Raw genomic sequence first — 72089 nt, forward strand, 5'->3', positions numbered from 1 at the left:
ACATATAATTACTAATTTCCTTAATTTGAATTTGAACGTTTCAAATTAAACTCATCACTCTATTCTAAGGTTTAATCCATTTTTGACTTAGTAAGGGGACCTAATGGATCCACATATCATGGGTTGTAACGATCCAAGATTCATTGGCTAAACTCTTTAAACCAAATTAATCAACATTCATTAACTACCAGGTCACTCCACTAAAACCCAGTAGTTGCATTCCTCTCACTGTAGATATAATTGTGTCCTCTCGATATAACCATAATTAGTAGTTAACCCTTCACAGGTTGTTCGTAATAACGGCTGGATCAATAGTTGTTTTACCGTCGAGATTACATCTCGTTCCTTAAGTCCCACTTATCCTCTAATGAACAATTGGTTTGAGATCCAAATCAAACCAAGTCCCTCTCGACCAATGAGAGGGTGGGGCCCCTTGTTCAAGACCCAGAGTTAGCACTTAAGAGAACAACCTCTTCACTATCCCTAAAAGCGGGTAGGAGTTAATTTCATCTTGCATCCTATGTCTCCAGCTATCTACCCTTCTTACCTCTGAAATGGGAAGTTTATTGAGTCAGTTTGTAGTGTCAACCCTCACCTATGCAAATCGAAGGATAATACCAAATAAAAAAGAGTTCATAGTTAGCTCAGGATTAAGGTCAAGTTACCTAGGTCATTGATTTGAAATAGTCAGTCTTAAACAGTAAACAACGTTATAAAGTAAGAGTGACTCGTTTCTTGGTCTGGTATTATAAAAACTCTTTACATAGGACGTCTTCATTTGCATGTCTCCACATGAACGATTTAGGATCATATCATTTGTACTAAATACAAAATGGGTTGTATCCTATAGTGTTATCGTAATAAGGTACCCAACCTTGTTCATATACCAATTACCATTTTGGCTATGTACTCGAATTTGATCCATCTTTATATCTTCCCATAAAATCCAAGTACTTATGTAATAGTCATGAATCTTAGTTTATTGGATTTTGGATTTTAGAAGTGCAATTTACATATTCAATAACATATTTATTGAATAAACTTCAATAGCATCTTTATTTCAAATAGAACATGTTTAATATTACAAACTGTGAGTTTAAGGACATACAACCCAACAAACTCCCACTTGGACTAAAACTCCAGTGGATTTAAATATATACAAACATATACAATGTTAAGTATGAGAGAATAATAAATACAATAAACTAGGGCATCAAATACCTAGTATTTCTCCCACTTGCCATAAATTTATCTATATCGTAGTCTTAGTCCCACTAGGTGACCTCGAACACTTTAGCCGTGAGGGCCTTAATAAATGGATCAGCCAGGTTGTCTTCCGAGGCTATTTGCGTGACAGTCACATGTCCTTTGTGTACTATCTCCTTGATGAGATGGTACTTATGTTTGATGTATTTTCCTCTTTTATGGCTTCTTGGTTCTTTTGAGTTGGCAACTGCTCCATTGTTATCACAATGTAAGGTGATTGGCAAATGCATATTTGGAACCACTTCCAAATCGATCAAGAACTTTATGAGCCACACTGCTTCTTTAGCTACTCCACATGTAGTTACGTATTCTGCTTTCGTAGTGGAGTCAGCAACATAACTTTGTTTAATGCTTCTCCATGCTACAACTCCTATGTTTAGAGTGAATACTATTCCTGAAGTAGATTTCCTAGACTCCACATCAGTCTGAAAATCAGAATCAGTGTATCTAGTAAGGATCAAATCCTTATAGCCATACATGATCATATAGTCCATCGTTCTCTGAAGATACTTGAGAATGTTTTTAACAGCAGTCTAATGATTATATTTAGGGTTAGACTGGTACCTGCTGACTATTCTGACTACAAAGCAAATGTTTGAGCATGTGCACAACATAACGTACATTAAACTCCCGACTGCTGATGCATAAGGAATTCTTTTCATATTCTCAGTTTCTTGAGATGTCTTAGGACATTGTTCCTTAGACAAATGAATTCCATGTCTAAAAGGCAACAAACCTCTTTTGAAATCTTGCACATTATATCTAGACACCATTTTGTCAATATAAGATGTTTGAGATAATGATAGTATTCTGTTATTACGATTCCAAGCTATTTGGATTCTAAAAACATATTGTGCGTCTCCTAAATCTTTCATTTAAAATTGCGATGCTAGCCATCTCTTTGTGTCAGCAAGGAATCCTACCTCATTCCCAATGAGCAGGATATCATCAACATAAAGTACTAGAGAAGATACAATTTTGTTGACTATTTTCTTGTAAACACAAGGTTCGTCAACATTCCCTCAATTTCTCGAAATTTCAAAATTTCCATCGATATTGAGATATTTCCATCAATATTTTGAGGTTTCCATCGAAATTTTGAGTTATATATATTGAGGGAGAGAAAGCAGTTAGCTATGCCAGCTTAATGGAAGTTTTTTTCCTCTTTTACCATAAAATATTTTTATTTTCAAGAAACCATATATTTTCATCCCAATCTTTTCCATTAAATTTTCATATCATTTTACCTCAAACTTGAAGTGATACGAGTTTTCTAATATTCCTCTCATTTTCTCTCAAACTCTATCTACTTATAGAGCTTTATTTTTCTTCTTTCTTTTCCATTATGTTATGTTATTTTTAATATTATGCTTTTTACACCCGTCTTATGTTTAATATTATGAACTTTCTACCCTTATTATGTTATGTTAGTTTAATGCTATGATTTTTTTTTTCATTTTTTTATATCCACTTCATTTTATAATAAAAAATTTACAATTATTTTATATGCAAATATTTCATGTTCTTTAATTTTGTAATTAATTTTCAATACTTGATACTATTCTATAATTATTTTTCCATTTATTTTTAAAATTTTTACTCTCGCATTGACATTTACATGAATATTTTATAATATACATCTAAATGTTGTCTTACTTTATAGATATGGCGATTAAAAATGATCACTTACAATCTAATTTAATAAAAAATGATCACTTACAATCTAATTCAATCAAAATTAACTATTTATAATAGTTTCCATCAATTTCCATAAGGTTTTCTAAAATTTCTATTGTTATCAATATTTCTATTGATGTTTCCATAAAATTGAGACCTCGATATTTCTATCGACATCGATATTTCAAACCTTGGATACCATAACTCAAAATAATGGTCCCGAATATTAGTTGCAACAATTTTTAACTATCACAAAATTCCAATTTTACTATAGTGTAAGTTTGTATCTATTTGGTCACTAAGCGAAAAAAATGTGTCCAATAGAATCTTCAATTTTTAATCTTGTGTCCAATAGATCCTTAAATTTTTTATTTTATGTCTAATAGGTCGACTTAAATGACATTTTTCAAACTTTATGAAATTATTAAACAAAAAAAAAAACAAAAGTAGAGTTTTATTAGACATAAAATACAATTTCATATCTAATTAATTAGTTACCTTTTCAAAATAATATAAGTCATGACCTGTTAGACACATGATCGGAAATTTTGGTAAATATGAAGTTCAAGGATCTATACCATTTTAACTGAAGGGATCAGATCCCACAACGAAAGTCGTTTATTGTTTTTGTTTTTCATTTGGAAGATAAAAATTAGATTAAAAATATAGTGAACAAACATCGCGTGCTTTTAGGTTAAACATAAAAATGGTTTAGCGAAATATATTTGAAGACTTTCTTCACTTCTCTAGCCTTTTCCAATAGATCGAAATCTTTTTCTTCTTCTTCTTTAAGAACACCTCCAAAAAATCTTCTGTAACGACCGGATCCTTACATATTATGGTTCGACCGCTACGACATGCATACTTTGACTTTTCTATCATGAGATGAGTTTTGGTAAAAATCTCAAAAGAACATATCTAAGATTTTATTAATTAGGTAGAAAACTATATAAAAAGTTTATTTTACAAAATACCAGGATCCAAACATTAGCGTAGTGATACAAAAATGCATATACCTATAATAGTGAGCTTGATGGTTGGCCATTTGAGCGGCGTCCAGTTCTGCCACCTACGTTGTGTCCTTACCTACAAAGTCTATAAAATAGGATGAGTATATAATATACCCAATAAGTAGTTCTCACATAGGGTAGTGACCAAATGCACAATCACACGCAACATGTCCTAAAAACATATAATAACATGTGATGGTCGGTTATGCTTCTAACGTAAATTTCTCCACCATGGTAGGAAGATGAGGACTTAAGCGAAAACTAACTCATCTGATGATTAGCGGGTCATGCAATCAGTAGGGCCAGAGTCGCATCCAACATCAACCATTAGCATAAACGTAAGATTGGACTAGAATGGTGCAACCATACATACCCTGTTAGTCCCTAGCATAAACTTGACATAGAATTGGGTCTAGAGGGGTGCAACCATACATGTCCTGCTAGCCCTAGAAGTATAACCTTTATCTAATAAAAGTTAATCTTATTTCATCGTTGTGAACAAACATAATGCATGGGGTCCCTTGTCGATAAACATATTTTAAACATGTAATGCAACATAACAATAATATAATTATGCAACATATTAAAGGTACACTACCATGAAACACTTAAAGAGAGGGCGAGATAAACTACTTACCTTGACTGCGATTCTAGTTTTTCCTTATTATTTCTTATGGTTTAATCAGTAGAGCTTTCCCTCTTAAACCAGAAGGAAATCTGGGCAGCACTTCCCTTGCGTTTTCTCCTTCTAACTAATAGAATTACTTCACCCTTTCCACACGATTTTTACTATTGGGATTTGTTTGAGAATGAGTTTAACTTCTAGCCCAAAGCCTTCTATTTATAGCCGTTTCCAGCTCTTCTCTATGTGACAACTCATCCTACAAATGGCTTCTTTAAAATTACTTAGGTTTAAGAATTTTTCTTAATAAGACACCTAATTTTGGCTAAAGTTTTCTTTTATATCATCAACCTTTGTTTGTATTCAATTTTAGGGTTCTCCATGTATAATCTATAAGATCATGGCCAAATTCAACGCATAATCCACGTTTCTGTCCAAATCTCGCTTTGTCTGTTCTCAGAATCTCGCTCTCTTCAGTTTTCTCGCTGGTTTGGCTCTCATGGCTTTCGCTCTTTCCCACTTTCTCACTGAGAATCTTGCTCTCTCTAGCTTTCTCGCTGGTTTGGCTCTCGTGGCTCTCGTTCTCTCTAGTTTCTTACTGGTTTGGTTCTCGTGGCTCTCGCTCTCTCTCACATTCTCGCTGAGAATCTCGCTCTCTCCAATCTCGCCAGTATGGCTCTCTTCTTCTTTCTCTCCATCTTCTAATAATCCTCCCTGATTCTGCCCTCTTATTCATTATTTTTGGATAATTAATAAATTTCTTATTTTTTTTTTCCAATTCTAAATTTCCACCCGATTTTCCTATTAAATATATATATATATTTCATTCTTAATTATATATTTTATTTGTTTTCCTGCTTTCTAAATTAGGGTTAGGTATTACATTTACCAACCCCTTAAATAAAATTTCGTCCTGCTTAACATTTGACATTTAATTTCATGTAATGTATGCGTACAAATTTGGATTGTTACATTCTTCCTCCCTTAAGAACTTTCGTCCTCGAAAGTTTCTTGGTTCTTAAACAGATAAGGGTATTTGACTTTCATCTCTTCTTTTCGTTCCCGTGTAGCTTCTTCTACTTGCTGATTTCTCCATAGAACCTTCACTAAACTTATTTCCCGATTACGAAGTGACTTTTTCTCTCTTGCTAGAATGAAAACTGGAGTCTCTTCATATTCCAAGTTTTCACTTATTTGTAGAGGTTCATAATTTACTACATGTGATGGGTCAAACACGTATTTTTGAAGCATCGATACATGAAAGACACTATGTATTGTAGAAAGGGTGGGTGGTAATGCCAATCGATAAGCTACTTGGCGAATACGTTCTAATATTTCAAAGGGTCCAATAAAGCGAGGGCTAAGTTTGTCTTTTCGTCCGAAACGCATAATGCCTTTCATTGGTGCTACCTTTAGAAATACGTGATCTCCTACTTTGAATTCCAACTCTTTTTTACGGTTATCAGCATAACTCTTCTGTCTGCTTTAAGTTGTTCGCATTCTTTCCCGAATTAGCTTAATTGACTCTGATGTTTGCTGCACCAATTCAGACCCTAGTAGTGTTCGCTCCCCGACTTCATCCCAGTGTACAGGGGATCTGCATTTCTTTCCGTATAAGGCTTCGAAGGGAGCCATACCAATTTTCGCCTGATAACTATTATTATAAGTAAATTCTATAAGATGTATCTGCGAATCCCATGCTCCAATAAAATCCAAAGCACATGCCCTCAACATGTCTTCTAGGATTTGATTAACTCGTTCTGTTTAGCCATCAGTTTATAGATGGAAGGCTGTGCTGAAATTTAGTTGTGTGCCCATTGCTTTCTGCAAACTTTTCCAGAACTTGGAGATGAAACGAGGGTCTCGATCTGAAATAATTGATACTAGGACTCCATGTAACCGGATGACTTCTTTTAAGTACATTTGAGCTAGTGCTTTCGTAGTGTGAGTAGTCTTGCATGTAGGAAGTGGGCCGATTTGGTGAGTCGATCCACAATCACCCAAATCATGTTGTGGCCTTTAACAGTTCTCGAGAGTCCTGAGATGAAGTCCATATAAATATGCTCCCATTTCCATTCTGGAACATTTAGAGGCTGGAGGAGTCCTTGTGGTCATTGCCGTAGAGCTTTCACCTATTGACAAACCAAACATTTACTTACATAGTCGGCTATATCCTTTTTCATGTTACACCACTAGTAATGTGCTTTCAAGTCTCGATACAATTTGGTACTCTTAGGATGTATTGAAAAGCATGATTCATGAGCTTTCTTCAACAGTTCTTTCTTGATTTCTTCATCATCTGGTACACATAGACGTCCACGGTAGAGAAGTGCAGAGTCTGGGGCTGTAGAGAATTGACTAGTTTCTCCATTCTCTGATTGTAGTTGTTTGTTTAGGTATTTATCTATTTGTTGTGCATCAATTATCCTTTGCCTTAATGCAAGTCTTGCAATTAACTGTGCTATTTGAGTTGTGAAGGTTTCTAGTATTAGTGAGATCTCAGCTCTTTTCAAGGTCATCCATTATGTGTTTGGAGATGGTACTTAGGGCTGCTGTATGAGCTGACTTTCTGCTAAGAGCATCAGTAACAATGTTAGCTTTTCCTGGATGATAGAGGATCTCACAGTCATAATCTTTGACTAATTCTAACCATCTTTGTTGCCTCATATTTAACTCTTTCTGGGTAAAGAAGTACTTAAGGATTTTATGATCTGTATAAATTTGGATCTTTTCCCTATATAAGTGATGTCTCCATATCTTTAAGGCAAAGACTACGACAGCTAACTCCAAGTCATGAACAGGATAGTTTTGTTCATAAGGTTTTAGTTGTCTTGAAGCATATGCTATTACCTTTCCGTGTTGTATCAATACACAACCAAGCCCCTTCTTCGATGCGTCACTGTACACAGTTAAACCCCCTGATCCATTAAGTATAGTGAGAATAGGGGTTGTGTCAACCTTTCTTTTAGTTCTTGGAAGCTTTGCTCACATGCTTGGTCCCAGACAAAAGGATTATTCTTCTTGGTGAGGTTAGTTAAAGGTAATGCTATACTTGAGAAATTCTTTACAAATCGTCTATAATATCCTACTAATCCAAGGAAGCTTCACACTTCGCTGACTGTTGTTGGGCGAGACCACTTGCTAACTGTTTCAATCTTAGCAGGATCCACTGAGATTCCTTCTTACTTTATAATATGCCCTAGGTAGGCAACTTGTCGCGTCCAAAACTCACACTTGGAGAATTTGGCATACAACTTTTCATTTCTTAATATGGAAAGGACATCCCTAAGATGTTTTTCATGTTCTGCCTTAGATTTGGAATAGACCAAAATATCATCTATAAATACGATCACGAAGTTATCAAGATAGTCCTTAAAAATTCTATTCATCAAGTCCATGAAGGCTGCTAGGGCATTCGTTAATCCAAAGGGCATCACAACGAATTCATAATCCCATATCTTGTTCATAAAGCAATCTTGGGTATATCAGACTCCTTAATTCGTAGTTGATGATATCCAGATCGTAAGTCTATTTTGGATAATACTGAGGCTCCTTGTAATTGGTCAAATAGGTCATCAATGCGTGGGAGTGGGTACTTATTCTTTATTGTCAACTTATTCAACTCCCAATAATCTATACATAAATGCATTGATCCATCATTTTTCTTAACAAATAAGACAGGTGCTCCCCATGGAGACACGCTATGGCATATAAATCCCTTATATGACAATTTTTGTAATTGTATTTTGAGTTCTTTTAATTTCGCGGATGCCATTCTATATGGTGCTTTAGATATTGGTTCAACTCCGGGAATTAGATATATACAAAATTCTATTTCTCGACTAGGTGGTAAACCTGGTAGCTCTTCTGGGAATACATCTTCAAATTCTCTTATTACAGGAATGGCCTTAATTTCATCCTTTTGGTTTCGTAAATCCATTACACTTGCTAAATATGCCCAAGCCCCATGGTTGAGCAAATGTTTAGTTTTTAAGGCTGAAATTATTTTTAGGGCTGATTGTGTATTAGAACTCGTAAACTTAAACTTGGTTCCTGTTGGAAAGGTGAATGTGACTTCTTTATTATGACAATCTATGTTTGTATAGTTTGCTGCTAACCAGCCCATACCTAGTATTATGTCAAGATCACTTATGTCTAGGATGATAAGGGTCACCCCTAGTTTATGTCCTGATACTGACAATTCACAGTTTTCTACTACTGAGTTGGCCAACATAGATACTCTAGCAGGAGTAGCTACGGATAGAATGTAGCCTAAGGGCTTTGATGTTAATTGAGCATGTTGTGCAAATGTTGCAGAGATGAATGGATGACTAGAGCCTGAATCAAATAAAGTGAAGGCATAATACTCGAGGATGGGTAATGTACCTGTAACAACTGCATCTTGATCCTCTGCCTCTTGACGTGTAACAGCAAACACCCATCCTTTCTGTTGTTGGGTAACCTTGTTACTAGTAGGCTGGGTGGTCTGGGCAGTTGATACTTGGTTGATGAGCTTTGGGCAAGCCTTTGCATAGTGACCCATCTGGCCGCAGCTGAAACACACCCCTAAGTTCCGAAGACATTTCCCCTTATGGTGTTTTCCACAATTTCTACACTTAGGATATGTGAATGTTTGACTCTTCTGTTGTGACTGTACGCCCTGAGTGCTTTAGAAAATTTTTGCTTGCTGTTGTGAACGTTGGAAGCCTTGTTGGGTGAATTTCCTTTTTTTGATTTGGCATGAATCCTCGTTCAGAAGTTGAGGTTTTGACAGCAAGATCTACTTCCATGAGTAAGTGCGACTCGAGGGCAAGAGCATACTCTTTGTGTTGAAAAGCAGTAACAATACCTCGAATGCCTTCTCTTAATCCCCAAATAAACCTTTCCACCTTCTTCTCTTCTGTGTCCACTAGTCAAGGGACAAAGTGGGACAAGCGATCAAATTTCTGTTCATACTCTGCCACCGACATGTTCTCTTGACGAAGATTAAGAAATTCCACTTCCTTTTGATATCTCACTATCAAAGGGAAATACTTGTTGTAAAAAGCCTGATTGAATTGCTGCCATGATATTGAACCTTTGATTGTTCTTTGTGGATTCCCATCAGAACTTTGCATCGCCTCTTAACATGAAGGTGGCACAATTTACTTTCTATTCTTCTTGGATGTTCATATGGCCGAAAATAGTTTATATTTCTGTTATCTAATTCTCTGCTACAGTTGGATCCACAGATGATCCATCAAATGTTGAAGGATTGAACTTCCTGAATTCTCGAATGATCTTCGAATCATTTGTATCGTTGGTTATTGGTGTGGTGGATGAGGTTGTGTTTCCATTACTCATATTTTGTATTAGTATTTGTAGCGCATCTAGTGTAAGCAACACATAAGGCGTCTGTCCATGTCCTTGATTTTGATCCCTTGTGGATTCACTTCGAGGTCTGCCTCGTTGTGTTGGAGCCTTTTGTGGTGGCATCTGGTACACACATTTTATTTTCACAATAAGGAAGCAATCTAATTTTAATTTTTTTTTAACTCATGCCTTATGTTTACTAAATTATTTACTAAATTACTCGTTTAAAAATTCCACTTACCAGCGTATTTGGCATAACTGTGGGCATTACTTAACAAGCCGAACCATCAAACACCACGACTCTTCTAATTAGTAGAGCCTAATTGGCTTAAATGCTCTGATACCAAACTATAACGACCGAATCCTTACATATTATGGTCCAACCGCTACGACATGCATACTTAGACTTTTCTATCATGAGATGAGTTTTGGTAAAAATCTCAAAAGAACATATCTAAGATTTTATTAATTAGGTAGAAAACTATATAAAAAGTTTATTTTACAAAATATCAGGATCCATAAAACATTAGCGTAGTGATACAAAAATGCATATGCCTATAATAGTGAGCTTGATGTTTGGTCATTTGAGCGGCATCCAGTTCTGCCACCTACGCTGTGTCCTTACCTACAAAGTCTGTAAAATAGGATGAGTATATAATATACTCAGTAAGTAGTTTTCATTTAGGGTAGTGACCAAATGCACAATCACATGCAACATGTCCTAAAAACATATGATTGGGACCAAAAACATATAATAACATGTGATGGTCGGTTATGCTTCTAACGTAAATTTCTCCGCCCTAGTAGGAAGATAAGGACTTAAGCGAAAACTAACCCATCTGATGATTAGCGGGTCACGCAGTCAGTAGGGCCAGAGTCGCATCCAACATCAACCATTAGCATAAACGTAAGATTGGACTAGAAGGGTGCAACCATACATACCCTGTTAGTCCCTAGCATAAACTTGACATAGAATTGGGTCTAGAGGGGTGCAACCATACATGCCCTGCTAGCCCTAGAAGCATAACCTTTATCTAATTAAAATTTAATCTTATTTGATTGTTGTGAACAAACATAATGCATGGGTCCCTTGTCAATAAACGTATTTTAAACATGTAATGCAACATAACAATAACATAATTATGCAATATATTAAAGGTACATTATCATGAAACACTTAAAGAGAGGATGAGATAAACTACTTACCTTGACTGCGATCCTAGTTTTTCCTTATTATTCCTTATGGTTTAATCAGTAGAGTTTTCCCTCTTAAACCAGAAGGAAATTTGGGCAGCACTTCCCTTGCGTTTCCTCCTTCTAACTAACAAAATTACTTCACCTTTTCCACACGATTTTTATACTGAGTTTTGTTTGAGAATGAGTTTAACTTCCAGCCCAAAGCCTCCTATTTATAGCCGTTTCCAGCTCTTCTCTGTATGACAACTCATCCTACAAATGGCTTCTTTAAAATTACTTAGGTTTAAGAATTTCACTTAATAAGACACCTAATTTTGGCTAATGTTTGCTCTTACGTCATCAACCTTTGTTTGTATTCAATTTTAGGGTTCTCCATGTATAATCTATAAGATCGTGGCCAAATTCAACGCATAATCCACGCTTCTGTTCAAATCTCGCTCTCTTTGTTCTTAGAATCTTGCTCTCTCCAGCTTTCTCGCTGGTTTGGCTCTCGTGGCTCTCGCTCTTTCCCACTTTCTCGCTAAGAATCTCACTCTCTCCACTCTCGCTCTCTCCAATTTTCTCTCCAATCTCGCTCTCTCTGTTCTCAGAATCTCGCTCTCTCTAGCTTTCTCGCTGGTTTGGCTCTCGTGGCTCTCGCTCTCTCCCACTTTCTCGCTGAGAATCTCGATCTCTCCACTCTGCTCTCTCCAATTTTCTCTCCAATCTCGCCAATGTGGCTCTCTCCTTCTTTCTCTTCATCTTCTAATTAATCCTCCCAAATCCTGCCCCCTTATTCATTATTTTTGGATAATTAATAAATTTTTTATTATTTTTTTTTCAATTCTAAATTTTCACCCGATTTTCCTATTAAATTTATATATTTTTCATTCTTAATCATATATTTTATTTGTTTTCCTGCTTTCTAAATTAGGGTTAGGTTATTACATTTACCACCCCTTAAATAAAATTTCGTCCTGCTTAACATTTGACATTTAATTTCCTGTAGTGTATGTGTACAAATTTGGGTTGTTACATCTTCGGACTATTCTCTAGCAAGGAACCGACTTGTGGGAGTCTTCTTTTTGAAAGAGAGAGGAAACTTTTCTTAGATAATTTTTTTGGAGAATTTTTTTTAGAGAGATAGCTTTTAGACCTTCCTGTATTAATCGTAGAGTGGGAACAACTTCTCGCTTTGTCACTCATTACTCTGGCAAAAGACTTATTTTAATTTAATTAATTAATATAATTTAGTTAATTTAGTTAATTGATATAATTCAATTAAATATTTCATATTTAATTAAATAAACATTTGTATCATATTCAAATGTGCATTGCTCTCAATTAATTTGAACATTCAAATTATTCTTTCAAAACATTGATCCTTGTTAATCCATTGTGAGCTAGCAGAGGGACCTAATGGACCTACATATTATAAGCTCCAATGATGTGAGATTAATTAATTAAATTAATTAACATTCATTAATTATGGGCAAATTACTATAAACCTATAGTTGCACTTTTAAGCATTGCAAGATATGTTGCGTCCATGGATATAATCATTACACATAAGTCAATCTTTTATGAGTTATTCATAATTGCAGTTGGATTAAATGTCTATTTTACCCCTGTAATTACCTCTATGTTCTTAAGTACCACTGATCCTCTAATGAACAATTTGTTAGTTTTGTGCCATAAACTCGTGGTTTGCAGATAAATAAACAAATTTATGATTATTAATAAAATAATTATTATTTTATTTTATATCTTAATATTGCATAACTCAATCCAATAAACTAAATTTGAGGTTATTTATATAAGACTTGAACAATATGTAGCTGTCGTACAGTAGATTCCGTTCAAGTAATAACTTGAAGGGTCTATAGAAGATGGATAAAAGATTGGGTGCCTTATCCTATAGACAATGTGGTAACGACCGACTTTGTAAACGTTACAAACAATGTAATCCAAATCGTTCATTGAGAGACATGTGAGTGGGGATATCATATACAAAGAGTTTTGTATAAGACTGAACTGCAAAATAATTAATTTCTCTCTATAACTCTGTTAATTGACAAGATTATTTTTTCACAAGATGATCATATATAAATCGATCTTAATCCTAGATGAGTTATGAACTCCTACCTATAAGGACTCATCATTTGATTTGCATGGGTAAGTGTGACCTGAGTCGTCGACTCAATAAACTTACTATTTTAGGGACTTAACCGAATAGGGAACTGAAAATGTAATTTTACAAGATGGAATTCATTTCTTCCCATGTAGGGAAAGTAGATGAGTAGTTTCTTAAGTATTGACTCTTGGACTTGAACAATGGGGTCCTGCCTTCTCACTGGCCCAAGAAGAACTTAGTTTTGGTTAGATCATAAACAAATGGTTCATTAGAGGATCAGTGGTATTTAAGGATATAGAGGCAATCACAGAGGTAAAAAATGGACATTTGACCCAGCACTTAAAGAGGACCACATCCAAATGAGGGAGAACTTGAAGATATGAAAGTATGGTTAAGAAAGAGTTAAAAGGATTGAAAGTCAATACATATAGCAATAACGTGGACCTTCTTTTTAAGTGGCTCAATTATAGGAATTTCAAAGTTAAGCGTGCTTAGTTTAGAGTTTCACCTGCAACAATTGACAAGTTAATTAGTATTTGGTATATTTCAGTTTGAAACTGAAAAGTAAATTATGTTGTTTGATAAATAATGCTAAATTGTTGTGATTACTTCTTAGCAAGAATGACTAAATAGACTTTCTATCAAAAAATTGCATATTCTTTTGAAAATTTTATATATTTAAATAATTATATAACATGTTATATCATATATACTTTCAACTGAAAAATTATAAATTGGATTGGGCTGAATAATTAAAGTCGCTCGGGCCTAACCCAATTCAAACCCATGGACCAACCAAGCCAAAGTCCAACTAATTAGGCCCAAAGGCTAGACCTATGAATCAACCAAGCCCAAGCCCATGAAGCCCATCAAAGAGTCCTATAAATAGAGGAACTCTTCTCATTTCAAGCGTTAGTAATTATGCATTACAGAGAGCTTAGAGGGAATTCTCTACAATCAGAAGACTCTTTTGACTCTTGAAACTGACTACGCTTGAAGACCGAAGTCCTTTGAAGATACAAGCATTCTTCCAAGACTCGAAACTTGAAATCATCCACACGCCTCGCTTCTATACACCAAGCGCATGTATTCAATCGAGAGAAAATCAAAGGATCAAGTACTAGAGATCGAACCACATCGCATCAAATAAACATCAACATCAACACCAACTCAAGTTCAGCTCCACGAAACAAGTTTCTTCGGAAGTCTCGTGCTAGCACTAATCATCCAAGAAGATCAACAAGTCCAAAGATCAATCGTCCAAAAAGATCATCAAGCCCAAAGGTTGATCATCCAAGAAGATCATCAAGCCCAAAGGCCAATCATCCAAGAATATCAACAAGCCCAAATGCCGATCGTCCAAGAATATCAACAAGCCCAAAGGCCGATTGTCCAATAAGATGATCAAGCCCAAACGCCGATTGTCCAAGAAGATCATCAAGCCCAAACACCGATTGTCCAAAAAGATCAACAAGCCCAAAGGCCGATCATCCAATAAGATCAACAAGCCTAACGAGCGATCATCCAAGAAGATCAACAAACCCAAAGGCTGATCATCCAAGAAGATCAACAAGCCCGAAGGTCGATTTTTCAAGAAGATCAACCAGCTTAAAGACTATAATTTATTTTGAAAGCATCAAAATATTATGTATTAGAGATTGTACTCACTTTCTACAAAATTAATACAAATACAAAGTTCAAGTTCCACGAAATAAATTTCTTTTGAAATCTCGTGTGAACAACTACATCTAAAAATGTCAAAATGAAGATTGAATTGATTTTAAATGATTAATATTGTATGTCAAAATGATTTTAAACATGATAAAAATAGTTTAGACTATTTTTAAAAAAACCACTCTTGAACATGCATCGATAGCATATTATCATGTTAGTTAAGTTATGTTCATTTCGTATTAAAAAAAATGTTTGTTACATAATACATGTTTATAATTAACTTTTAGATCTACCTACATCTCTTCAAGAATGATAATATCTGTCAACACGTCGATAGCTCCGTAAATAGAAGGGTTCAACCTCCATATTTAATATCAATAAATATCTCCAACATATTTTATAAATACAGATAAAAACTTAAATATATATATATTATTTATTTATTTTAATATAAATTAAAATGTCATCTATTTACTGAATATCGATATTTTAACGAAAATATCCATCGTTATATATTTGTAAACTTGGAATATCGATATCGGTATTCTAAATATTAATCCTTGCATCTCTTCAAAAAGAATAAGGAAAAAAAGACCCCCAGGCGCACGCGGTGGATGAATGAGCCACGTGACCGGCAAATAAGAGTGCTTGCGTGAATTAATTTGGACCATTAGCTGTTTGACGTACCTGCCGTTCACCTTTTTCTCCGTGACCGCCATTTAAACCTTGCCACGTAGTGTCATTGTCCCTGTGACGCGTTAATATGGAATCTACCACTTATAATGGCATGATTTAATGTAAACAAAACTGCCTTTTCTTTTTTGGACAACGGAGAACTACTATGTTATCATGAGAACATACTTTATCTAAATTTATCTCCAAACTTTTACCTTTATTCACATTCTTAATTCGGATTTTTCAACCATGTTTCCTCGAAAAAGTTTTAAATAATAATAATAATTCTGAAAAAATAAATAAATAATAACTATTATTTTCGGAGCTTTTAAAAAATAATACATTTTAATCTTAATATCGTTTTTCCATGTTATCCATTCAATACCTAACCTATTACAACCATTTTCTATACTTTTCAAACTACAAATTATATGAAATAACACCTTGGATAAGCTAAAGTGACCATAAATTTGCAATAATTGATATTTATTTATTATTTTTTAAAGTTATAAGTTCAAATCTTTAATATCTCCCCTTGTTCCACTTAAAAAAATAGGGAACCATCATGTGCAATTTCAAAGTATTACCATAAATATTTTTTATAATGATAGTTGATCATCGTTGTGCAATTGTAGGATTTAAAAATATATATATAGAAAATTAATGTGTGTGTCTATATTTGATAAAACGTGGAATGAACGAATGGAATCACACATTTTGTTGCCCTCCTGTGTATGTGTAAATACATATATATCGTATAGTAGAAATCTTTTGTACATCGTATATCTCATAAATATCCTAAGTCTTGAATTATTTCGTTAAGAGCGTTTAGGTTTAATTTTTAAACAATTTAACATTTTCACCATTATTTCAAAATTTTCAAAATATTCAATTATTTTCTTATTTACATCATTTTCGAATTTTGACTTTTATTTATTAGTTATGATTAATATCATTAATGCATGATATTTCAATTTAATATTTATTTCATTATAGGAGATTTCTTGAACTTTTCTTTCATGTTCTTGGATGAAAATCAATCACCTCTCTACTTAGGGTCTCAAGTTTATGTTGAATATATTGGCAATATACTTGAAAATGTCAATACGTATCAAATATATTACTTAATATATAAGAAGATACGTTGTACAAATTGTTTTGTTTATGCACTTTTTAAATATATCATAATTTTTTTTAGAAAGTTCAAATATATATCGAATTTATTACCTTTTTTTCTTTAAAGCTTAAGAAACGAGAAGAAAAATTTTGGTTTTGGAAAAAAAACAATACTCTTTGAGAAAATTTGTATTCGCGATAAACCTTTTTTTTATATGTGTGTTTTGATATTATTATTATTATATACTTTTTATAAAATAAATTCTATTACGCTTTTGTGTAAAATAATAGTTGATTAACTTATTTAGGTAAAGAATAGAAAAGTTTAGATAATTATGTAATCGGACATATATAAATTACCATTATCCACATTAATATCTCAATTCTATTTATTTTCACTGAAATAAATTATTAATTTCCTACTTACGGGGCATTATTACTTATTAGTGATAGTTAGCGCAGACCGTTCCCTCCCATTCGCCTCCACCTGAGACTCGTTCCCTGGGAAAACAAACCCCAAACCAAACCCCTATTTTTCGGCCTCCGGCGAGCTTCAAGAGCGGCGGAACAGCCGTCTTCTCTTCCATTTCATCTACACAGGCGATTGCAAACGGTTGGACGGAGGTGCCGAAGCAAGATGTGGCGCTGTGTTTCTCGTGGCCTTCGCGCTTCTTCTTCTTTTTCCAGGAAATCGTCCCCCAACGATCACCTCAGATCTCAATTTTCTAGATTCTTCTCCGTCGATTCGGTATGACCATCCATCATATCTTTCTATTATTGAATATGAGCTTGAACATTCGTCTGGATCTTTGCTTTTATTATGTTTTCCTGTTTCTCGCGGTTTTCGTCTTCTTTTTCTCTTCGTCGAGGATGGCATGTGGAATGGATGAACATGCTATACTTTATCATTCTCTCGTTGTTGTTTTTATTATGTTTTTTTTCCCGTTGTATTCTTTTTTATGCCACTGTCCTGGATTGTTAGTGAACCTTTTTTTTTTTTTTCAATATTGTGTTCATTTGGCTAATTGCGTGCACAAGAGAACTTAATGTAATTCTTTTTTGCATTGGATCCATTGATTCGCTGATCGTAGCTAGCTCTGTCAAATTTCTTTCTTACGGTTCCGGTATTTGTGTTAACTTCTCTTAAAGATGGTGACTGCTGATAGGTCTTACTAAATATTAAATTATTTCTTCTTTGGCTCTTGGCAGACGGCAGGTCGCTCCTCCTACACCGTGGTTGATCACACATACGATGCGGTTGTGGTAGGCGCGGGTGGTGCAGGGCTTCGAGCTGCTATAGGATTGTCAGAGCATGGATTTAATACTGCTTGCATTACTAAGCTTTTCCCAACTCGTTCTCACACGGTCGCTGCTCAGGTACATGAATTCGGACTTATAGTAACTTGCTGTATGGTGGGAATGCTATTTTTCCTCACTATTTCGGTTAAAACGTCTTGTTTCTCAGACTTAGATGGTTTCGACTCTGGCCCTCCCCTTCATGTGGGTTATTTTTGGTTTTCTCCTACACGGAAAACTAAAAACTTTATCATCGAAGTTTGAATGTCACATTTTATTATTTAGGTGATTGATGATGCCCAAAACGCCCAACCCAGGCCCTGATCCCTCCAAAATCCCCAACGATGCCTCATCACTAGCACAACTTTGTGCTATTAACCAACAGGAGTTCACTTTCTCTCATCTTTCATTGGTTGGCCTTCCAGCCCAAATCAACTCCCTTGAAGAACAGAGCATTCAGACTGAAAAGCTGCATTGGACAGAGGCTGGTTTGGCAACTTGTTTTGGGGCACAAGCCAGTCTTGCAGTCCTCCACATGTCTTAACCCCCCCTCCCCAACCAAGTAGTAGAATCTAGAAACTTGGCTGAGGGCTGTGGACCTTTGCATTGTCTCTCCATTCAACATGGATGAGCATACCTCTCTTTATTGGATACTTAACTTGGTCTAGTTTTGGTGCTGAGCAATACCTTTCTTTACTGGATAGATTTTTGCTCACCAACAAGTGCCTTAGCAAATTTGGTTTAACTCATCTTACGTTTCTTGATAGTCACTTCAGACCATCATCCTTTGGCCTCATCTTTTCGAGATATTCCTTGGGGACCTCGTCCTTTTTCGGTTTGAGAATTCTTGGCTGCAACATTAATCTTTCTGTGAGGTTTTAGATATGGTGGCATCGGAATCCAATTCAAGGCTGGTTGGGACATGGGTTTATGAAGAAATGGAAAGGCTTGAAAGTTGAGCTTCTAAACTGAAACAAGTCCCAACATGTCATGGCTTCTTGACTCCCTCCTCTTATATCCCAATTGAAAGCTTTGGACAATGCAGAGGTTAGTGGTTTATTAACAACTAGTTAGGAGACTTGCTATTCCCTCAAGGGAAAATATCAAAGATCTAACAGGCCAAGACATTTATTGACATTAGCGTTGTAAATTGAAATGGTTCAAGGATGGTGGTGAAAGTACAAAATTTTTCCATCGTATGTTGCTGCTTGCAAAAGGGAGAATTCGATGTTAGAGGTTCTTGATAGGGTTGGTATCAGCTTATTCACTTCATGGGATATTGAGAATGAATTAATTGATTTCTTCCAAAAATTGTTCACCAAGGATTATCATCCTGATTCCTTGTTAACGCTATTAAACAAGATGAGATGGTGATGCTTCATGATTTTGGAATTATTAATGTGGCACTGAATGAAACCTTTATCTATCTAATTCTGAAGCGCATTGATTCCAAATCTGTCACTGATCATCGCCCGATCAGTCTCATTATGTGTGCATACAAGATTAATCATGGAGGCTTCTTTAATGGCCAATGAATTGGTTGATGATTGTAATCTCTCCCAAGAAGGGTGTGGTTCTAAAATTTGACCCCGAGAAAACTTTTGGTAAAGTTGATTGAGATTTCCTGGATGTTATTCTTCATGCAAAAGGTTTTGGTTTAACTTAGAAAAAATGGATTTGTGGCTGTATCTCAAGCGTGCACTAGTTGATTACCATTAATTGTAAACCTGGAGGTTAAGTCATTCCTTCTCGGGGCATTCATCAAGATGATTGCTTTCCCCTTTTCTCTTCATTTTGATCACTGACTGTCTTAGCAACATACTAATATCTCATAGTGCTCAGTTGGGGAAGATTGCAACCCATCCCTATGCTTGTCAATTTTAATTAAATCACTTGCAATTTGTGGGTATACGCCGTTGTTTTCTACTTTTGATTTGGAAGCTTTGAAACATCTTTTTAATATTTTGAAAATCTTTGAGTTGGCTTCTAGTTTGAATATTAATCTAAGAGTGTGTTGTTGGGGATCCACCTTGATGATGCAAAACGGATTGGTTGTTGACAGATTTTGGTTGTAAACTGGGATAATGGCCTTCCACCTATGTTGGTCTTCCCTTAGAGGGCAATTCAAAGAACACATCGTTGTGGCAATTTGTTTTAGAGAAAATTCAGCGCATGCTGCGTGGTTGGAAATATTCATTTATTTGAAGAGGAGGTAGGCATACCCTTATCCAAGCTACATTATCTAGTATGTCGATATATTGCATGTTATTTAAACGTCCAAGAAAGACTTCCAATTCTTTGATTTCTTTCGAGAAGGTTCTGGAGGAGAAGGTCGAATGCTTACTGTTAAATGGAAAATAACATGGCTCCTAAACGGATGGGGGTATTGGCATCAACAACTTTCAACATTGGAATTTGGCTCTTTTGACAAAATGGATTTGGAGATTTTTAAACGAGGAGATATTATGTGGCACAAACTTATTGCTGCAAATTATTACGACTTTGAGATTGATTGTGTTTGGCCACATCTCATTCTAAGAAGCGCTTATGAGTTGCCTTGGTGTCATATTTGCTCTATTTTGTATCTTGTTGAGCACCATGCCTGTCCGTTGTCTTGGTAATGGCAGGCCGATTTCATTTTGGCATGATTCTTGGTTGAGCTAAGAAGTTATTGATACAACCTTCCCTTGTCTTTTTCGACTCATTTCTCAGCCAAATAGTACAGTTGTTGACGTCTAGATTCTTTCTACTACTGCCTGGGATTTGAGCCTTTGTCAGAATCTTAATGATTTGAAAACATCCGATGGGCCAATATCTCATCCTCTCTCTTCCATTAGGTTGATGAACATTGACCACTGTGTTTTTCTTTTTCTTCATTTTTTTTATTACATATATGTGAGTCATTAATATTGACTGGTTGGTTGAGATTCTCAGAAGTTCGAACTTTAGGAATAGAGGCAAGGTTTTATGGTCTATGGCAGTCAAGACTCTTATTTGGAATCTTTAGTTTGAAAGGAATCGTCTTATTTTTTAGGATAAGTGTTCATCTTTTGTATTTTTGGTAACAACACTCGATTCCTTGCTTCTTGGTGTTGTATGAAAAACAGGAAATTCTTTTGTAATTATAGCTTGTCCATGTTTCAGATTAATTGGAAAGCTCTTCTCTTCCCTTGCCTTTAGGCTGTTTTGTTTTGGGCTTTTTTGTGCAAAATATACTTCCTGTTTCTTATATATATATATATACACACACCTTGAAATGTTTACTCTCTTCTGTTATAATGTGACTTAATATGCAGTTCAATTGGTTTATAGGGAGGAATAAATGCTGCACTGGGAAACATGACTGAGGATGATTGGAGGTGGCACATGTATGACACTGTCAAGGGGAGTGATTGGCTCGGTATGCATTTAGAACTTTGGGTAAATTGAAAAACTTTTCATGTAATGTGATGCCGACGATATCAATAGTAACTAGCACAAAAACACAAATCAGGATGCTTGTGGCCTCTTACTCTGCCAATACAGAGCTAGTAACAAATTTTCTATATGGTGCACTTGTATGTGCTTACGTTGCACATATTTGCTGTTCCTAAATGATTTAGAACTTGTAGGGCGCAAGAAAAAATCTATTGTATTTCTATGTATAAGTCATAGACTCGCAATATTTGTACATTAAAATTCTTGACCTGTATGGTTTTCATGTTCTATAGGTGATCAGGATGCCATCCAATATATGTGTAGAGAAGCACCAAAAGCAGTTATTGAGCTTGAGAATTATGGGCTTCCGTTTTCTCGTACTGAAGATGGAAAAATATATCAACGTGCATTTGGTGGTCAGAGCCTTGACTTTGGAAAGGGTAACAATTCATATTATATGTCCTCATTGCCATGCTGGTCTTCTTGTCTTCAATTATTTACGTTTACATTGTCATCATTGCAGGTGGCCAGGCATATCGTTGTGCATGTGCTGCTGACCGAACGGGGCATGCTTTATTGCATACTCTCTATGGCCAGGCTATGAAGCATAACACACAGTTTTTTGTGGAATATTTTGCTTTGGATCTATTAATGGATAGTGATGGTATATAAACTCCACTTTTCTTAAATTTTATCCAATATTATTGACCTTTCCACTCATTTTTTTTTAATTTTGATGATTAGAGTACGAATTTTGTACTCGTGCACTAGCATGTCATAAGATAAATCTCAATTCTTGTAGTTGCTTCTTTCTGCATTTTTCTGTAGAAATTTTTTAATTGGATGATTAGTTTATGGTTGTTCTATACTTTTTATTAGGTTAATGGGATTTGATGCACAATGTCTTCCTTCCTATCTGGTTCACAGTACATTTTAAGATAAGTCTTACATTGGTTACCTTTACCTCTGATATTGGCATTCCAGGTAGCTGCCAGGGAGTGATAGCATTGAATATGGAGGATGGCACACTACATCGGTTCCAAGCTGCATCAACAATTTTGGCTACTGGGGTACTGTTTGCCATGACAATGATGATCACATTATATGAACTGAAAAATTATGTAAAAATAACTCTTGCTTTTCTCAGGGTTATGGCAGAACATATTTCTCTGCAACCTCTGCTCATACATGCACTGGAGATGGAAATGCCATGGTTGCACGAGCGGGGCTTCCACTTGAGGTTAATTTTCTCCTTTTCTTGATTTTGTAAGGTTTTGGATAATTTCCCAAGCCCTTTTTTCAACTTTTCTTTCCCTTGCCTGCGCAGGATTTGGAGTTTGTGCAATTTCATCCAACGGGAATATATGGTGCTGGGTGCCTTATTACTGAAGGTCTGAACCACAAGTTTGAATAATAATCTTCTTACGGCTGTTCTTTTTCCCTCTACATGGATGTATTACTAATTTAAATGCAATTATTTTTTTCTATAAAAATTAGGATCTCGTGGTGAAGGTGGCATTCTTAGAAACAGTGAAGGTGAGCGCTTTATGGAACGATATGCCCCGACAGCAAAGGATCTTGCATCAAGGGATGTTGTCTCAAGATCCATGACTATGGAAATTCGGGAGGGTCGCGGTGTGGGTAAGAACCTTTTATCCCATCTAGAGTTAAATAGCTGCATCCATGAACTTTCTCCCAGCTAATAAGGCACGGTCAAGTTGATTCAGGGCATCAGAACAAAGTAACTGTTTGGGAGGAAACTGAGTTGTTCTTTTCCTGATTTAATATCCTTCTTTGGCAACTAAATTGATGATGGCTTTTAACAGGACCACTGAAGGACCACATCTATCTTCATTTAAATCACTTGCCCCCTGATGTACTGAAGGAGAGACTTCCGGGTATCTCAGAAACTGCTGCCATTTTTGCTGGCGTTGATGTTACCAAAGAACCCATTCCAGTCTTACCTACAGTGCATTATAATATGGGTGGAATTCCCACGAATCATCATGGAGAGGTATGCATGAAAATGTAACCCTGTAGTGTACTTTATTCTTTTCTCATCGAAAACGAAAATGCATCCCTAAAGTTTTGATATTATGGATAGTTAGTGTAATAATTAATTTACAGCTAGATACAACCGGTGTATTTCTGTTAGTTTTATATAAACAGTGTGCAGAGAAGACCACTAAAGATTGTTTTTGATGAATTAATCTTTTACAAAGACTAATTATTTGACAAGTGAAAAAGTTGGGAGTTAAAAAAATGCCAGGAAGGTTCCCCCTCTAACGAGACAGTAGAATTCTGAATGTCCTCTCTTTTTTCTTCCTGCTCTTCATGTGTAAATTTGTTGTGTATCAGGTAGTTACAATCAAGGGAAATGATCCAGATGCCGTTGTTCCAGGATTGATGGCTGCTGGGGAGGCAGCTTGTGCCTCAGTTCATGGAGCCAATAGGCTTGGCGCAAATTCGCTTTTGGACATTGTTGTCTTTGGACGAGCTTGTGCAAATAGGGTAGCAGAGATTGGTAGACCAGGTAAAAGTTTGTTGTTTGTTTGTTTTGGTTCTTTTTAAAAAAAGAAAGGAAAATTAACGATGAACCCACAACCTAATCCAACCAATAACAATAAGATTTTTTTTTATAATGCTAAATAATTATTTGGGCAAGTTTTAGGGGCAACGCAAAAGCCGTTGGAAAAAGATGCTGGTGAGAAGACTATTGCATGGCTAGACAAATTGAGAAACTCAAATGGTTCACTCCCCACCTCAGAGATTCGGTTGAACATGCAACGTATTATGCAAAACAATGCTGCTGTTTTCCGAACACAGGAGACCTTGGAAGAAGGTAGCCAAACCGAACAGAGAGTTTGAATTAAAAACTTCTATACTGTCTACAACTCGGCCTCAATTTCTCTTCACTTTTGTTATTGTCTTCTGCTTCTGTAGGTTGCAAATTAATTGACAAGGCCTGGGAGAGTTTCCATGATGTGAAGGTTAAGGACAGGAGTTTAATATGGTAATGGGATCATGGTGTTTCTCTGCCTTTCTTTCTTTATTAGTTTTAAGTATCATTATAATTATGGAGTTTAAGTGCTGAATTCTTTCGAGGATTGATCTAAGGTTGTTATTGGTTGAGCAGGAACACTGATTTGATAGAGACAATTGAATTGGAAAATCTTTTGATAAATGCATGTATTACCATGCACTCTGCTGAAGCCAGGAAAGAGAGCAGAGGAGCACACGCTCGGGAAGATTTCACAGTTAGTTTTATTTATTTCTGTAATTAATAGTAACACAACTCTTTCCTATGACTTCTATATATTAACTTTGTTTATCTGGTTATGCAGAAAAGAGATGATGAGAACTGGATGAAGCACACACTGGGGTAACTCTCATGTCTGACACTTGGAGAGAACATAAGATTGATTCCCTTTTTAGTTAACAAGACCGTATCTTATTCTTAGTCACCTTTTCATGTCTTGGGGCTCCTGGTCCATCATTGCCCTCGAGCTCAACTAGATCGACAGAAATAAATCTCTATTACTTGTCTGTTCGTGTGACTTCGATAAATTAACATCTGCTGAATGTTTGATAATGTGATTGAATTTGCAGATTCTGGGAGAATGAGAAGGTCCGGCTGGACTATAGGCCAGTGCACATGAACACATTGGACGATGAGGTCGAAACATTCCCTCCCAAGGCTCGTGTATACTGATGGTTTGATCATAAAAAATTCCGGTGATTTATTTTACAATAATAGATGGCAGAAGACTGCAATAATTCACTGTGGGTGGGTAAGCCATGCGGATGGTAGCTATTTAAAATTTGGTAGTATCTGCAATTTTAAGCTGGTCGTTTTTATGCTTACAAGTAAATTATATCATTGAGCTCTAGCATAAATTCGATCTGCGGGCCAGAGATGCCTCGTCTTTTTATATATTCTTTCTTTTTCTTTTCCATGGCCTACCACATGATATTACTGATTTGAAAGGAGATGGACGTTTATGAGCTGCAACAATGTATCAAATTCAAGTAGGAGATTTCCCCTTTTTTCACTCAATAAAGTGTTTTGAGGTAAACTTTTCTGAGTTTTTTCCGAGTCTAGTTGGTTGATTATTCTTGAAATTTTCATTAACGGTGACTGCATAGTTACAAATATACCAACGAGATTGTAGTTGGTTTGGAAGTATCAATCGATCGGAGTCCCAAATCGTCGATCCTAGTCATAATTGCTTAAGCCAAAATGTCAAACACCAATAGTTTTCAGCACCACTGTTTCTGATTTAAAGTTGGATTTATCATATCTGCCAAGTTGGGGTGTCTTGTTTATCATTTTTTTTCTTCTACTACAATGATGAGAAAGCTTTCATTTGATTGAATTGATGAATTTAGAAGGAAAAGAAAAATCTTATGAGTGGTTTATTTGATGTTGTACTGACAGTTTCTCCCACTTTGGCTTATATTTTAGTACTAAATTCCAACAAAGTAGTTGCTTCTCCTATAGTATTTCCATTGAAGATTTGGCCTGAAATGCCAATCCCTTCCACATTAAATGCTTATTATTTAATCTGAACCACTCATTAATATGAGTTGTAGATATTTATGTTGAACCACATGAGTCAATTGCTTTGTCACATTAGCATTTTTAAGTAGAGGTGAGCATGATAGATCGAAAAGTCGAGCCAACCGTTCAAACTGAAGTCGGTTGGTTGGTGTCAATTTGGAAAAATTCCAAATTGGCTATTTTTTTAAAAAAAATCAAAGAATAAAACCGGTCAAAAGGATCGACCAAACTTTTGCTCTTGACGGTTGAGATCGATTTGAACATTTACTTAACTATAGTCGGTTCGGTGGTGGTTTGGTCGAAAAATCGACTTTGATTGACGGATGTTCGTCCCTCTCAAGTTGTGTATTGTTATAAATTTGATATGGTGCTATTGTTCAATTGGCTATAATATCTAAAGTTCTGTGGATGAACTTTACTAGTGTCTTTGCAAATTGTTGAACTTAGGACATGTCTCTATTGTGATCTTGAAATTATTAAAATTACGTTTGTGATCAAAATTATTCCAAAGTATACGTTCTATCAATGTAACCTTTAACTGATAGTTATATTGATTTAAACCTTGAATTTTCGTAAGTATATCAATTGTTATCATTCATTGTATTAAAACTTCCACAAATGAATCATTGGAGACTTTGGACATAATTTTATTTGAAAATCATCTTTACATTTATTCTAATCATCCATTTTGTACATTGACATTTGAAGAAGTCTACACGTTTGAGAATTCAAGGGTAATTATTATAAGGGGTTTAAATTGATTAGCTTATGAAAATTTAGTAATTTAATTGTCTCAAACGGTAAGTTTCATAAGATAATGGACGGAATCTTGAGGAGTGTGTGTATGGATATAGTTACGAAAGTTTAAATTGATAAAATTATTAGTTCAAGGTTTAAATTAATACAAACTTTGAAGTTTAAGGGCATAAATCAATATTTGCTCTAAAGTCTAAGGGTATGAAAGTCATTAAAAAGAATGAAGTTAAACGTTAGACTAATTTTACTATTTAAAAAATATATTAATATTGATTTTAAGCTATTGAAAGCATGTTTTAGAGTGATTTGTAACCTAACAATCATTTTTAAATTGGTTCTAAATGTCCATAGACTTGCTTGGAACTATAAGTTTTCTCAGAGTCTGGTATGAGTTAATTGGTTCAATTTTTGGTAAAAATTGTAGGCCGACATTTTAGAGGGGAAAAATTTAAGATCAATTTATTTTCTTGAGAATCTGCTTCAGAACTGTGTAAAATTGATTGAATTGATAAATGATCAGTCGAATGAATTGAAGTCGGTTTGACAATCATCAATTGGATGAGTTGAAGTTGAATTGACAAATAATCTATTTTTTGTATCAATCATTATTGATCTAAATGATTAAGTTGATTTTTGATCTTTTTCAATTTTGATCTACATCTCTTGTTCATTTGAATTTTGTTTAATCAATTTATGTTTGCCTTTGCTTAAAAGCCAAACCAGCCCCCAATATTGAAAACTAGTGGCAGTTGAAATTAGCTCAACATATATATATATATATTCATGAGTACACTGCATCGATACTCAAACATCTTATTAGACCGTCAAATGAAATGTCAGTCCGTCCTCCTACCTTTAAAATAAGGGACGCTTTTGTATATATATATATATATATATATATATATATATATATTAAAGATGAAGTTTAGATGAAGAAGAAAACAGTCGACACATATATTGACATTTGCAAAATATACGCACATTTTCTTTTACTTGTTAAAGCAAAAGAAGGTTTGAGCTTGTAACTTTAAATCTTGAAAGCCGAAGAAAGAAAAGCAAGATTAGACTACTAGGATTAAAATTTTGATTTTGTAATATTAAAATTAAAGTTCGATTTAGAAGAAGTCTCTGAACTAGTTTCTCTATTATTGGTCTCAAATTTCAAATTTTCTGTCTAATAATTTTTAAATTTTCAATTTTTTTTAACTAATATGTCCTTGGAACAATCAATTTCTTATATAAAAAAATGATAATTGGTCTATTAAATAAAAATAAAATTTTATGTTTAATGGAGCTTTATATTTTCAATCTTATAATTGGTAATTACGTTAATTTTTTTTTTTAAAAAAAAAATCAAAGATGGATTTTAAAAAAGGGATTTGCTAGACACAAATTTGAAAGTTTAAGAATTTAATACAGTTCTAAAAACTTTTGGAACTTAATGGACATGAAATTGAAAGATTAACAATTAATTGTGCATTTTAAATTTAGAGACCCATTAGATATAAAATTAAAACATTTATAGGCTTAGTAGACACTTTTGAAAGTTTATAAATCAATTAGACATAAATCTTAAAACTTAGAGACTAAATTTGTAATTTAACTAAATAAATCGACCTGACGCGTGAATACCAATAGTTCAAAGATTGATTGGAAACCAAAAATTAGAAATATCAAGAGTAAAAAAAGAGGGGGAAATTGAGAAAAAGTTTCTTTAGATAAGATGCACAAAGTGGGGTCTTCCTAAATTTAATAACAAAGTAAAGATCACCTTTGAATTGATTGCTTTGATTTTTTGTCTAATCTCTTTTCTTTTTTCTAGCATTTTAGTAAAATTTCCTACTAAACTAAACCACTTTTTTTTTTTTTTTCTTTAACAAATCTCCAAACCTCTCTTCACATTTACCAATCTTTTCTAATATTGTTGATTAATTAATTAAGGCTCTGATTGGAAACCCATCTCCCAAAACTCAATTATTTAGCAGACAATTATTACAAGCAATTGGACCCTTTTTTTTCTTTATTGAGATTTCTGAAGCTTTGATATGGTTATAGTGTGTAGCACTAAGTGGAGGAGATCCCAAACTGGACAGGCAATGTGGAGCAGCCAAACAAGGTGTTAAGTAATTAAAAGGGAAAATAAATTTTAAACTTTTTTATTGAAAAAAAAAAACAAAAACTACAATTGTATGTTTAGATTCACTTTTTAAGTATTTAATTTTTAAAAATAAGTCATTTCTAAAAAAAAAAAAAGAAAAATTGGAATGTAACCACTCAAAATAGCTTTTGAAACACTTCATTTTAAAAAGTGTATATCAAAAGAATTTGAATAAAAGTATTTTTTTTATAAAAAAAAGTTTAGTCAATCCAAAGGGGGTTTGAGTCTCAAACCTTTAGTGCATGTTTGGGAATGATTTTGAAGTTGTTAAAATCATTTTTGTTATGTTGAAAATCGCTCTAAAACATGCTTTTGATGTCACAAAAACATTTTATTGTTTAATTTTAAACTTTTAAATGTAATTTTTATATTATCAATTGATTTTGAAGGATTTAAAGCATGTTTAGGAGTGGTTTTTCAATTTTCTTTTTAAAAAAAACTAATTTTAACCATTTTAGAGTCACTTTCAAACATGTTCTTAATTTTAGTAATTATTTCGTCAAACTTACAAAAACTTTGCACTTGAACCATGTTAATAAAACTACTTTGAACGGTAATGATGGTTGTTACAATGACTATTTCGAACCTATAAATAATTGCAGTTATACTCATTCAATTATTGGTATAGTTGTCAAGTCAATTTGAATATAGCTCAACTATTTAAATTAGATATGGATGGAATCATGACTCAATTACTTAAAGGTGGTTCTAACACTCACCTTTACAAGTTGAACTAAAAAAAATGGATGGAGTCATAACCTTAAGAAGTGTTTGGGACACTGAGTTAAGTGATGAAGTCTGAGTTAATATGTTAGAGTTATAAAATCTGTTTTTAGAGTGTAGAGTTATAAGATGAAATTTCTCGATAAATATGCAAACTTCAATTACTATTAAAATTGAGTTGTTCAACGCTGACTTATGAAGTTAGTAGGTGAAACACCCCTTAGAATTTCATTATACCAATTTTATAACTTCTTAGAACTCGTATTGTAATTCTAACAACTTCTATACTTCAGGAGTGATTTTTACAATTTTCTTTCGATGGATATTACGAGTTGACTCAAAGTGAGTGGGGAGCGGGAAATGAAGATGATTTTTTTTCTTTTTCTTTTTGGGAAAAAATGGAAATTATTTTTGTATATGTTTAATTGCCAACGTGGAATTAGGGTTCTTGCTTTTGCACCCGTCAAAGTGCGACTGTGGGGAGTGCCCTCCACCGTTGCTTTTTCGAGCTGTTCCATTTCGGTTGGTCGAGAATCACTCCTGTGGGCCCTCACCCATATCGGCCCTTTTTCCATCCTTCCCGGCCCATTTTGGGGCCCACAAGGCCCACTTACCGCCCATAAAAGTTCTCTCTTCCCAACTAAATAAGAATAATAAAATAAAACTTCTTTACAACCATTTCTTCTCTTTTCCCCTCATCTTTTTTTACCGCAAATTTCTAACTTTCTTTAACAATTAAGGATAGATATCCCAAATTACGACCCATTAAAGACCAAGAAAAGGAAAAAGAAAAAAAAAAAAAGTTATTACCGTCATTATCAGTTAAACCATGTTCGAATTTATTCACCATCCTTTATATTAGCTCTAACAAACATAGAAAATTTGTTAGGAGATGACGAGGATTCGATGTCGTGTTAGAAAAAACGTCAAACATCAATAAGATATTGTTACTGTTGTGTGTGATCAATTTAGTTAGGTGTGTTTGTATGTGTGTTGTAATTGTTGATTTTAGTAGGATTTTTTTTCAATGATTGTTAAAATAAATATATTCTCGATTAAATTATAAAATACGTATCTAGCATGAAACGGATGGTATTTTATATTTTTTTTTAACAAAAAAAATAACAAACTTTGAAAGATCTAATTAGTAATTGATATTGTGCATCAGACAATTTTTTTTTCCCACAATTAATGAGTTTAGACTTTCAAGATAAGACCGTTTACATTACATGGTATGAAAACAACTTGGTGAAGGTAAGTGGTAGGGGTGTTCATGGGTTGGATTGAAAGACTTTTTAGATCCAACCTAATTGTTCGGGTTATAAATTTCTTCAACCCAAATAACCCTTATTAAAAAATGAACCTAACCCAACCCAACCATGAAATATTTGGATTGGGTTGGTTTGGGTTAATCGAGTCATTTGTTTAAAATTTTGTTCTAAAAAAAAGCACAACATAAATATGTAAAAATCTTATTTAATTATTTTTATATATTGAATTAAAATTAACAACTCAATTTCAATTTATATAATAAAAAATTTCTTTTTAGGGTGCAAATAAACTACTTTTAAGAGTTGTTGAAAAATAAATTACTAAAAAAATATTGAAATTAAATAAAATTAAAATCAATATATGTACAAATAATTGTATTATATGTAATTAAAAAAATATTTTAAAGTTAAAATAAATTCAGGTTGGTTTGGGTTATATTAGGTAAACCCATGAACCAATCCAACTCATAAAATTTTTATTTATTTGAATCCAACTCGACTCAAATGAGTTGATAATCAATCCAAACCGTACGGATTGGTTTGGATTGATCGATTTTTTCGAGTGATTGAGTTTTTTGAACACCCTTAATAAGTGATATATATAAGGAAAAAATTATAAAACATGTTCTAAATCTAAAATTGAGTCTTTTTAGGGTAAAAATTAGTTACCCTGACCAAGCTAAAAGAAATTGAAATAGAATTCTTTTTATTAAAAAAAAAAAAAAAAAAAAATTGTCGGATGGTTTTAAGTTTTAACCAATGAAACCATATCTGAAGTGAGGTTGGCCGTATTCATCTCTTGAGCTCTCACATAAAAAGATTAGAAATGGATGGTGAGGATTTGATGTCATTTAGTGTGCGAGGAAGAAGAAAGTCAACATCAAGAAGAAGCGGACACCATTTCGCCCTAAATCGACGTGCGTAAATAAGGTGAAGAATTGGGCCCACGGTCTTACGTCAGCATCATGGATCCCACCACAAAAATTACATTAAAAATCACTTTTGATCATCAATTCTAGTCACTTTAATATGCATTAGTTTAATTTTTATATTTTACGAATTGTATCCATATAGAATACAAGAATAAAATGTAACGAATAAAAGTTTAAATAATAAATGATTGCTTAATGTTTTTCAGAAAAATGAAATAATAATAATAAAAAAGAAAGTGAAAAAAGCGGAATGTGGACGTTGATGAGTTGGTGTTGTCATATCGCCCTGGCCCACCATCGCATCAGTGCCACGTAATCAAGCCGCACAACACAGCTTGTCCTGACAGGGATTGGACTTTATTTTTCTCTCTTTTTCCTTTTTTAATTTTTCTAATGCTAGATATTTTATTCTATTCCCAAGTCCTCCTAATCTAACCCGACAAAATTGAATTTCTTCTACACAAAAACTAAGTTAAAAAAAAGGCTTAAATTTGTATTGCTTTAACTACAAATTCGTACACAATGAAATCACACGCAAAGACAACAGGAAATTGCACACTAGTGTGTGATGTTTGAACGTTTTCAAAACGAAAAAAAAATCTACACAAGTTTGAATTTAATTTCGTTGTTATTACATTTGTATGAGTATTAATCTAGGGGTTATGATCTCCTTCTCGTACCATATCAAAAGAGGTCAAATTGATTCTACATAGGTCTTTCTAGGCTGGAAGCATGTTAAGAATGCTACTGAGAAATGCTCACCCCTCTGTCTCCTTAACCATAGTCGAGATGAGATTTTGAGCTTTTAACACTTAATTATACTTTTTCATAGCATAATTTGAGTATGGTCAATTATGTTTGCTAGACTTATTCTAGTTGGTCCTTGACTCGTTTCACCTTAGTTATGTCCATATTTTCTTTCTCTAGGTTTTTTTTTTTTAGTTGTTTCTTAAATTTATATTTATCTATAACAAAACTAGTCTAAATCCCCACCTTTAAATTTGAAATGTTATTTTAGAAAATTATATTATTATTATTATTGTAAGAGAAAATTACTAGTGATGTTGAGGCATGTATAATTTTATAGTTGGTTGCAAGTGAGTGGTAAGCAAGTTCAAAATGTCGATAAGGAAGAAAATTTAGAAATTTCAATTTTACAGAATGTCAATCGATAAAGATGAACATTTTTAAAATTGCAAAACAAAAAATTCAAAAAAATTAATAAACAAATATCATACACTTTTTAAACGGGTTCAAATATAGAGATGTCCAAAAAAATCCATGAGATCGGGGCGGAGAATCTTCGAATACACGGGGAATGGGGGAGGGAGTGGAAAATTTATTTTTTCCCTTTTCAATTTGGGGCCAAGGATGGGAAATATATTCCCCGATCCCGACCCCGACCATGCCCCGTGTCCCCGTCCTGCACCGACTTTTGTATATAAATTATAAAATTATAATATATATATAATGTGTGTGTATATCAGTATTAATATTGTAGACTTTGTTAGGATGACTATGGTGTTTTTAATTATTTAAGTTTAATGCTTTATTACTTTAACTCTTTAGATGTTGTAATATTTAAGAGATGATGTTTTAATTTATAAAAATTATGAAAATTTAGTATTTTAATTATAATTTTTTAAATTGAATATGTATTATTGTTTTTATTACAAGAATTGATAATATATTTAAATGAAAATTGCATTGGATATGTTTAAGGAATGGTTAAAAATATATATTTAATTGAAATAAAAAATTGTTAGAAAAAATGATGGCGAGAAAATTTTGCCTGCGGGGAACTTGATCCTCGTAGGAAAATTCACAAGGAAGAAAAATGGAATAGGGGGCAGGGACGGGGACGGGAAGGGCTTCCCTGTCCCTGCCCTACCCCGTGGATATCTCTATTAAAATGTTTATTGTTTACATAATATTATATCTTATACATTTTTTTTTATAGGATTGATATGACAACTTAGAGGAATGAATAAGGTTTATTTAAAACTTATTAAATTTTTTTTACTAATGTGGATCTAATTAAAGGAATTTAACACATTTTTTGCTAATGAATACTTTAAACAAGAATCTTATGCAAATAAATTCACTTTCTATTAAACAAGAAATTAACCTTAGCACCTTATTTGATTTTGTAACAAGGTTGGCAAAATGAATATATGAAATTTAGAACTACAATACAAATAAATTAATATGAACAATTAATTTTAAAAAAATATTAATTTCAAACAATAAAATGTAACCACAATTTGAAAATAAATTTATCAAACTCAATTTGTAGCATTGGTTAAAATATTTTAGATTTTCGTTTTTCAATGCCAAAAGCTCTCAAAGGTCCACAAAACAACTTTCTGTGCTACCACAGGTTGACAAATTTCAAGTACCACGGCGATATATAATTTTTTTTAGGTACCAATAGCATTTAAAATTCATTAGCAACGTAAATAAATAATAAATTAATAAATCATTTAATAATATGCTAAATAATGAATATAGAGAGTTAGTACTATAATAGTACTAAATTTCGTTTTGGATATTTTTATGTTAAGCTTATATTAACTATATCTTATTCGTTTGAGTTCGATTGGAGTGATTCAAATTGCATTGAAATCGTTATTTCGAATTCTACGTAATGAACTTCTCAAAATGCTAAAATTATCCGTGAATAAGAGCATGTTTTTGTTATCTTTAATTAAATTAATTAATTTGATATTAGAAACCAAAACCAACATTTTATCATATAATAAAAATATGGTTATAATACCATTTTGTTCCCTATACTTTAGAACTTATTCAATTTTAATTCATATACTTTCAAATGTCTAATTTTAGTCTCTATACTTTCAATAGATCTTAAATTTAGTCCCTATTACTAGTTTATTTTGAATTTTTCATTTTTTTTATTACCATTTTCACTATAAAATTTGAAAACACATTTACACATTGTATTTATTTGCATAAACATTATTATCATTATTCAATCAATAAAAAATAATTTAAAGGAACTAAAATTAATTTTTACTTAAAAAGTAAAAAGACAAAAATTAGACAAAGTATGGAAAATGGAACAGATTTGAAGGTAGAAGGACAAAAAGAAAAATAGTATTTTAACCTAAAAATATTTATTCATCATAAACAAAAATTTAATGGCAATGGTGGTGAGTGAGGAGCAAGACGATATAGGTGAAATGATATTTGAAATTGAAAGGGTAATTTACGGAAATAGTAGTTTTTGGATTTTAGGGGGGAAAAAGGGGGAAAAAGCAAAGTTGGGGACTAAAAAAAGTAGCCAAAAATGTGTTTCTCACACACTGTGTATCCTGTTAAAATGTTTATATTGGGGAAAGTGGGGTCCACTTCCGTTCGTCCTTCAACGGACTTGACTCCAGTCTCCAATCCTCTACACACTCACACCTTATTTCTACCATTCCAAATCGCAGTTCCATACTCCCTCTCCCTTTCCTCTGGTCCACAGTGTGTTGTTTTGTTACCTCCATTAATTTACTTTCTCTCTTTCTCCACTTTCCATCTCTCTTCATCTTTCTTCTTCTGGTAATGTGACTCCCATCCCACCCCTTTCTCTCTGTTTCAGATTTAATGGCGTATATGTGTGCAGACAGTGGCAATCTAATGGCAATTGCTCAACAAGTCATCAACCAAAAACAACAGCAAGATCAACACCAACACCATCTTCTTTCTCCACTTACAACAACCCCCTTTTCTCTTCTTCCTTCCCCAGCTATGGCTTCTTCTTCTTCTTCTTCTTCTCCTAATTTCTCCTTTGGGATTTCTGCTTCTGCCTTCTCTGACCCTTTCCACGTCGCCGGACCTCCTGATTCTACCGACCCTTCTTTTCATTTCCCTAATTTAGACCACCCTTCTCCTGCTTTCCGATTCTTCCCTAATTTTGGCCCCGCCGGTGCAGACTTTGAATCTGATGAGTGGATGGATAGTTTAGTCGCCGGTGGAGATTCCTCCAATTTGCCGTCTGGTTGTGACGGTTATGCTGAGTTTGGTCTCTATGGTGCTGCGGATCCTTTTAATGCCTCTCCACCCTCTGAGTTCAACCCAGTTGTTCTTCCTGAAAGTTCGTCCAAGATGAATAGTGTTCCGCCTCCATGGCCGTCGTCTCCACCACTGGTGAAGGAGGATATAGTGACGAATCCACCGGTGGAGAGGCCGTTGAAGAATGATGTCGTTGAGGGCGAAGTCGAGTCGTCGTCGCCGCTTTTGAAAGTCTTGATTGATTGTGCGCGGCTCTGCGATTCTGAACCTAACCGAGCAGGGAAAACTCTTAATCGGATTAGTAAATCGTTACGAGAAGATGGGGATCCGATTGAACGAGTGGCGTTTTACTTCGGCGAGGCTCTTCGGGAGAGATTATCCTTGACGGCGATGAATAATTGCTTGAATACAAGTGAGAGCGATGCTAATTCTGAAGATTTCTTGCTGTCATACAAAGTTCTGAACGACGCCTGTCCTTACTCCAAGTTCGCGCATCTCACGGCTAACCAAGCAATTCTGGAAGCTACACAGAGAGCAAGTAAAATTCACATTGTCGACTTCGGAATCATTCAGGGCGTTCAATGGGCAGCGCTTCTGCAGGCTTTGGCCACACGAGCCACCGGAAAGCCTATCAGAGTTCGTATCTCCGGAATACCAGCGCCGTCGCTTGGAGATTCACCGGCAGCGTCTTTATACGCCACTGGCAACAGACTCTCCGAGTTCGCAAAGCTTCTAGAATTGAATTTTGAGTTCGAACCGATTCTAACGCCGATAGAGAACCTGAACGAATCCACCTTCAGCGTTCAATCAGACGAGGTATTGGCCGTGAATTTCATGCTTCAATTGTACAATCTCCTCGACGAGGATCCAGCTGGAGTTCATAATGCTCTTCGATTAGCAAAATCGTTGAGCCCTCAAATAGTGACTCTCGGCGAGTACGAGGCGAGTTTGAACCGGATCGGATTCTACAACAGATTCAAGAACGCATTGAAATTCTACTCCGCCATTTTCGAATCGCTGGAGCCAAACTTGCCTCGAGACTCGCCAGAAAGACTCCAGTTAGAAAAACTGTTACTCGGGCGTCGAATCGCCGGCGTGGTTGGAACCAAAGAAGATTCAAGAAGCAAAAGAAGATTACGCATGGAAGACAAAGAACAATGGAAGAATCTGATGGAAGGCTCCGGATTCGAACCTGTAGCCCTCAGCCACTACGCCATTAGTCAGGCGAATATACTTTTATGGAACTACAATTATAGTTCTCTCTACACTTTAATCGCATCGGCGCCGGAGTTTCTGTCTCTCGCATGGAACGACGTCCCTCTCTTAACTGTATCTTCCTGGCGTTGATCTTCCCTTCCATTTTTCTTCTTCTTCTTCACGTTGTTGGTGGGTAGTAAACAGTTTCAATCAGCCAGATCTTTTTCACTGGTATGGATGAAACCGAAAAACAGTAAATCAAACATCAAACATCAAATCTCGAAGCTCTTCTGTTCAAAATCTGAAAAAAAAGAAAAGAACAGAAAAGATATGATTGGCAGTTTAATATTTTATTTCAATCCTTAATTTGTGTTAGAGTGTATAATATCAAATGTAATACGTTTAGTTTAAATTATTTAAATATTATTTAGTCCGTATTTAAGTTTGTGAAGTAGCTCACTCCACAATTTATTTTTCTCTCTAAATATTTTTATGATATCAGAGCCAAATCTTGGACATCTGCATTCTTAGCTCCGGCGGTAACTGCCGGAAGTGGAACCTCTCCTCTCGCTTCTCACTCTCCACCAAAAATGGATCTAGGAATTCCCGGCGGACTCAACTGGCAAGCAAGATGACTCCAACTCCAACAAGGACAAGAAATTCGAGCCCGTGGCGCATCCGTCGCGTGTCGGCCGCAAACGGCGGAAGCAGAAGGGTTCAAACGCCGTTGCCGGCCACCACGTTCCCAACCAAGGACGTCACATCGAGATCTGTGAAAATCATTTATTCTTCATCTTCATATTGTTGTGGTTTTCAAACCTCATAAGCTCATTCTTCTTCTTCTTATAAAATCTTTCAAATGTCACCTTTAAAGATGGAGAAAAATCTCCCAAATCTTCTCTCAATGCTTCATTCTTGGCTTCCCCCTTCAAATCACTTCTTCATCATCACTTTCTTTGCCCTTTTCAAAGCTTGGAGAAAATCTGAGCCTCACTGCTCTTCCTCTGTTTAAGTCTTCATAATTATCGATATCTTCAAGCTCCAAATCGTCACCGCCACGTTTGCTTGCCGGGAAGTTGTATATGTAGTATTTATTTAATATTAATTGTAATATGTTTAGCTTATACTATTTAGTTTGATTTATTATTTTATATATAAAAGTCTATACGACCCATTTTAATTCTTGTATTTCAGTTTACTAAACAATCTCCACAATTTCTCCTTCTTAAATGTTTTCAATTTATCGCAATCAAAAGGATTAGTGAGTGGGGGCCAATATTGACCTGTCGAGAAACCCATTTTTGGGTTTCAGATTTGGTTCATTTTTTTGTCATTGCTTTTCCATTGGTATATTATATGTTAATTTGAATAATGTATGAAATTAGGGGAAGAAAATTGTATGTACCTAAGAGCTATGGGCCTTTTTTTTCCCTTCATTTATTTGATTATAAATATAGACTTGGATTGGATTTAGTTGAATGACTTTAGATCTAACCCAATTGTTCTACGACCATTATTAAAAAATGAATCCAACCCAATCAAACTATAAAATATTTGAATTGGATAGGGTTGATTTGGATTACTAAATTTATATTCTAAAAAAATAAAATGTTAATACGTAAAAAATTGATTTAATTATTTTTATATATTGAATTAATAATAAAACTCAATTTCAATTTATTTAGTGAAAATTTTCTTTTAAAGTGTTAAAAAAACTATTTCTAGGAGTTGTTTGAAAATAAATTATTTAAAAAAATTAAATAAAAGTAAAATAAATATGTATATATAATTATGTTATAAATAAAGAAAATAAAATTTTAAAGTTAATATTAAGTTTGAATTAGTTTGAGTTATTTTAGGTGAATCCATGAATCAATCTAATTCATAGAATTTTCATTTATTTGAATTCTTCCCAATCCAAATGAGTTGACAATTCAAAATATACAAATTGGGTTGGGTTAGGTTGTTTGATTTTTCTGAGCCATCGATTTTTTTTAACAGTCTAGTAGAGATTCGTGTATTTTTTTTTCCTTTTTCTAATTTGTGAGTAATAAACTAGACATTAGACAATGCTACTAAAAGATTCTTATACTATAGTACCTTTGGACTATTTATTGGTTCTGTACTTTATTCTAGCAGTGTTTGAAAAGCGAACAATCATTTTAAAATAAAATAAATTACATTCTTTTAAAATAGACTTTTTTTCAAAAAATAAAATTAGTGATCAAGAATGATGTCGAAATTTGGAATGATAATAAATTTTTAAGATGGGAATTGAACTCAAGCTTGTACCACAACATTTTTGTACTTGTTTGATGTTGAACTAGGCATTCTTCGCTCAAGTTAGTAATGAGTTTGTGAATGGTTTTGACAATATAAAATATGACATTTTAAGGTACATTTCTCTCATGTCTTTTTTCCGTTATTTATAGAGAGATTAATGGTTTGAATTGTCTATAAAAAAATATTTTTTCCAAGAATGCAATTTTTTTAATACACTTTTTCTAAAATTTGTATAAAATCTAAACACTTTCATGTTTGATTAGAACTTTATATACATAACTTGTTTTGATTTGTCATATGTCAAAAATCTTTACACTTAAGTCTAAATAAGATAAAGGACTATTAAATATTATGGCCTAATTTCATAAAGAAATAAATATATTTTGATTTTTTTTAGAAAGATATATATTTTGAAATTAATCGTACGTTATCTTGAAATTATTGATTTCTTTTACAAACTTGAAATTATTGAAGGTAAAACAAAACATTAATTTCATTTTTTTGTAATTTTTTTTGGATAATTCAGTTTTAGAAGCACAAATCTCTTGAAACGTAAATACATAATCATAAAAAAAATAATCGATCTCTAACAACAAAACATAAATAATAATAATATTTCCTAGACAATATAATATCAACTAGACATAAGAAGTTGTGCAATCCAATCACGTTCTTCCTTCATCTCCATTTCACAAACTGAACCTCTATGTTCTTGATTGGCGTCTTCTTGTTTTCTTTCATCATTTGAAGGTAGTAGCATCTCGTTGTCATCATAAGGCTTGAACTCAAAATCTGTTTTTGAATGAAATCTTATAAAGTTATAGAGAGCCATTGAAACAACAACAATTCTTACTTATTTGTCGAATGAAAAACTATGCATTTGCAAACATTTTTCCATCTATTCTTCCAAGCATCAAATGTTCTCTCAAATGTGCATCTTAACGAAGGATGTCTATGATTAAATACTTCCTCCATGCCTCTGGGTCAGGTTTCACATCGAAAATCGACAAGATGGTATTGCTCACCTCTAAGGACCCAAATATCCTTTCATTTGTGGATAACTGGATCTACGACATAATATTTTCCTAAAACAATCAAATAAACACTTATTAATAAAACAAAAATACTTAAAAAAATATAATAAACATTAATATATTCATTCTCGCATACTTACCTTTAGGTGGTTGTGGAAATCCTAAATGTGGTATTCTTAATGCCTCCTTAAAAATTCAGACATCATGACACCCTCCCATCCAACTCGAACAGATGTAAAACACATGTTAATATCACAAACTGCTATAATGTTTTTGGGTGATAATATTTTTTCGACCAATATACGGTATATGCTTTCCTTTAGGTGATATCTTTGATACTTTGATTATTCGAATGTGGTTGGATATAAATGGGATTTGTTCGAGAACCTTTGGATGAATATTTGTATGCAGAGAGAAGGTTGGAGGGAGTCAAATGTCATAGTTAAATGTAGTATTTGATATTTGTAGTTATAAGTAACATATATGTTTAATATTACAAAGTTATATCACAAAGTTCATGTGGGTGTTTCTTTTCCATGTTAGCTAGGAAATTGGGAATGCCCAAGTCCATTTTTTATTTACTTTCTGATTTCTTTTGGTTATTGAGTTGAATTTTTACAAATTAAAATCAATAAGTAGATTCAATCAAATTCAAAGCACAATGAAAAAAATGCCATCAAACCCAATGAGTAGATTCAATCAAATTCAAAGCACAATGAAAATCAATAAGTAGATTCAATCAAATAAGGCAAAGAATGTTGTAAAATTCAAAGCACAATGAAAAAAATGCCATCAAACCCAAGCAAATCTAATCCAAACGCAATCAAAAGTAATCCCAGCACCGAAAAGCAACCAACCAAATCTAATATCAAATTAAAACAAAAACTAACCTCAAATCGAAGCTACCAAATGTAAGATGTTAGTGAAATTCTTGGGCAAAATGAGGAAAATAGAGAGAATAGAGAGAAGAAAATCTGGTTTTGAATAATTTCTTGAAAATGACTCATTTTAAACTAATGCATTTTGAGAGTTATCAAAACACCACAATTTTTTTCAAAAATAACTTTTTTATTTTCAAATTTAATCCCTTAAAAAAGTAATCCAAATACATCCTAATTAGATTGGTGGAAGATGGAAGATGTTGATACCAAAAATTGCATCAATGGTAAATTTGTATTTTTGTTTAAGGAGAGTAACTCGATATTCAAATTCACTCCAAGCTCAAGTTAGAAACCAGGTTTGAATCTAATTCAATTGGTAATAAGTTTAACAACATCCCCTCTTCGAAGAATTATATAGGTCGTCCATTTAATAATTGAACCTAGCTTGACCTTTCGGCTTCCAAGCCATTATCAATATTTAATTTGCTTGTTTCCATCTGAGTCACATTATCTGAGCCGTGACACATTTAAACCTTTGATGTGCTCGATTTTTGGATAGAACTATGACGCTTGATTCAATAATTATTATTTACAATGTAATTATATCTCTTTGATATATTAATCGTCCAACAAATAATGGGTCATAAAAAGCAAAAATAGGCAACTTATTAGCCTCCAAAAAAAATAATTATTTTGATATGCTCTTTTTAACGTAAATACATGACCCATGCATTTCAAAGTTATACTAAAATTTTTTCATAATATCTAATATGACGAAACCATGCATAATTCTACTAAAAAATACTTTTATATATATATAGTTGGGTTGACCTCCTTTGAGGACACTAATATTGGCAGTTGAGCTGCCTTGCAAAATGTGGGGTCGGAAAATCGCCGACCCCTCCCCTAATTATATATATATATATATATATATATATATATATATATATATATATATATATATATTACTATTTTGCACGACTAAAATGCATACTTCACATTATTACTCTTAATTGGTTAAAAGTCACCCAAAAGTCTATTAACTTGACTTGCATTTTTTAGCTCAATCTTTCAACTCGATTCACTCTCTTAGTTCGGCTTATATTCGAGTCAAGTTAATTAAAATATTTTCTTGACTTGATTATCTTTATCCAAATCTTGACTATAATTAAATTAATTAGGTTTAATTTCACTCTCCACGTAATACATTGATGTCCTATTGAGAATCTCGGCAAACCATGAAATTATGGAATGGTATAATATAAGTAAATGAAATATTTTAAAAAACATAATAGTTTAACATCATTCAAAAGTCATGTTACAGATTTTTCTTTTTATTATTTTTCTTTTATTTTTTTTAACAATTTAACAAGATTAAAAAAATTATCTCAGGACTCTCGAGTATTAGAGATTGATAAAGATATTATTATTTTCTCGGAACAGGTGATTCGAGAACTCTATTTGAAATAACAAATGTAAATATATATTTCAATTTAAACGCCATTATTAAAAGCTCAAGCTCATGATTAAGGGACGGTCATGAGTAGAATCATTCTTCAACTACAGATTAGCAATGTCGCGAACATGAAAACATAGGTTGACAATTGGGTGTATTGGATGAGTTGGATTTGATTAGATTGAAGTATTTTTTGAACCAATTAAAAAATTCATGTTGATTTGATTGACAACCTAAATGATCCAAATAAAATTTTCAACCCAACCTAACCCAATCCTTTAAATTCGAGTTGGATTGTCGGGTTATAACTTATTTTTTTATTTTTAATAAAAAGTATGTAAATTTATATACAACGCATGACTAATAACTAAAATCTCATAAAATTAAATTTATATACAATGCATGACTAATAACTAAAATCTCATAAAATTAAGATGCTAAATACCAAATATCTATGATATTTATTGTAAACTTTAAACAAAGACAAATATCATAACAATTTTAAAAGAAAAATATTAAAAATTAAAAAATTATTCAATACAAATAAATCAAACTTTAAACAAAGAGAAATATATATATATATATATATATATATATAATTCGGTTGGGTTGGGTCAACCCAAAATTTTTTTAGATAACCCACAATCCAAACCAACTTAATAAAAATAAAAAAATTCAACCCAATCTAATCCAAGAACAAAACTAACCCAATCCAATTTTTACATTTTGGATTGGATAGTCCAGGTTGTTCGGGTTATTTGAATACCCCTAGTTGACAACAAGATAAAAGTGTCATCGACTAAGAGGTCAAAAGTTCAACTCTCTATCTCTACTTGAACATAAAAAGAGAAAGATATCAACATAAAAAAAAAAGAAAAAAATTACTTTTTTGATCCCTAGATTTTGAGTTTAGTTTCTATTGAGTTCTTATGTTTCAAAATTTAACATTTTTGTCCGTGAGATTTCAATAATGGTCCTTGAGATAATATAATGGATAATGACTTATCGAAAGATTAGGATGATGATGATGATTGGGTTAATTTTAAACCAAAATCCTTATTGATGGGGTAAAATGTTCTTCTCTTTAAGGAAAAAAAAAAAAAGAGAAAAAAATTCAAAAGACACTTGAATCCAACGTTGGAAGAGGTGAAGTTCTTGGAGTCCAATAAAGGAAGGAAAAGGAAGAGCCAAAGAAGGAAGAAGAACCGCCGAACTTGGTGAAGAAACTTCATCTTCAGTTTTCTTTTTCAATTTTTAAGAGAGAGAAGATTTTTTTTTTTTTTTTTTAAGGAACAAACGATGAGGGAGAGTTTTTATTTTTATTTTTTTTAGTTGTTTAGATTTAAATATGTGTTCCAAATAATCCCAACAAGTATGGTTATCTTGTTCAATGCTTCAACAGTAGCTACATGAATGTCATTGTTGTTTTTGTATTTTTTTTTCTTTCCTTTGATTTTAATATTCTACCCTGCTGCTGTTTCTTTTAGCATTTGTATTGTCTTCCCTAATCGTGGTTAGATTAATAGTTTAGATAAAGTTAATCAAATAACAGTTGTTATTTTGTTTTTTCTGATCTCTTCAACAATGGAGGTCTTCTACTACCTCGTTTTTGGGCACTGGATGCCATAGTTTCAACCATCGAGCTGAGTAAAAACATCAGAGGCAGAATCAATAACACCACCACCACTTTCAATTCCTTCAAGAACAATTACCTTATCGTTGAAACATAGGTGCAAGAATAAAATTCCATTATTTTTTGGTGACTTGACTTATATTTGTGCCTTGATTTCCTAAAGTTGAAACATAAGATTCCACCACCACTTTTTGGTACAAGGATAAAATTTCATTATTTTTTCAATATTTATATGTTTTGTTTGTGTTTTATACATTTCACAGAGGTGTAACGTGTAATTTGCATCTTTTTTTTGTGTGTGTATGTATAGAACAATGAATCAGAATCTTCATGACAATGAAGTTGAGGAAGACGTGTTTTGATGAGGAGTTTTATGAAAGTGAGTGTGAGTCTTGACGAGGATTCAAATGAATCTCATGTTTCAATGAATCTGAATACTAATCTAGGATATGGGTGTGCACAGTTCATTTTGGCCTAGTTTTGGACAAAACTAAGGATCTAATCGAAATGCTCAATTTACACTAAAGAGGAACCAACTTTCCTCAGTTTTGATTTTTGAGCCGAACCAACCTGTTTCGGTTCAGGTCGGTTCGGTTCAGTTCAAAACGCTTTTTTTTTCTTCCTCTTTCCTTCTCCTCTACTGTTGCCTTCTATCTCATTATAATTAAAAAAAATGTTGCAGCTGTCTTAAACTTCAAGCTTCAATTAAGAAAGTAGTGACTATGGATGTGGTTACTCAAAAAAAAAAAAAAAGGCGCACTTGATATGATACAATCTTGATCGAAGAAAACCTGAAGATGGCAGAAAGTTGGTGGTTGGCCGAGGTGCGAATTGGAGATGGAAGTGGAAGCCTGAGATGGAAGAGGGAAATGAGAGCCAAAAATGAAGTGAAGATGAAGAGAAGTAGAAAGGTGTTACACTGAGAAAGAGAATGAGAAAGTGCCAAAGGAGAATCGAGAAGAAAAAGAAGATGGAGGCTGGCGTTCGAATTAGGGAAGAAGATGTGTGATGTGACCTAATTACGAGCTTAAGGTTCTACCTTTCCCAACTACATGTACATGAGCTTCCAAAACTATTAAAGACATAACCAAGACCTAAGTAATTTCAGAGTCTATTAAGAATCTACTATCTTGTGGCAGACTGGTAGCTATAAGTTAAGCTCCAGAACTTCAACCGCTACCTGGGGAAGAAAATATTTTGAACAAGTGAGTTGGGATGCCCAATGAGTAACTATTTTAAAACAAATGTTCATAAACATAATCAACTGAAGAATTCATACAATAACTGACAACTAGAAATTCTTTCATAGTTCATATAAAATATTCATGCTCAACTTTGTACCCTTAAACCTTAGTTTGGTAGAGCCCCTTTCGGTCATACTCCCAACGTCAATAACCTTGGCTGAGGTAGAATTACTACATCACCATGAAGGAGTTATATAACATGCAACAGAAGAATTCAGAATTACACTTAATTTGAGTTTGAAACATTCTACTCAATGGAAGTTCACAAGAGGATTTAAGCTACATTTTACCTTTAAAGAAAAACTCCACAAATTCAGCAAGTAATCCAGAAATTTGAGTTTGAAACTTCAAGTAGACCACCACCAAGATCTTTTCTACTAAACTCAAGGAGGATTGTGGATGGAAACACTCAAATTGAGCTGAATTTGGATGAACTTATGTGAGGGTTATAGGTTTTCACAGCCGCAACAATTAAGGTTTAAAATCACAGCATAGCTGCCTCATTCTCAGCATTTAGCTTCAATATATAAGCCCAAATATGCGTGGATATGGTGTTTGCATGGAGGCCAGCTCCTGCTTCACCAATTTAATGAATTAAAAATGGATTTTGGTGATTAACCACTTAAATGAGAGTGGATTTTTCCAAAACTTTTGGAAAAAGTCCTCTATAACTCATTTAATCATTTTTTAATCAAAATGTTAAAAAAATAATTTTCTATTTAAATAAACTATTTCATTTAAATATTTAGTTTTATAAAATTAATTCAAATTAATTAATTTAAATAAAACGAATTTTAATTTTAATTAAAATTTTTAATTAAATTATTAATTTAATATCTTAATATTAAATTAATAGAATACCAATTTCACTGAATGTGATTCAATTTTATACGATTAATATATAAATCATAATTTAAATATTAATGATTCTCCAATTTCGTTTAATTTTGATAAATTAAACGTTTCAATTTTATCGTATACAATTAATTGAAACCCTAAATTGAATTTGAACGTTTCAAATTCATAATCCTAATTTCAAATTTCATTCAACGATACTCAATTTATTAATCCAATTTTTGAGCTAGTAGAGGGACCTAATGAACCTACAAATCATGAGCTTCAACGATTTGTTATTAATTGGTTAAACTCTTTAAATCGAATTGATTACTATTCGTTAACTATCAAGACATACCACTATAGCTCGATAGTTGCACTCTCCTCACTGTAGATGTATTTCTGTCTATTTTAACCATAATCGATAAGTCGATCCTTCATAGGTCGTTCGTATTTACAATTGGGTCAAAATTATCGTTTTACCCCTGTGAATACAACTTGTTCTTTAACCTCCTACTGACCCTTTATTGAACAATTGATTTATAATACCACTTATAAATCATGTCCCTTTCAACCAAGAGAGGGTGGGGCCCCTTTGTTCAAGACTAAGAATCAACACTTAAGAGAACAACCTATCCGCTAACCCTAAGATGGGTAGGAGTGAATTCCATCTTGTATAGCTATGTCCCCAGCTATCTATCTAGTCTTATCCCCAAAATGGGAGGCTTATTGAGCAGTGCTGTTGGACTACTCTCATCTATGCAGATCAAAAGATAATACCAAAATAAACAAGAGTTCATAGTTAGCTCCGAATTAAGATCAAGTTACCCTTGGTCATATTAGTTTGAAATAGTCAGTTTTAACAGTAAACGGTCGTTATAAAGAAAAGTGACTATTTCGAGGTTCAGTCTTATGCAAACTCATTGCATATGATGCTCCCACTCACATGTCTCTACATGAATGATTTGTGGATCACATCATTTGTATCGATAACTATGAATTTCTTTATTGGATTTTCATAATAGAATGCAATATCAACAACTTTATTGAATAAAATACTCAATAATATTTGAATGATAAATAGAATTTTTAATACAAAATTTACGAACTGCGAGTTTTAGAACATTCCCAACACAACATCAGCATCAATAATAATCATACGTGTACGTAGAGATGTCCTAAAGGCTAATAACACCCTAATACACGACCTAAAGTCTTCATGTGTGCTAAAGTGAGTTCTAAAGTCCTTCCCAAGATACCTTCGTCTCCTTTAACATCAGGGTATAACATAAGTCCTATATGTCTTCGTCTTTTTTAGTATCAGGATCCTGGATACCTTCTCTCCTTCAGTATTGAGTATTCATAAATAGGGTACTAAAATATTTAACTAAAACATATAGTGTATAGCATTCCTTAGAAAACATGGCATCAAAGATAGATAACATTGTGTAAAGCTTTTATAAGAACATTAGGAATAATTTGCCTCATTGAAACATACTTGGAACCTCATATAAAACATAGCATATAACCTTACTTTATATGAAATTCATGTTTTAAAATATTGAAGCTTACAACTTTTCAAGAGGAATTCATGCTTGATAAATCATTTATTCAATATAGCTCATGCTTTGGCTAAATAAGGCTTTGAAAGTACTTTAAGTAAAATATTCATAAAACAAAGGCATGCAAAGCATTTAAAGATCAAAATTTATAAAACTTATCACTCACTGTCACTAGGCTAGCTCCCCAAAGGGTTAGGCCCTTCTAATATTCGTTTGGTCTATAACATAAATAAATAAACCTTGGTCAATGATACTTGCTCACCTTTGAGCTTAAATGACTTTAACTAACTTAGCCTGTTAGGTCATTTTCCCTTCAACTTAAGTAGGCCTTATATTCTTTGTAGAGTTCTTATTTATGTATCTTAATAGACTATCATCCATAACATTGCTTAAGGGACTCAACAATGGCTTACCAACACCAAAACTTAAAAATGAGGTCAATGTCAAGCTTATGGCACCTTAGGCACACCAATGGGCTAGTTGGCGCAGGCACACGCATACTGTCACTAGGTGTGGGCGCTAGAACACGCACATGGGTTTAAAATCGCACACACAGGGCAATCGAATGGCCTCTCATGGACTGCAAATGTGTGAACAGGCGCACGAATGAGCGGCGTGATCAACAGCAGTGTGTACGGGTTGAACGTCAAAGGCGCAAAAACTGGGCGATGGAAATTGTCTGGCTGGGTGATGAATGTGGTTACTCGCCTAGAGGTGTGGGGTGTGCAATAGGCGCGCGCAAGAGGCAACCTACCAACAACCCTAGTCGCTCGCTTGCTCCCTTAGTCCTTGGTCAGCTACCTGCTTCTTCAACCTATGCAGTTGCCTGCTTATTCAACCAAAACCTAGTTTCAATTTCCAGAACTCATAACTTAAAATCTTTCATCAAAACTCAAAACTTCCTTCTATGAACTTCGTATACTTCCTTACATCAAAATTTGGGCTTCTAATTCCTCTTAAAGAGCTCAAAATCTACCGATATTTACAACTTGCTTGGGATGGTTCAGAAATTAGAACACTCTTCAAATTCTTTCAGATTTCACCATCAATTCGTGGGAATTTCTTCTCAGCAGCCCTAAGTCGTTTTCCTCACTGATTAAGCTTCACTTTGGTTGTAGAATATCCCCTTTGGCACAAGTGAAATAGAAAAACGGATCTCATCTTTCAAGCTCTTATTTATACTTGTTCTTCCATGGCTAATTTGCCTAATTAAGTGACACCTCATGCTACTAGCTCTTGTCTTAGGCCTCTAATTATATCATCTCTAGCCCACTAAGGCTAAATAAATTAGTTTTTTTTAGCATATGTTAAGGACAATGGACCTCCACATATCTCTACAATGGTATGATATTCCCTTATTTTTCTTAAAGACCCATTTACAAGTGACAAATTTTCTCTCCTTAGGTCGTTTAACTAATTCTCAAGTTTGATTTTTGTAAGAGATTCCATTTCATCCCCCATAGCAGGAAGCTATTGAGTAGACTCACTACATGACACAACTTCTCTATAGGTGGATGACTTATAAGGATCCACATCTTCAGCAACTTGCAGCACAAAAGTAACCATATTTTCAAAACCACACCTCACAAGAGGTCCAACACCAACTCTTCTAGCTTTGTCACAAGCTATATTCGGCTGATCTACTTGTGAACTAGAATTTTCAGACAAAACAACTTCTGATGTTTCAGGCACATTAGTTTCTGGTTGCACATCAGTTTCTATAGTGACATGTTGATCTTCTCCACCTTGGTGTTGTAATTCATTCATAGCTGAAGTGAACTACATCTCCACCTGTTTATCAACACTGCTACTTTCTCCCACATCAGTAGACGTCACAAAAGGCTTCACAGTTGAGTTAAGCATGGAATTTTTATTAAATATCGTATTCGTACTAAGTATAACTCTATTCTCAGAAGGTGACCATACTTTATAACCTTTAACTTCATCCCCAAAACCCATAAATGTACCTTTTTTTAGCTCTCGGTTCTAATTTACCCTGATTAACATAATAATAGACAGTAGAACCAAAAACTCTTAATAAAGAATAATCTGCAGGCTTACCACACTACACCTCGTAAGGTGTTCTACAATCAATACCTGTGTGGGGATCACAATTGATCAGATAACATGTTGTATTTACTACTTCTGGCCAAAACCTTTTAGTCAACCTTGCATTAGAGGGAAAGCATCTTGCTCTCTCCAACAACATCTGATTCATACGTTCTGCAACCTTCATTTTGCTGTGGAGTATCCTTGACAGTGTGATGATGAATAATCCTCTCAGCTTTATAGAACTCATTAAACTCAGATCCACAGAATTCTAGACCATTATCAATTAGTAGCCTGTTGATCTTCTTTCCAATTTGATTTTCAATCAATATCTTCCATTACTTGAAATTCTTGAAGACTTCACTTTTATGTTTAATCATAAAAACCTAAGTCATTCTTGAGTAATCATCAATTATAGACATAAAATACGTGTTTCCTTTAATAAATTCAACTCTGGAAGGTCCCCAACAATCTGAATGATATAATCAAGTGTGCCCTTTTGTACGACGAACACCTCTTGGAAACTTGCTGCGATGAAGCTTTCCAAATACATAATGTTCACATAACTCAAAATCCTACACCATGTGCCCACATAGAAAATCCTTTTTTGATAGAATTTGCATCTCTTTTTCACTCATATGACCAAGTCTCATGTGCCATAACTTAGTCATATTATCCTTGTGAACGACAGACGAAGCAACAACAACATAACCTGCTATTGAGGAACCTGATAGGAAATATAGTGTTTCACGTTTTATGCCTTTCAGAACTACCTCAGAACCCTTGTAAACATATATTGTTCCATCTTTACCTTGAATTCTCTCCTAGATAACAGATGTACCAGATGCGACATAAACAACATTGTCAGACATACTTAGACTTCTTCTTCATGCCTCAATGTGTCTCACAAAGGGGACCACTAATAATTCAAAACATTCAGCAAGTCCAAACAATGTTAGAACTTGGCTTGTGGAACCCATTTGTTGAACATATCAACAGGGATATCAGTAGTACCAATGTTCATCACTTTAACTCTCTGTTCATCTCTTAAGAAGTGATATCTTACATCGATGTGCTTAGTTTTCTCATGATGAACTTGATCCTTGGCCAGACATATTGCACTCAAACTATCATAATATACAATAGCTTGGTCATGATGCAAACCAAGATCACCAACTACCCCCTCAACCATATTCCCTCTTTAGCAGCTTCTGTCAAGGTCATGTACTCTGCTTCAGTAGTATACAAAGTAACTGTAGGCTGTAAGGTTGCCTTCTAACTAACAACAAAACCACCCAAAGTGAACACATAGCCAATCATAGACCTCTTACTGGCAACATCTTCAACATAGTCAAAATCAAAATAACCGGTCACCAAACACTTTATGTCATTCCCATAAACGAGACCAACATTAGATGTACCTCTAAGGTAACAAAAAATCCTCTTAATAACTTACTAATGCTCCTTCCCAGGTTGACCCATGAACCTAGTAACAATACTAACAACATGAGCAAGATCAGGCCTAGTAAAGACCATAACATACATCAAACTTCCCACTGCACTAACATAAAGAACTCGAGACATAAACTCCTTATCAGCTTCAGACTGTGGTGAAAGCATAGACGACAAACGAGCATTTGCAGCACTGAGAATATCTATAGGCTTAGCTGATGACATACCAAACCTAGACTATATTTTCTGAATATAACCTTTCTATGACAAGAAGTGCTTATTTTTATCTTTGTCCTTATAGATCTCCATACCCAAAATTTTCCGAGCAGCACCCAAGTCCTTCATATAACTCAACACTAAGAAGGTTCTTCAATTTTTGAATGTCAGACTTGAACTTTGTAGCTATGAGCATATCTTCTACACATAAAAGTAGAAACATCATCAAACCATCATCAACTTTGTTGTGATATATAAAACAGTCATACGGACTCCCGTTATAGCTAAGTCCAACCATATAGCTATTGGGGTTGACACCCTAAATATCGTGGGTCCTGTAGCTTGTAATTATAATGTGCAAACGATTTATTTATTTAACAAAATATGAGCTGGGAAGATGCTGATGGGAAGGTGATGAGAAGAGAAAACGGAGTGCTGATGGGAAGGCACAAACCTTCAAGGCTAGACTTGTGGCAAAGGGTTATACCCAAGTTGAGGGAGTCGACTATGAGAAGACTTTCTCATTTGTTGTCATGTTGAAGTCTATCTAGATACTCATGTCCATTACCTTATATTATGGCTATGAGATTTGGCAAATAGACGTCAAAACTGCTTTTCTGAATGGCAATCTTGAGAAGACCATTTATATGGAGTAGCCTGAGGGATTTATAACCCAAGGTCAAGAGAAAATGGTCTGCAAGCTTAATCAATCCATTTATGGGTTGAAGAAAGATTCTTGATCTTGAAATATAAGATTTGATACTGCGATAAAATATTATGGCTTTGATTAGAATGTTGATTAGCCTTGTGTTTACAAGAAAATCATCAACAATTAAGTAGCTTTTCTTGTGTTGTATGTAGACGATATCCTACTCATTGGGAATCATATAGGCATGTTGACTGAAATTAAGGATCGGCTAGTGACTCAATTCCAAATGAAAGATTTGGGAGAGTCATAGTTTGTTCTAGTCATTTAGATCTATAGATATTGAAAGAACAAAATGCTAGTCCTGTTTCAGGCATCGTACATTGACAAGATGCTTGTCAAGTTTTCGATGCAAAACTCCAAGAGGGGTTTACTCTCTTTTAGGCATGGAGTTATTTTCTCTAAGGAATAATGTCCTAAAACACCTCAAGAGGTTGAGAAAATGAGATGGATTCCCTATGCATCGGCTATTGGTTGCCTGATGTATGCGATGTTATGTACTAGACCCGACATCTCATATGCAATGGGGATAGTCAGTAGATATCAGACTAGTCCAGGATTTGATCATTGGATCGTTGTTAAGAACATCCTCAAATATCTACGGAGAATGAGGGACGATATGCTCGTATATGGTTCTAATGATTTGATCTTTACAGGCTACACATACTCTAATTTCTAAACTGATAAGGATTCTAGGAAATATACATCAGAATCAATGTTCACTCTTAACGAAGGGGCAGTAGTTTAGAGAGCACCTAGCAGGGGTGCATTGTGGGCTCCACTATGGAGACTGAGTACATAATGCCTTGTGAAGCTACTAAGGAAGTTGTTGTTGGGATTGGTGTGCTAAATCTCTATTGTATTCTCATAGTTTGTAAACTTTATACGAATAAATTTTTATTAATAAAATGATTTTTATTTTATAAGCATACACTCAATCCAATAAACTAAGATTCTAGGTCATTTTATGTAATTTAAACATGTATGTAGAGACATATGAGTGGATCATGTTTAAATGATAACCTAAACGGTCTGTAGTTGATAGATAAGGTTAGGTACCTTATCCTGGTGATACTACGGATACGACCCGCTTTGTAGATGTTACAAGTATTGTAAAGTGCTACAAATGATCTGATCCTGATTATTCATGTGGAGACATGTGAGCGAGGGTATCCTATACAAAGGGTTTGTATAAGACCGGACCATGAAATGATTAGTCTTATTATATAACACCGTTAATAATAGAGACTTACGTTTCACCAAGATTACCATAGGTAACATGACCTGAATCCTGCGTGAGTTGTGAACTATGAAGGTGATCCTTTGATTTTTATGGATGAGAGTGGCCAAATTGCCAACTCAATATGCCTATCATTTTGAGGATTCATCTGATTGAGAAGTCTAGAACACAGCTACACAAGACGAAATTCACTTCTTCTTTAATGTCGGGATAAGTAGATAAATTGCTCCCTTAAGAGCTAATATTGAGACTTGAACAATGTGGCCACACCCTCTCTTGGCTCGAGAGAGACTTGGTCATAGTTGAACTATGACTTATTGTTCATTAGAGGGATCGATGGTACTTAAGGAGTTACATGTAACTACAAAGGCAAAACGGTAATTTTGGCCTAGTGGTACTTACGAGCAATTTGTGAAAGGTTATCGCACTGTTGATTGGTTATATCGAATGGACATAGAAATATCTGTAATGTGAAGAATGCAATTGTCGGTCTTTAGTGGAGTGACCGGTAGTTAGTGGATGTTGGGTAATTTAATTAAAGAGTTAAATTAATTATCCAAGTATCATTGAAGCTTCAATCTATAGGTCCATAAGGTTCCTTCTGTAGCTCAAAAGGCTCTATCTGTTCAAATTAATTGAGGAAATTAATTACGTATGATATAATTAATTTAAGTTAATTATATGTGATATAATTAATATAATGTATTGAGACATTAAAATATTAAGTTTATTTTTAGAGGAATTTAATATTAGAATATGATTCAAATACTAATTAGTTCATATAGTTGAATTTAGTATAAATGTAATTTATATTAAATATCATAAGTAGTTGAAAGAAATAAAACTATAGATTATATTGTATTTGATACAATATAAAAACTATAAGTTATGTGTTATATTTGATATAATATATAATATATATATATAAGTTAGTTATTATATATAAATATATTAATTAGATTAAATTAATTTTATTTAATTTAATTAAAGGGAGGGAGTTCTCAATTCTCTCTAATCAGACATGTGAGGGGGTAGTAGAGACAGATTTATTTTCTTTGATGTTTTACATAGAGAGTGAGAAAAAATGGGATCTCACTCACTCTGGCTTTCTCCAATCTCAAGAAGAAAAGTTCTTATTCCTCCTTTCATCCTTTCCTCCCTATCTTGAATTCAAGCAAAGTATAAACTCTTTCTTGAGTTTTCATTCCCAAGAGAATACAGAAGGTTCTCAAGTGGTGGTGTTCATTTGCGTTTTTCTTTTTTGGAGCGAAATGTTTGTGTTCATGGATCAAAGGAATTTGAGAAGAAGTTTTTCTTCAAGGGTAAGTGAAATTTCTTCCTTTCTTCCTATTCCCTAAAAGCATGCTATAATTTTGGTTCGTTAATGCATAATTTTTTCTTTCTGTTTTGTAATTTGAAATTCTATGAAAAAAAAAATTGGGACTGATCCCCACGTTTCCGCACAGGGACCTTCATTAGTTCTCTTCAGCTGTGTGGCTCGGGAAGTTCCTGACTGATCTAGAATTGTTTCTAGACATGTCTAGTACAATCACCCTTTATTGTGATTGTAACACCCCGTACATTTTTTTTTAGTAATAATGTAATTTCTGTAATTTTATTATTTGGAATTTCAGTAATTGTTATTAGTTGGAGGGAATTTTTGGATTTTGGACTTCAAGTGTAAGTGCGGGAATTTAATTGTTGGCATGAAATTATTCAATTTGGAAATTAATAGCAGGAATTAATTTTCTTTTGAAAAGGAAAGGAATTCAATAGTATAAAGTGGAATAAGGAAACGAATAAAGTGTAATTATACTTATTTCCTTTTTAGTTATTATTATTATTATTATTTTTTATAAAAAATATCAAATCCCCTTTCTTCCTCACGCATCTGACGCCCTCCTTTTGAGAAAACCTAGCCGTAGACGCAACTCGTGACCACGCCGCCTCTAGCCATCGACGTTCCATCTGACGTCAGTCTGAGCCGTCTTTGTTGCCACCGACCCAGCCGCTCCCGCTGCGTCATTACAGAAGCCTAGCCCCACCCTTCGGATCCGCGCGTCTGCCGCCTCTCTGCCGGAAACCCAAACTTGTTCGCCTCTTCAGCCGTCGTTTCAAGTCCTCTCCAATTGCAGACTCACGCAATCGAAAGCCAACCTAGTTCGCCATTCATCCAAACCGACCAGCGCCGCTCCAGACGCGTCTGCACCGGAGCCACCGCGGCACAATCGACCGGATCTGAGTCGGATTCTTCCTATCGTCACTGTCGTTGCTCATGCCGTCATCAGATTTGTCAACTTGGGTAAGATTTCTACTAGTTGGGGTTGTTTTCAATTGATTCTTGATTACCCATTTACTGTTGGCACCAATCGATTGAGGCCTTTATGTGTCAACCTTGGATTCATGTTTTTGAAGGTATGAAGGTGCTGTTTGGTGAAGTTGGAGTAGTTTAGTAGATTTAGGGCGTCTCATATCACACCGTGGGTGAGTTTACCCGGATTTTTGGCAGTATTTGGAGTATGTGCGATTAGGCCCTGGTTTTAATGTTAAAACTTGGTTGCGTTCTTATGTTAGGGTATTACTGGGAGTTTGTAATTTCGTTGTCTATCTGAAATTGTCTATGGATTTTCGATTTAGGTAAAGTTAAATCGAAGGTCTTTAAATAATTTGGTTAATTGAAGTTAGACCCAAAGTATTAATTTAAATATTGGATTTATCTTAGGTGTTACTTGTCCTGAAAAGGATAAGCTTTCTTGGGTTTCTTTGGATTTAACTTTGAGGTAAGTAATCTTACTACTGGAACTACCCACGGGTTAGGCATTAGATGTATGCTAGCATGATAAATGAATGTTATGGCAGAATGACAACCTGATAGATTGATAGTATAACATGATCAAAGTATGTTCTGTTACGAGATTTGAATTATTTATTTATGCACATAGACACTTGAATGCTAGTATGAGATGGCATGTACTTCCATGGTTGTATTTGATCTGATGATATTGAGGTATACATGTATATTGTAGAACCATGATGTTGAGGTATATATGTATGTTGTAGAGCCATGATGTTGAGGTTTATATGTATGTCATAGATTCGTACAGTGTTGATTATGATGTTGAGACTGTGCAAATGTCCTTACTAATTAGTTAGATGCCCATTAGATTTTGTGTTTCCTTCGAGATTCACCAGTTTAATTTTAGAACAATAACGTACGAATTTATGATAGACATGGCACCTAAACCTAGAACAAGAAAGACAGTTAGAGAAGAAATGGAAGCAGAGAGAGCTGAGAGTAACCAGACTGTTCCGGCAGCTCCAAATCCGCCTGTGACCCAAATTGATGAAAAGGTGATGGAAGCTAGAATTAATGAAGCTGTTGTATCCTCTCTAATGGGAAAGTTGCAAGAGCTGATTCGTAGCACGATGGCAGGATAGACTGCCCAGACCCAGGCTCAGGAGGAACCGGTGCCACCCGAGCAGTTACAACAGACCCGACCGCTGGATAGAGACGTGTAGGGTCTGTCTCTTGAGGCTAAACATCTGAGAGATTTTCGGAAGTATGACTCTCGCCCATTTGATGGATCGTTAGGGGACCCCACCAAAGTAGAGATGTGGTTGTCATTTATTGAGACAATATTCTGTTTTATGAGGTGCCCGGAAGAGTACAAGCTTCTATGTGCAGTCTTCATGTTGACTGGTAATGCGGAAATCTGATGGCGTTCAGCAGAAAAGATGATTGATACTGGTGGTGAACTTGCAACCTGGGAGCAGTTAAGGAGCGTTTCTATGAGAAGTACTTTTCGGCCAACACCCGATACAACAAACAGGCAGAATTCTTGAACTTGAGGCAGGGAGTTATGTCGGTGGAGGAGTATGAGCAGGAATTTGATAAGCTGTCTCGCTTTGCTCCTGAACTAGTAGCCACCGAGGCAGCAAGGACAGAGAGATTCATTCAGGGCCTTAGGAGCGACCTGTGAGAGATGGTGCATGCCTTGGACCTCAAGACGTATGCTGCGGCCCTACGGGCCGCCGTGAGGATTGATGCTGACTCCCAGGTAGGAGAGGAATACAGGAGGTCGCTCGGGATTAGGACCTCCGCAGATCAGAAAAGGAAGGCTGAGCCCAGGACTCTTGAGTATCAACAGAGAAACCAGAACACAGTGAATGCTCCACGTCAGTGGGGACAGTAGGGTTCCCAGGTTATGACTGGCAGGGAGGATAGGCCGATATGTACCACTTGTGGTAAACGACACTGGGGACGTTGTCTAGCCAGCTCTGGGATCAGTTTTCGATGTGGCCAGAAGGGGCATATGTCAGATAGATGCCCGAGGAGGAATGTGCCTGAACACAGGGGCTAGCCCGTAAGTTCGTTTCAGGGAGGCCCGAGTTGTCAGCTATAGTAGGGTAGGGTGTTTTCTACCACTCGACGTGAGGTCGAGAAGTCAGGCATGGTGGTGACAGGTACACTTCCAATTTTGGGGCACCATGCTTTAGTTTTGTTTGACTCTGGCTCTTATTCGTTTATATCTGCTGTATTTGTGAGGCATGCCATGTTAGATTCAGAACCATTGCCATTTGCATTGTCCATTTCCACTCCATCAGGAGAGATCATGTTAGCTACAGAAAAGATAAAAGCATGTCAGGTAGAGGTAGACAATCGCGCATTAGATGTAACCTTGATAATTTTAGATATGCGCGATTTTAATGTGATATTGGGCATGGATTGGTTAGCTGCTAATCATGCTAGCATAGATTGCTACTGTAAGGAGGCGTCTTTAACCCTCCTATAGGAGCCAGTTTTAAGTTTAAAGAGGTTGGGACCGTAGTTCTACCCAAAGTAATTTCAGCATTGAAGGCCAGTAGACTATTCGACCAAGGAGCCTGGGGCTTTATGGCCAGTGTGGTGGATATTAGAGATATTGAAGTCACCTTGAGTTCGGAACCAGTAGTGAGGGATTTTCCAGACGTTTTTCCAGAGGATCTTCCCAGATTGCCCCCCCAGCGGGAGAAAGATTTTTTATTGAGTTGGAGCCAGGCATAACCCCTATTTCGAAGGCTCCATACATGATGGCCCCGACAGAGTATAAGGAACTGATGGTTCAATTGCAGGAGTTGTTGGACAAGGGTTTCCTATGCCCTATTGTGTCACTATGGGGTGCACCTATTTTGTTTGTGAAAAAGAAGGATGGATCGTTACGTTTGATCATTGATTACAGAGAGCTGAACAAGGTGACCGTCAAGAACAAGTATCCTCTTCCCAGGATTGATGATTTGTTTGACCAGTTGTAGGGAGCTACGGTATTTTCTAAGATTGATCTCCAGTCAGGATACCACCAGCTGAGAATAAAGGATAGTGACATACCCAAGATAGCTTTTCATTCGAGGTGTGAACATTATGAATTCATATTGATGTCGTTCGGTCTAATGAATGCACCAGTCGTGTTCATGGATTTGATGATTAAGGTGTTCAAGGAATTCCTCGACACTTTTGTGATTGTTTTTATTGATGACATCTTGGTTTATTCCAAGACAGAGGCCGAGCATAAGGAGCATTTGCGAAAAGTCTTGGAGACGTTGAGGGCCAATAATGTCACAACCCCCTCCCAAATTATCCTTTTATTCTAGAATAGGATATGACCGTGGTAGTTACTAGCCCTACTGCCAGCACTCACCACCCAAGCCTTCTAATCTAAATACTAACTTATTCATCAGACTAGTAATATACGCAAACAGCTAACCTCTCATAAAGTTCTATATAATAAATATGTAATATAACATCCCTTTGGATAAACATGCTTATCTAAGGAACCTAAGTTCAGGGTTTACAATCATCTCACTCTTAAAATAAATTTCGTCCTCGAAATTTACCTGATATGTCATTTGAAAAGTTGAGGGTTCTCTTCCTCATTTGCTCTTCAGGTTCCCAGGTTACTTCCTCGATCCCCTGATTACGCCGTAACACCTTCACCAAAGGAATCGTCTTATTTCTGAGTACCTGATCTTTCCTATCCAAAATCTCGATGACCTTTTCCTCGTAAGATAAATCTTTTTTGAGCAGTACCGATTGTGTTGCTAGTATGTGCATAGGATCAGGCACGTATTTCCTTAGCATCGACACATGAAATACGTCGTGAATATGAGCTAGCTCCATCGACAACTGCAACCTATAAGCTGCTGGACCAACTCATTCCACAATTTTATATGGTCCGATGTATCGTGGACTTAACTTCCCTTTCCTCCCAAACCGGAGAATTCCTTTCCATGGAGATAGCCGGAGAAATACCCGTTCTCCGACTTCAATTTCTAGTCCCCTTCTTAGTTTATCAGCGTAGCTCTTCTGTCTATCGCGAGCAATTTTAAGATTATCTCCAATAAGTTTCACATTCTCCGTTGTTTGTTGAACTAATTCTGGACCCAGTAATTGTCGTTCTCCAGCTTCGTTCCAACATACTGGAGTCCTGCAAGGTCGACCGTACAATGCTTCATAGGGAGCCATTCCGATACTAGAATGGTAGAAAATTCAATTAACGATATGTTTGTATCCCAACTTCCTTTGAATTGTAGTACACAAGCTCTTAACATGTCTTCCAGTGTATGTATAGTTTTTTCTGATTGCCCATCTGTTTGGGATGAAAAGCCATACTGAAATGCAATTTAGTGCCCATAGCCTTCTGTAAACTGGGCCAAAATTTTGAAGTGAACCTCGAGTCCCGATCCGACACTAGAGATTCATATTGACTAATTATCCTATCCATATAAATCTTAGCTAGACGGTCTAGTGTAAAGTCCATTGTCACATGCTCCCACTTCCACTCAGGCATTGGAAGTGGATTGAGTAATCCTGCTGGTCTTTATCTCTCATGTTTTACTTGTTGACAGACTATACATCGGTCCACATATTCTACTATGTCTCTGCCACGACCGGATCCTTACACATTATGATCCGACCGCTACGACACACATACTTAGACTTTTCTATCATGAGATGAGTTCTGGTGAAAATTTCAAAGAACATATCTAAATCTTATTAATTAGATAGAAAAACTATATAAAAAGTTTATTTTTCAAAACACCAGGATCCATAAAACATTAGCGTGGTGGTACAAAATGCATATGCCTATAATAGTGAGTTTGATGGTTGGCCATTTTAGCGACGTCCAATTCTGCCATCTACGCTGTGTCCTTACCTACAAAATCTGTAAAAATATAGGATAAGTATATAATATACCCAATAAGTAGTTCTGACGTAGGGTAGTGACCAAATGCACAATCACAAGCAACATGTTATGAAAACATATGGTTGGGACCGAAAATGTATAATAACATGTAGTGGTCGGTTATGCTTCCAACATAAATCTCTCCGCCCTGATAGGAAGATGAGGACCCAAGCGGAAACTAACCCATTTGATGATTAGCGGGTCATGCAGTCAGTAGGGCCAGAGTCTCATCCAACATCAACAATTAGCATAAAAGTAATATTGGACTAGAGGGGTGCAGCCATACATACCCTGCTAATCCCTAGCATAAACATAACGTAAGATTAGGCCTGGAGGGTTGCAACCATACATGCCCTGCCAGCCCTGGAAGCAGAAATTTTACTTTTTGAACTAGAAGGAAATTTGGGAAGAAATTTGGGCAGCACCTTACCCGAGCTTTTCTCTTTTAACCTCACAGAACTTCCTCACTCACCCTTACTTTTTCACACGATTCTTTGTTACTGAGATTTGTTTTCAGAATGGGTTAAATCTTCAGGCAAAGGGTCCTATTTATAGTCGTTTTTAGCTCTTCTCAGTGTGACAATTCATCCTACAAGTGGCTTCTTTAAAATTACTTAGGGTTTAAATATTCCTCTCAATAAGACACCTAATCTTGGCTATTGTTTGCCCTTACATCATCATTATTTGTTTGTATTCAATTTTTGGGTTTTTCCATGTATAATCTATAAGATCGTGGCCAAATTCAACGCATAATCCATGCTTCTGTCCAAATCTCGCTCTTTCTATTCTCAGAATCTCGCTCTCTCTAGCTTTCTCGCTGGTTTGCTCTCGTGACTCTCACTGTCACTGTCGTTGGTCTCGCTCTCGCTCCCGCTCCCACTCCCGCTCTTGCCCCCGTTCTCGCTCTCGCTCCCTCTCTTGCCCCCATTCCCACTCTCGACCCCGCTCCCGCTCTCGTCCCCGCTCCCGCTCCCGCTCTCGCTTTCGCTCTTGCTCCCGCTCTCACTTTCGCTCTTGCTCTCGCTTTCGTTGAGAATCTCACTCTCTTTACTTTTGCTCTCTTCAATTTTCTTTCCAAAATCGCTCTCTCTACTCTCGCTCTCTTCAATTTTATTTATCCAATCTCGCTAGTTTTCACGCGTGGTTGCCTTCACTCCTTGTGGACTCCAGTTCCTCTTTTTAGCTCTTTCAAATTTTAAGAGTATATGGGTAATTAATTCACCTTCAATTCTTCCAATGAGTAGTGCCCAAACAAAAGTTATCTACTGCTCGTTGTCTTCTGATTAGCTAGCGTCCAGTCTTCCAATTAATCCTCCCTGATTCTGCTCCCTTATTCATTATTTTTGGATAATGAATAAATTTCCAATTAATCCAATAAATTTCCAATTTCCAATTATTCATTATTATTTTTTTTTCTTCTAAATTTCCACCCCTTTAAATAAAATTTCGTCTTGCTTAATATTTGACATTTAATTTCCTGTATGCGTACAAGTCTAGGTTATTACATTCTTCCCCCCTTAAGAACTTTCGTCCTCGAAAGTTTCTTTGTTCTTAAACAGATAAGGGTATTTGACTTTCATCTCTTCTTCTCGTTCCCATGTAGCTTCTTCTACTTGCTGATTTCTCCAGAGAACCTTCACTAAACTTATTTCCCGATTACGAAGCGACTTCTTCTCTTTTGCTAGGATGCAAACCGAAGTCTCCTCATATTCCAACTCCAGATCATGCGTGGGATAAATGCCCTCGTGTTTCTTAAGTTGACGAGAGGCATATGCCCTTTCCATCGTGCATAAACATACATCCCAATCCTTGTCGGGATGCATCACAATAAATCTCAAATTCCTTACCTGGAATAGGCAAGGTAAGCACTGGTTCTGATACTAGCCTCCGTTTTAGCTCCCAGAAACTATGTTCACACTCCAACAACCATTCAAACCTCACACCTTTCTTGGTCAGGTTCGTCAACGGAAGGGATATCTTAGAGAAACCTTCCACAAACCTTCGATAATAACCTGCATATCCTAGGAAATTGCATATTTCTGAAACGGTTGTGGGTTGTTCCTAATTAACTATTGCATTCATCTTCTGAGTATCTACACTAATGCCCTCTGTTGAAACAACATGCCCAAGAAATACTACCCGATCTAACCAAAATTCGCATTTACTTAATTTAGCATACAACTACCTATCTCGCAACGTCTGCAATACTATCCTTAGGTGGGTAATATGATCCTCCCTACTACCAGAATACACCAGGATATCATCAATGAATACTATCACGAACTGGTCCAAGTAGGGATGAAATATCCTGTTCATGAGATCCATGAATACCGCAGGGGCATTTGTCAATCCGAAAGGCATTACCAGAATTCATAATGTCTATATCTTGTTCTAAATGTGGTTTTAGGAATATCGACTTCTCTCACTTTCAGTTGATGATAACCCGATCTCAGGTCTATCTTTGAAAACACCGTGGCTCCTCTTAGCTGATCAAACAAATCATCAATGTGTGGTAATGGATATTTATTGTTAATCGTTACCTTATTCAGCTGCCTATAGTCGATACACAATCTAAATGTACCGTCTTTCTTCCTCACAAATAATATCGGAGTTCCCCAAGGCGATACACTAGGTCGAATGTATCCCTTGTCAATTAACTCTTGCAGTTGAACCTTTAATTCTTGCAACTCAGTCGTCACCATTCTATACGGTGCCTACGATATGAGAGTTGTCTCTGGAACTAAGTCAATAGTAAACTCCACTTCCCTGTCGGGTGGTAATCCCGATAGTTCTTCAGGAAATACATCCCGAAATTCATTTATCACTGGGACATCTTTTGGGTTCAGCTTTTTCCCTTGAGCAACCATCACATGAGCCAGATAGGCTTTACATCCCTTGCTCAATAGCTTCCGAGCTTTCACTGTCGATATCAAATTCCCCGCGACTAATCGTTTGCTTCCTGTCAGCATTGCATCTTGGCCATTTGATTTTCAGAGCACTACCTCCTTCTTGTAACAGTCTACTGAAGCATGATACTTACTTAGAAAATCCAACCCTAAGATAACATCAAACTCCAACAGTTACTAAAGGAAGTAAATCAACATAGAAATTCTGACCATTGATCAGTATCTCACAATGATTATAGCATCTATTTACTACTATCACATCTCCCAAAGGGGTAGAGATAAATAACTCTTCAGGCATAGGTTCAACCAGCCTACCTATACTAGGTGCATACGTGCTAAATATAAATGAATGTGTGGCACCAGAATCAAATAAAACATAAGCAGACTGCCTACATAACATAACATTACCGGTCACAACATCTGGAGATTCCGTTGCCTCCTGGTGTGTCACGGCTTACACTCGCCCCTGCTGTTGGGGTCGACCTACGACATTCTTCTGCTTGAAACCACTTGACCCTTCACCCCGATTTCCAGCGCTCTTTGGTTAGTTAACTGTTTGAAAGGTCAGTTGTTGTGCTGTTCGAACGTCTCTGTTCATCTAGGGACAGTCCCTCTTGAAATGCCTTATTTGTTCGCACTGGAAACATGCACCTCTGCCACTATAACATGCCCCAGAATGCCTCTTGCCACAACTAGGGCATGTCGGTCTTCTGTCTGTGCTGGCTACCGACTCACCAGCTCGTGGCATCTCTGATTGGCTAACTGCACTGACCGAGGGTCTCATTTTCCTTTTCTTGTATCCCTGCCAACTGGTTCCCCTAGAATGGCTTCCACTAATCTTGGTTGCCACTGGGGATCGAAATCCCCTGTCTTTAGGCCCTACTACGGCCTCATTGCAGCTTGGCAACTGCTCAACATCTGCCAAATCGCTCGACTCGTATCGCTGTTTCTACTAACTGGTTAAAATCTAGCCAATTAGTCGTAGACATCACCGAAGTTCTGATTTCCTTCCTCAAACCTTGTTCAAATTTCTTGCATCTATCACTTTCCTTAGCAATAATCGGCAGGGCATATTGTGATAACTCCATAAATTTCTACTCATATTTTGCCACCGACATCGTTCCCTGTGTTAATCAGAGGAACTCATCCCTTTTTGCAACCTGAAATGAGCTGGGGTAATACATATCTTCAAAGGCCTTTCTGAACTCAGGCCATAACATCACATTTGTACTGGCTTTTCTGGCGGATATCACTTTCCACCATTTCTCTACTCCTTTCTGTAGTAAAAAGGTGGTTAATCCCACTTTCCTGTCCTCTGGACAACTCATAACATTGAAACATTTTTCAACTACATCCAGCCACAACTTAGCTTCAGCTGAATCTGTTGTAATTTCAAATGTCACAGCCCCTAGAATTTTAAACCTCTCAATGCCATATTTCTTTTCTGGGTTGGCTTGTGCAGAGCCCACACTGGCTGCTAACCTCTGCACTATCCTGTCAAACACTGTATCTTCTAGCTACGAATCTACTCTTGCTTGGGGAGTACTGGACTTACCCTCGGACATCGTTTCCTGACCCACTGGATCATTCACCTTCTTTTTACCACCCGCCGGGTTCTCCCCAACCTCCAGACCCCTATTGGTAGGGTCAGTGTTCTTGCCACCTGTCTGCTTACTCGGTCTGCCATGTTGCCTCGACATTTCACCTAGTATAATGTACACATGTTAGGGACTCACACTTAGGGACTTAAACTTATGCATAAACTTCTTTCTCATTCCCAAAACCTTATGCTCTGATACCAACTTGTCATAACCCCTTCAGATTACCCTTTTATTCTGGGCAGGTTCTCCCCAACCTCCAAACCCCTATTGGTAGGGTCAGTGTTCTTTCCACTTGTCTGCTTACTCGGTCTGCCATGTTGCCTCGACATTTCACCTAGTACAATGTACACATGTTAGGGACTCACACTTAGAGACTTAAATTTATGCATAAACTTCCCTCTCATTCCCAAAACCTTATGTTCTGATACCAACTTGTCATAACCCTCTTCCAGATTATGCTTTTATTCTGGAAGATGATATGACCATGGTAGTTTCTAGCCCTACTGCCAGCACTCACCACCCAAGCCTTCTAATCTAAATACTAACTTATTCATCAGACTAGTAATATACGCAAACAGCTAACCTCTCTGAAGGTTCTACTTAATAAATATGTAATATAACATCCCTTTAGCTAAACTAGCTTATCTAAGGAACCTAAGTTCGGGGTTTACAAATAAGCTGTATGTTAAGTTTTCTAAATGTGAATTTTGGTTGAAGCAGGTGTCCTTTCTAGGGCATGTAGTATCGAAGGAAGGTGTCTCATTGGATCCTACAAAGATGAGGCATTTACGAGTTGGGCTCGTCCAACCACAATTAGTAAGGTGCGCAGTTTCTTGGGGTTAACAGGCTACTGTAGACGATTTGTAAAGGACTTCTCTCACATAACCGCCCCATTGACTCAGTTGACCCGGAAGAGAGCAACATTTGTTTGGAATGAGGCTTGCAAAAACAGTTTCCAGAATCTCAAGCAGAGGTTGGTTTCAGCCCCAGTTCTTATAGTATCGAATGGATCAGGTGGTTTTTCCATTTACAGTGATGCGTCCAAGAAGGGGTTGGGATGCGTATTGATGCAGCAGGGCAGAGTAGTTGCTTACACTTCACGTCAGCTAAAGAGGCATGAACAGAATTATCCCACGCATAACTTGGAGTTAGCAGCAGTGGTTTTTGCTCTCAAGATCTAGAGGCATTACTTATACGGAGAGAAGATACAGATCTTCACCGATAACAAGAGTTTGAAGTACTTTTTCACTCAGAAAGAGTTAAACATGAGTCCAAGAAGATGGTTAGAGCTGGTGAAGGACTGTGACTATGAAATTTTGTACTACCCTGGGAAAAGAAAATGTAGTGGCAGATGTTCTAAGCAGAAAGGTGGCCCATTCAGCAACCCTCATTACCAGAAGGCTCACTTGTGTAGGGAACTAGAGAGGGCAGAGATTATAGTGGCTGTGGGAAAGGTCACGGCAGAGTTAGCACAGTTGTCAGTGCGACCGAGTCTAAGGCAGAAGATTTTTGTGCGCAGCAAGACGACCCTTATCTAGAAAAGAGAGTTCGTAGGGTGGAGTCAGGCTAGGATGGCGATTTCTCAGTATCAGCGGAAGGTGGCCTTCTTTATGAGGGACGTTTGTGCGTGCCAGTAGTTAATGATATTAAAGATGAGTTGTTGTCAGAGGCTCATAGTTCCTTATTTTCGATTCACCCCGGTAGCACCATGATGTATCGGGACTTGAAATGTTACTACTGATGGAATGATATGAAAAGAGAGGTTGCAGAGTTCGTCAGTAAGTGCTTGGTGTGCCAGCAGGTGAAAGCCCTCGAGAAAAAAATCAGTAGGCTTGTTACAGCCATTGAGTGTACCATAATGAAAGTGGGAGCATGTGTCTATGGACTTCATCGTGGGGTTGCCTCGGACAGTCAAAGGTTTCACTGTGATGTGGGTTGTGGTAGACAGAATTACGAAGTTAGCACATTTCATACTGGAAAGTTCACCTTTTCAGTGAATAAGTGAGCATAGATATACATGAAGGAGGTGGTGAGATTGCATGGAGTGCTCGTGTCCATCGTGTCGGACAGAGACCCTTGATTCACGTCTAACTTCTGGAAAAGTCTTCAGGCAGCTTTGGGGACTTGGTTAGACTTCAATACAACTTTTCACCCTCTGACTGATGGGCAGACAGAGAAATTGAATCAGATATTGGAAGACATGTTGCGTGCCTGTGCCATAGAGTTTTCGGGAAGCTGGGATGCTCACTTTCATTTAATGGAGTTTGTTTATAATAATAGCTACTAGTCCACTATTGGGATGTCACCATTTGAGGCCCTACATGGGAACAGTTGCAGGTCCCCTGTGTGTTAGAATGAGGTAGGAGACAAGAAATTGTTAGGACCACAATTATTTCAGGCCACGAATGAGGCAATACAGAAGATCAGGGCTCGTATGCAAATAACTCAGAGCAGAAAAAAGAGCTATACCGATGTAAGACGTAAGGACTTGGAATTTGAGACTGCTGTGAAAGTGTTCTTAAAAGTGGCACCCATGAAAGGTATTCTGAGGTTTGGCAGGAATGAGGAAGTTGAGACCGAGATTCTTGGACCTTTTGAGGTCTTGGAGCGAGTTGGCCCTGTAGCTTACCGTTTGGCATTGCCCCCAACATTGTCTACAGTTCATAATGTCTTCCAGGTTTCGATGCTAAGGAAGTATGTGACAGAACCATCTCATGTAGTTGACTATGAGCCCTTACAGTTGAATGAAAACTTGAGCTACGAGGAGAAGCCTATAGAGATCCTTACCAGAGAGGTAAAGACATTGCGCTGCCGAAAATTACTTTTGTGAAATTCCTATTGCAGAATCACCTGTTCAAGGTGGCTACCTGGGAGCGAAAGGATGAGATGAAGGCTCAGTACTCAGAGCTTTTTCAAGAATGAACTTTCGATGACGAAAGTTTTTTGAGGAGGGAAAAATATAACACCCCATACATTTTTTTTAGTAATAATGTAATTTCAGTAATTTTAATATTTGGAATTTCAGTAATTGTTATTAGTTTGAGAGCATTTTTGGGATTTTGGACTTCAAGTGTAAGTGCGAGAATTTAATTGTTGGTGTGAAATTATTCAATTTGGAAATTAATGGCAGAAATTAATTTTCTTTTGAAAATGAAAGGAATTTAATAGTATAAAGTGGAATAAGGAAAAGAATAAAGTGTAAGTATACTTATTTCCTTTTTACTTACTTATTATTATTATTATTATTATTATTTTATAAAAAAATCAAATCCCTTTTCTTCCTCATGCATTCGGCGCCCCCCCTTTGAGAAAACCTAGCCGTCGACGCAACTCGTGACCACGACGCCTCCAGCCGCCGGCGTTCCTCTCGACGTCAATCTGAGCCATCTCTGCAGCCGCCGACCCAGCCGCTCCTACTGCATCATTGCAGATGCCCAACCCCGCCCTTTGAATCCGCACGTTTGCTGCCCTTCTGCCAGAAACCCAACCTTGTTCGCCCTTCAGCCGTCGTTTCAAGTCCTTTCCAATTGCAGACTCGCGCGTCCAGAAGCCAGCCTAGTTCGTCGTTCGTCCGAATCGATCAACGCTGCTCCAGACACGTCTGCACCAGAGCCGCTGCAGCGCAATCGATTGGATCTTTGTCGAATTCTTCCTATCGCCACCGTCGTTGCTCATACCGTTATCAGATTTGTCAACTTGGGTAAGATTTCTACTGGTTGAGGTTGTTTTCAATTGATTCTTGACTGCCCATTTACTGTTGGACCGATCGATTGAGGCCTTTATGTGTCAACCTTGGATTCAAGTTCTTGAAGGTATTAAGGTGCTGTTTAGTTAAGTTGGAGTTGTTTAGCAGATTTGGGGCGCCTTATATCAGATCGTGGGTGAGTTTACTCGGATTTTTAGCAGTACTTGGAGTATGTGCGATTAGGCCTTGGTTTTAATTTTAAAACTTGGTTGCGTTCTTATGTTAGGGTCTTACCGGGAGTTGCTGATTTCGTTGGCTTTCTGAAATTTTTTGCAGATTTTCGATTTAGGTAAAGTTAAATCGAAGGTCTTTAAATAATTTGGTTAATTGGAGTTAGATCCAAAATATTGATTTAAATTTTGGATTTATCTTAGGTGTTGCTTGCCTTGAAAAAGATAAGCTTGCTTGAGTTTCTTTGGATTTAACTTTGAGGTAAGTAATCTTACTACTGGAACTGCCCACGGGCTAGACATTAGATGTATGCTAGCATGATAAATGAATGTTATGGTAGAATGACAACATGATAAATTGATAGTATAACATGATCAAAGTATGTTCTGTTACGAGATCTGAATTATTTATTTATGCACATAGACACTTGAATGCTAGTATATGATGGTATCTGCTTCCATGGTTGTATTTGATCTGATGATATTGAGGTATACATGTATGTAGTAGAACCATGATGTTGAGGTATATATGTATGTTGTAGAGCCATGATGTTGAGGTTTATATGTATGTCATAGATTTGTACAGTATTGATTATGATGTTGAGACTGTGCAAATGTCCTTACTGATTAGTTAGATGACAATTAGATTTTGTGTTTCCTCAGGATTCACTAGTTTATGTTTCCTTCGGGATTCACTAGTTTGTGTTTCTTTCGAGATTCACTAGTTTGTGTCTCCTTCTGGATTCATCAGAGGTAGTGGGCATACTTAACTACAGTAGAATAGGACTCAGTCTCCTTCTTGTTTCATGTGTATATGTGTCCCATGAGGACTAGAGCAGTTTATATGTCTTATCAAAGGTGGGTATCTAGAGGACATAGATGCCCAGCCTGACTCCAGTAATGGGGTTACTTACTGAGTATTTTATACTCATTCTTTCTCATGTTGTTGTTTCAGGTAAGGGTAGAGATGCGCCAATGATGGACAAGCAGAATTCGTGATCGAGCCGTTGGGACTAGTTTTTACGCTTCCGCTCATGAGATTTAGAGTCCTTTTCATGTTCCTCTTAACTTTTAGTTTTGATGTTTAAAACTTACTTTTAAGAATCGTTTTTCAGACTTATTTATTATCCTTTATGATTTATGGGTACCCTACTATTGTTTTAGTATTTGAATTTAGTGAAAGTCTTTTGAACTTACCTTATTTAATTAGCATTTATCTCGCCATAACCGAGTGTCGTTTTGAGTTCCATGCATGAATGTATTTAGTAACGACCTCTTAAGTCCTAAGGGGTCGGGTCGTTATAGTGATAATAGTAGTGATGTGTTTAATTCTCGAGAGCCTAGGAGACACAAGTGCAGGAAGCACATAGAGCGAAAGTATCATCTCATTTGAGTGATTGTGCATCGAGGGGACGTGATTGTCACGCAGATAGTTTTGGAGCACAACGTTATTGATCCATTTACAAAGACCCTCTCGACTAAGGTGTTTAAGGGTCACTTACAGAGTATGGATTTATGGGACATTCCACATTTAGTCTAGGGCAAGTAGGAGATTTTGTACTGGGTGCATATTATGCTCTAGTTTACTGTTTTGTGTAATTTTATATTAGAGTGACTTTTATGATCTACACCCCACTAGTTTTAGGAAAAGTGGGAGATTGTGTGGGTTGATACTCTAAATCTCGTGGGTCCTGTAGTTTATAATTATAATGTATAAATGATTTATTTATTTAATAAAATATGAGATATTTTATTTGACATTTAGTAGCATTAACCCACAAACCAATAAACTAACATCCAAGGTTATCTTTTGTAGCTTAAACATGTAACATGTGGATCATGTTTAAGTGATAACCTAAATGATCTGTAGTAGATAGATAAGATTCGGTACCTTTCCTAGTGACACCACGAATACGACCCCCTTTGTAGATGTTACAATTATTGTAAAATGCTACAAATGATCTGATCCTGATCATTCATGTGGAGACATGTGAATAAGGGTATTTTATACAAAAGGGTTTGTATAAGACCGGACCACAAAATGGTCTCATTATATAACGAAATTAATAATAGAGACTTACATTTCATCAGAATGACCATAGATTATGTAAACTGAATTTTAAGTGAGTTGTGAACTTCTACCTATGAAGGCGGTCCTTTGATTTGTATGGGTGAGAGCGACCAAACCGCCAACTTAATAAGCCTACCATTTTGGGAATTCTTCTGATTGTGGAGTTAGGAACATAGCTACACAAGACGAAATTTACTCCTTCCTTAATCTTGGGGTAATTAGATAAATTGGTCCCTTAAGGGCTAATTCTGGGGCTTGAACAATGTAGTGCCACATCCTCTCTTAGCACGAAAGGGGTTTGGTCATAGTTGGACTATGACTTATTGTTCATTAGAGGGATCAATAGTACTTAAGAAATTAGATGTAACTATATGGGCAAAATGGGGTATTTTGGTCTAACTGTACTTACGAGCAATTTGTGAAAGGTTATCACATTGTTGGCTGGTCGTATCCAATGGACACAAAAATATATATGTAGTGTGAAGAGTGCAACATTTGGTCTTTAGTGATGCGACCTAGTGAAACGACCAACAGTTAATAGATGCTGGATAATTTAATTAAAGGAGTTTAATTAATTATTCAAGTATCATTAGAGCATCAATCTACAGGTCCATAGTTTGAATTGTTCAAACTAATTGAGGGAATTAATTATATGAGATATAATTAAATTAAATTAATTATATGTGATATAATGAATATAATGTATTTGATACATTATAATATAAAGTTTATTTTAAGAGAAATTAAATATTT

At 35.5% G+C, this 72089-nt stretch overlaps 2 protein-coding genes and 2 pseudogenes across 3 annotated transcripts; 3 read left to right on the plus strand and 1 right to left on the minus strand.

Moving 5' to 3' along the window:
* The first annotated feature begins 16940 nt into the window (after window positions 1-16940).
* On the plus strand, window positions 16941-25491 carry SDH1-1 (succinate dehydrogenase 1-1). Its single transcript, XM_039043178.2, has 16 exons — window positions 16941-17450; window positions 17912-18079; window positions 21311-21398; window positions 21709-21855; window positions 21939-22079; window positions 22400-22485; window positions 22563-22655; window positions 22743-22806; window positions 22913-23056; window positions 23242-23429; window positions 23774-23948; window positions 24087-24257; window positions 24359-24428; window positions 24552-24672; window positions 24760-24797; window positions 25025-25491. Exons 1-16 carry the CDS (start codon window positions 17340-17342, stop codon window positions 25125-25127), a joined length of 1908 nt encoding a protein of 635 aa, XP_038899106.1. The 5' UTR covers window positions 16941-17339; the 3' UTR covers window positions 25128-25491.
* A 9712-nt stretch (window positions 25492-35203) lies between these two features.
* Window positions 35204-38221, plus strand: LOC120081088 (SCARECROW-LIKE protein 7 pseudogene; annotated as a pseudogene). Its single transcript, XR_016525368.1, has 2 exons — window positions 35204-37264; window positions 37536-38221. The product of XR_016525368.1 is annotated as an SCARECROW-LIKE protein 7 pseudogene (transcript).
* A 1729-nt stretch (window positions 38222-39950) lies between these two features.
* On the minus strand, window positions 39951-49727 carry LOC150038632 (uncharacterized; annotated as a pseudogene).
* Window positions 49728-58074: 8347 nt separating this feature from the next.
* Window positions 58075-59617, plus strand: LOC150038633 (uncharacterized). The gene is made up of 4 exons (XM_090313916.1): window positions 58075-58387; window positions 58474-58661; window positions 58736-58855; window positions 59546-59617. Exons 1-4 carry the CDS (start codon window positions 58075-58077, stop codon window positions 59615-59617), a joined length of 693 nt encoding a protein of 230 aa, XP_090170042.1.
* The last annotated feature ends 12472 nt before the right edge of the window (window positions 59618-72089 follow it).

The sequence above is a fragment of the Benincasa hispida genome, chromosome 1 (assembly GCF_027475165.1).
Source record: "Benincasa hispida cultivar pf3 chromosome 1, pf3_genome.v1.1, whole genome shotgun sequence".
Lineage (NCBI taxonomy): Eukaryota > Viridiplantae > Streptophyta > Magnoliopsida > Cucurbitales > Cucurbitaceae > Benincasa > Benincasa hispida.

Bases quoted from the DNA above. Each gene is read 5' to 3' on its own strand.
- SDH1-1 (XM_039043178.2), top strand. From the start codon at position 17,340: ATGTGGCGCTGTGTTTCTCGTGGCCTTCGCGCTTCTTCTTCTTTTTCC. The intron at 24,673-24,759 runs GTTAGTTTTATT...CTGGTTATGCAG, and splicing joins ACGCTCGGGAAGATTTCACA to AAAAGAGATGATGAGAACTG. The intron at 24,798-25,024 runs GTAACTCTCATG...TTGAATTTGCAG, and splicing joins TGGATGAAGCACACACTGGG to ATTCTGGGAGAATGAGAAGG.
- LOC150038633 (XM_090313916.1), top strand. From the start codon at position 58,075: ATGGTGGTGACAGGTACACTTCCAATTTTGGGGCACCATGCTTTAGTT. The intron at 58,662-58,735 runs GCATAACCCCTA...GTTCAATTGCAG, and splicing joins TTTTATTGAGTTGGAGCCAG to GAGTTGTTGGACAAGGGTTT. The intron at 58,856-59,545 runs GTGACCGTCAAG...TTTGCTCTTCAG, and splicing joins ATTACAGAGAGCTGAACAAG to GTTCCCAGGTTACTTCCTCG.